General features: G+C 34.6%; 1 non-coding gene across 1 annotated transcript; it reads left to right on the forward strand.

The window, feature by feature from the left end:
* Window positions 1-36,189: 36,189 nt before the first annotated feature.
* On the forward strand, window positions 36,190-36,261 carry Trnam-cau. The gene has a single exon. It is a non-coding gene; the product is annotated as a tRNA-Met (tRNA).
* The last annotated feature ends 35,828 nt before the right edge of the window (window positions 36,262-72,089 follow it).

Below are 72,089 nucleotides of genomic sequence, written 5' to 3' on the forward strand. Positions count from 1 at the left end.
ACTCAAGTCAAACTCAAGTAAACCAACAGTCTTCAATGCAGTTCTTGGTGCTTTTGACACGGTATGTGAGTTCATGGAAAACCACCTGGGAATAGAAAAAAATCGATGCTAATACAGACTGCTTCATATTGTATGCTGTTTAAAAGGCAATAAAGACTGATTTGATTTGAGAAAGCACTTTATTCAACGTTCGACAGTATGCCCTGTACAGAAACCCAGCAAATCTTGGTCCGAGAATGGTGGGGGATTTCCCCTCATTCGAGTATTTAGTTTGTTATACTCACGCTAGGCGAGCAGCTACTGTACAATCAAATGAACTTTACAGGCAAGCAGCACTTCTTAGTCCAGGATGTTACACGCTCTATACAGAGCCTCGTAACTTGCGGGTCCGGACCAACATATTCAAGGCCCGGACCAGCATGAGGCGCGATGACCAACAAGGTGTAACGCACGATTTACGCTCCTGGACCAGCAAGTGCTGAGGTTCTAAACATATATATATATACATATATATATATATATATATATATATATATATATATATATATATATATATATATACATAGAGAGATAGAGAGAGAGAGATGAAATAAGCCAGGGTTCTATTCTTTACACCCTAGTTGCTCGTGTCTTATGCTTATTTGTATCTATTTGACACGTACACACATGTTGAGCATAGCACACAGGACGTTCAAATGTTATTACACATCGTAGTATCACGAGTCAATAACAATAACTGAGACGTTGACTTTTGTACTAAATGAGAACAAAAAAACACTAGAAAGTCACATTGGAGAACGTGGGGCGGAAAGTAATGATATTGTCAGAGATCTCTTCACTGGGAGGTTACAGAGGGGGTAGTTTTGGGGAGAGGGAGGTTTTCATTAGATCTGTTCTAGCATCACTTAATAGATCAGTAAAGTAGATAGAACATTGCCCCTATCTCCTGGCTGGTGAACTGCATTATTTAGGTTATTGTTTGAGAGATATCACTAAGCTACATTTTAACCATTTTGCAATTACATTTAATTAAAAAGTTTATTAAAGAAAATAAATTAAAAGTTAACAACTTTTTAAAGAATAATCAAATGACATTTTCGCTTTGTTATTTATTACCATAGCTATCATAAAATGGATTTATTACATTACTTTCGTAAATGTGCTCATATCTCATAGATAGATTAGAAATGTATGTACGTATATCTTCAAAAGGTTTTAACGTTAATTTAGTATTCTATTCAAATAATTATTAGGAATAATTACTTAGGTCTCCACTCTCGTAACACATATGGTTTTATTACATCAACTTGACCATAAATTCTGTCAGAAAAATTAATGGAAATACATCATCTTTGTTCCAACTGTAAACGAACAATTTCGACTGAAAAGGACTTGGCAATTAATTTTTAACCCTGCTATATGTAAATAAAGAGCAGACACATTTGGGGTATAGATGTAAGATCTGAAACATTTTAAAAAGTAAACATACCTCATTTTACGCCTCACTTAAAGGCTACTGAAATGTGAAATTTTGACATTATTGTCAAATTCTAGTTAACAGTACGTATACACTGTACAAAAACAATTATAACAACTACTTCAAACTTTTTTGTAACACGATCGTAAGTACAACTTTTTTATACAAATGCTAATTAAACCCCTTTTTGAAACTTATAAAATATGTAAACACTTTTCTTCCCATTACTTAAAAATTCTATTCCAATATTCTTCCTGGTATTTATATTTTACAATCCTCTTCAATTTGAAAAGTTGAGCTTTTACACGTAGTGAAACAAAGATTGTATTTTTCGCCATGGAACCAGACTTCTTGTGTTTAAGAAAGGAATGTTAACTCTGCCACCCTGAAAGACAATGTTGGTTGTAGACTTGAAGCCATAATTATTTATGGGTGACGTGCTTTTCTTCAAATATACGACATATACTTGTTATCTAAGACTACATGTACAATCTGGTACTACTAGAAAAGATTAACACGTCTTTTGTTTCAGACATTAAGTGTCACTCTGTCACCGTAACAGTGGTAGATTTCGGAGCGAACGATTTTTAATGGGGTACCCTCACTCGTTTCTCTCAGTTTCGACAGGTTCTTTCCATTTAAGATTAAATTTAATGTCTTGTTTTATATGAAATCTCGGGTTCAGTGGTATAAACGCCATGTTTCGTCATGATTGGCACAGCGGAAAAAATCACGTTTACCTCATAGTGTGGAGATTTGACAATGCCACCGTCATCTCCCACGTTTATTCTAAATGTTTTGTTCATAAATAAGATTTTGACTCGTTTGAATACAAAATAATATAAATAAATCATTATTTTTTATAACTAATGCTTGTCTAGTGAACTGGCTTGAATCATGCTGCTGATTCAGGTATGTCATATGCAACGGTCAAGAGATGACGTTTTCTCAGTGCCTTGGTGTAATTGATATTGTTTACTCTTCAGACTCTTCAAACCTACTTTCTCAAGTGACAGCTGATTCAAATATAAGCTTCCCCTGTAACACAAACATGAACAATGGTTCTGATTCTCCAAACATTTCTATTAAAGAACTTGAACATAGCCTAATTGAGAACAACTTTTTTGAAAACACAGCCAGTGAAGAGGGAAGCTTGAAATGGCTGCAAAAATAGGCTCTGTACTACTCAAAGAGAATAATACCTTGAAAGAACAAAACATCAGACTCAAAGCTGAACTTGCTAGCTGTGAAGAACAGATTGAAGAACTCAATAATGAAAAAGAAAGATACACAGAGAGACTAGAAGCACTACAACGCTGTCTAGACGATATGCAAACTTCACTTGATAGAGAAACCCAACTGCGACGGAAAAACCAAGATACCTTTGATGAGCATGAGTGTAAAATGGGGCAAATAATTGATGATTACATTTGTAAGATGAATGAGAAAGACAAAATAATAAAAACCCTGCAAGTTAAATTTGAAAATCAAATCAACATCAATATGTCCAAACCAACCATCAGTACCGCTTCTCAGACCCAAGGCATCGAGAATGATCCCTCATCTGCAACAGCCTCTCCATATCTGCTGCTCCAAATCCTAAAGATAAATAAAAAACAAGAAAATATGGAAAATATGATGATAGCATTGTCTTCACAGCTTCAACAGTTTGTCTACTAATCAAACAAAACAGCTCAGCAATTTGGATCATTTACCTGTGGAGAGTAAACCTATCTGCACTCAAAATTTAAATTATGACCTGACTAACCCCGGGACAAATGAATCACTGACTTCGACACCAGGAGCCAGACAAACCTGCAGACAAAAACTGAACGAAAGTACAATGACTAACGCCTATCCAACATCAACCCCAGGAGCCAGACAAACCTGCAGACAAAAACTGAACGAAAGTACATTGACTAACGCCTATCCAACATCAACCCCAGGAGCCAGACAAACCTGCCGTCAAAAACTGAACAGAAGCACGATGACCAAAGACTACCCAACATCAACCCCAGGAGCCAGACAAACCTGCCGTCAAGAACTGAGCGAGTTGAAAAAACCTTCTACTAACAATAAAAGAAACAACGTTTTCAGTGTTTCCTTACAGGTAGCAAGATTTACAGCTAATGAGGACAGGCAAGGGGGTGTGAATCCAAAAATAAAAGTGCTGGCAAAGAAACCGCCAATAACTGCAAAAGTCCGCAGTCACAATGAAGCTCTAGAAGAATTCTTCGTAAAGCACATAGAATTCTACAAAAAAATCAATGAGAGCTATAAAAGTAGTGCTATTGAATTAGAATTACTGCCAGAGCACTCTGAACCTAACCCTTCAGATGAACCTTGCACACAGATGGCAACCTCCTCAACAGGTCCTTTTTTAGAGGACAGCCCCCTGAAAAAGGCCAAAGAATAACAATTAACACTCAAAGGCCTGGTTTGGATGGAGAAAACATATTGTCGATTTTCCATCAAAATGTCGACCGCATCAGTAACAAGGTGGAGAGATTAAACCATTTATTATCCTCTCTCAAGCCAGATTTGGTAGTTGTCACAGAGAACACGGACAACATGCAAATAACATCATAAATACGCAATTAAATGGTTATACTCTGGTCTCCGCATTTGGAAGAGTGCATAACATTAAAGGAGGGGTAGCAATTTACAAAAGTAACAAAATAGAGAATGAAACTACAAGTTTGGAAATGGAACATCTCAGTATACCCTAGTCTGTGAAGTAACAGTTGCCTCTATCAAACTTTCTGGAAAAGAACAACTTTATATGATAGGTGTATATCGGCCTCCTAATAATCTGATTGACATCACAGCAGAAGCTATCGAGGTCCTTCATAAAGTTCTGGATAACATTCCGACTCACAGCAGAATTATTTTGATTGGGGATATAAATATTGACATTTTAAAGACCTACTAGGGAAACTATTATGTTTGATGAATTTCTTTTGTCCCATAACATGACACGACTCCAACTTTCGGCGACCAGAGTATTTCAAGGTCATCAGTCCTCCATAGATGCTATCTGCACAAATGCTGAAATTGATGAATCTCAAGTGAAAATTCTCCATACTGGTATAAGTGACCATTTCGGACAACTTTGTTATCTGCCTCTGTCTGTTGAATCAAAAAAAACTACTACCTCCTCTCATCGACATGTAAGTCCAGAGAACTTAACAAATCTCAAACGATATTTGGCTGAGGAATCTTGGACTAATGTACTTCAACAAGATAGTGTGGAAGAGGCCTACAGACAATATTTGAAGACAATAACATACTTTTTAGATCTCACTTGTCCAATCAAGAAATTCAGAGTTGTGGCAAAACCAAAAGCTCGACCATGCTATGACGAAGAAGCTCTCCGCTTAAAGAAAGATTTTCTTAAAGCAAATGAGAGATATTGTCTTTCTGGCAGCCAAGAGGATAAACAAACTTCTACGCAGCTAAAGAAGGCTTACGACTTAAAACTAAGGACCTTAAGACAAGAGGCTAGTGCTGCTCATATTGACAACGCTGCTAACAAAAATAAGGCTGTTTGGGAGATCATAAACAGCGAGAGAAATCATCAGCACAAGGACACAATTTCTGGATTTGACTTCATAGTTAAAAACGGAGACAAAATTGACGACCCTATAGATATAGCCAACCATTTTAACAACTATTTCTCAACTATTGCTGATGAAACTCTCAAACAGAACCTGTGCATCAACCCAACAATGCAATTTGTTCAGAACCCACCTGTTGGAATGCCACTGACCTCTATGGAACCCACATCAATTGAAGAAAATAAGTAAAGTAATAGACTCACTAAAAACAAAATCCTCTTTTGGCTTAAATGAAATATCCTCAAAAATTCTAAAATTTTGTAAAAATGAAGTAGCGGTACCGATTTTTCATATCACACAACTGTCTCTTCTGCATGGTACTTTCCCCTCAAGTATGAAAATTTCCAAAGTTATCCCTCTTCACAAAAAATCCAGTAAACACCACATAGAAAATTTTAGGCCAATATCTTTAATTCCAACTGAATCCAAAATTATTGACAAAATTGTACTCTCTAGACTTTTCAAGCATCTTCAACTGAACAACCTTTTGACAGAGGAACAGCATGGTTTTATTAAGGGACGATCCACCATGACTGCAATAGTAGATCTGATGGAGCACATTGTGGACAATATCGAGGCTGGAAATAATGTAGTGGGAGTGCAACTTGACTTGAGTAAGGCATTTGATTGTCTAAGCCATGACTTGATTATAAGAAAACTTTTTCATCTAGGAATCCAAGGAACAGCACTTTCATGGTTCTCAGCATACCTTGAAGGAAGACGCCAGGTTGTAGAAGTGACTCAGACCATAAAAAGAATTACTACAATTTCTAGATCTGAGGTCCTGTCAATGGACCGTGGTGTACCGCAAGGATCTGTGTTGGGGCCTGTACTTTTTATATTATTTACTAATGATTTTCCTAACATTTTACATTCATACAGTAATTTAGTCATGTATGCTGACGATTCTATGCTATTAACTGCCAATAGCTCAGTGGAAAATCTATAAATAAATTCATACATTGCTGTTAACATTGCTATGGACTATTGTAGAAACAATGACCTGGTTTTCAATGAATCAAAAACGAAACAAATTTCATTTGGGAACAAGAAGGATGACATTTCAGATCTACCAAATCTTCAATCTGTCAGCTCAACTAATTATCTTGGAATCATTGTTGATGACAAACTCTCATGGCTAAATCATATTAATAACTTATGCCTTAAACTTAGCTCAGCAATCTATGCCATAAAAAGGACGAAAGCTATAAGCACGACAAAAGCCACAATAAACAGCCTATCATGCTCTGTTTGAAAGCCATATGAGATATGGCTTAGCGGTTTGGGGTGGTTCAACTGAAAGAAATCTCCAACGAATCCTCATTCTTCAAAAAAAGGCTCTAAGAATCATGGCTGGCTTGGGATGTAGAGAGAGCTGTAGAGGGGTATTCAAAGAGTGGAGGTTATCAACAGTAGTCAGCCTTTATATTGTAGAATGTATTGTGATAGCTACAACTCATAATGTCCAACAGCACCAAGACATTCACTCTTACAATACTAGGCATGCCAATAACTTTACTTTGCCAATCCACAAGTTAACTCTCTCTGAAACAAAACCAACCTATGCTGGGGCAAAATTCTTCAATAATCTCCCTGATGAGCTGAAGAAAATGGAAGGAAGGAAGTTGAAGAAAAGCCTGCACTCCTGGTTCCAAGAGAGACCCTTTTACTCAGTAAAAGAATTCTTGAATTGGAGAGCCGACTCGCAGAGAATGTGAAAACCTAGGCAGCTAATGACAACAAACCTGGGAAAAATTTTTAAGATAATATGTATTTGACGCCATTTCCTTCTTGATGAATGTGAAAATAAATAATTGTCTTGTCTTGTCTTGTCTTGTTTATGTAAGATATTTTAAACACGGCGTTAAAGATACGTCTTTATATGATGTATTTATCTAAATAGGCTCCCTCAAGCCGATGGCCGAATGGTACCGGACATTGGACTTTTGATCTGAGTTACGGAAGGCGCCGGTTAAAATCCTGCATTCGACTGAAGCACTTTTTATAAGCACCATCAACCTTGTACTACAAAGAATATCCCCCTCATTGTGTCCTATATAGATTCTCACTAAAGCCACTGGACCCTAAGGACAAGAAGCTTAGGAAACCCCTGAATGCAATTAGCACTAAAAGGACCTTTGGCTTTCCTTTCAGAGTAATCGTGTTTTATTATGATGGGTAAAGTTATGGTTGAGGTGGCCTCCTTTCGAGATTCTAAGAGGAACGGTAGCATCTTCTATATCTGTTATGTCACCTTTAAGGAAGGGGAGGCTAGCACTGCTTTAGCATATGCCAATTAAAGCAGTTAGGGTAGCGTGGAGGTAGAGGAAATGCAGCTGTCATCCCTCATAGTGGAGTAGACTCATCGATATAAACTTTAAACCTAATATATTTGCGATGAGTGATGTGTTGCTCCTGAAAATTCATGAGATCGCCCAGATATAATGACGATTCGGTTTTTGCTTAAACAGTGTAGATTCAACTGGAAGGTGCAAACCAGCAAGTAGTGAACCCGTACTCTGATTGTTTCCTCCTCCAAGGTATCAAGAACACCTCTTGATTAATGAAAACAATTAAAGGAATAATTAAACTTATTGTACCAGGGAACGCCGAATGTTAAACAACAGTAGTGAAACGCCTTGCAAAACAAGATTATTGAATAAAATGCACGAAGAAAATTAATTGTGGGATCGCCTCTAAAAATATTGCAGAACTAGTGTGATTTATCTTTATATTCGGACACAGGTCTATGAAAAATATATTTACAACATGTTTAAAATAAAGTCTTTTGCAATCTTTGCTAAAATCAAATGGTAGTACCATAGAGTTTACTATGACATTTCAAAGTTACGTATTATATATATTTTCTGGTACTTACCGAATTAAACTTAGGCAGGTTGTAACAAAGCAAAGTTTCTAACCACTCAGGTCCTTGTCCTGTGTCTGTTTTAACTTTGACAGGCTAGGATGTTCCGCTACTGCAACAGATAATACTGTTACCAATCTGTTATAAAAAAAACAATTAGTAGGCCTACATATCAAATAAAGTCTCTTTCAAAACAAGGAATATAAATTTAACTACGCGTTAATGTTCTTTTGAAGAACTAACTGCGTAATGCAGTATGACTTTCTTGTAAAGTTGTGCTAATTAAAACTTATTCTTTTGATCATAAATTAATATTCATTAGGTCATTCAGTTCATGTAGTAGTATTTGCACTAAAACTTTCGTTTTATAATGATAATGTTTATATTTTAAAACTACCCATAGAACTAACATTAAACTCTGTTATCTTTTACCTATCATCCTACTATATAAGTTATGCATGTTACTAATAATTACTTGTTGAAGTGATATCAAACTTACTTTAAATATAAAACTGAATATGAGCAATATTTTCATCATGGTTCAAAAAAGTACATGAAATCTTTTAAAAACTTGTTTGATATTTCATTAGATTAGGCTCAGTAAGGCAGCAACTCCGACGGTGGAGAAATGAGCAGGATCGAGGAATTTCAATAAATAATAGAAATTGTTTTTATTTTGTTTCTACAAGCTTAATTGGTATAACATTTTTCTTGTAATAGTTTTCATGATTCTGCAGTTAAATATAATCAGATTCATTTTTTGATTGTTATACCTAATTTATAACATTGCAGATATTTTTAGGAGAATACAATAATAATAATAATAGTTCCACGATTTGTCTAAACACAATATCCACTATTTTAAGCATGGTAGGCAAGATTGAGATTGGTCTAAAGTTGTTGCAAACTAGTGAGTACTGAGACTTATTAAAATTGTATTTATTAAATATTGGATTGCCCTGAAAATGTGATAACTCACTGACCATTTGAATATATACTTAGTCTGTATCCACTGTCTTTGAATTGATTATTAATAGCGAAATTCATATCATGTTCTATAACTGCAGCAAATTCAAACTTTTCAATATTCTCATCGCTTTTATTTGATTTGAAGCATTCAGTGTATCAGAAAGAATGTTATATCCAGACTCAATTTCAGCAAAGTATTTGTTCATATCGTTAATATTTAAATTCTTTTATTAAAAGGTTTTCATCTTCCTTTCTCCAAGTAGATCACATCTTCTCAAACAGTACCAGAAATCTTAAAGGATAATACAGATGCTAACTTTTTTTCAAAATACTATTTAATTTTCCTAATCTGTAAGTGATCGATTCTTTCAATATATAGTTCTACGTTTGTTACTGTCTTTCGCGAGTCGTGATATTTCTAAGTTTTTTCAGGCAGCATTTTCTTCGTTATTTTTTACAGATAATTGGGGACAACTCGTCATAGTCACTTTTTTATTTTCGTTGATATAACATTTTCCATGGCATCCGAAATATTTATCTGATATAACTCATCCCATTTTGTTTCTCAAAACCTAACAACTGCTTAATTTACATAAAATTGTGAGAAATCACAGTAACTTGTGAATTGTGATTGTATCTTATTATCTTGCATAAAATGTCGCAGTAGACAAGTTTGTGGTCAGTTATCTTCATTCCTGTAGTTGCAAGTGTTTTATGATATCTATTTAACATGTACAGATATGCTGAACATACCACATAGTACGTCTTAATATTATTTTTTAGTTTTCAAAAGCCCGTCGTAATGTCACGAGACAGGCAATAACAATAACTGTTATGTTGACCTTTGAACTCAATGAGAACAAAGCAATACCAGAGAGTCACAATTGAGAACGTGGGGTGGAATGTAATGAATTATATTGTCAGAGATCTCTCCACGAGAGGTTAGAGAGGGGTCGTTCTGGTGAGAGGGAAGTGTTGATAGATCTGTCCCTGGATTGCTTGTTAGATCAGTAGATAGAGATATTGTTTCTAACTACCACTGTCAAGTGAACCGCATTAATTAAGGTTTTTGTTTGCGGTATATCGCTGAGCTGAAATATTTAAACTATAATTAAAACACAGGAAATGATTAGTATAGAAAAAAAATTAAATTAATAATTGACAAATTATATATTACTTGCGTAATCATTTTTAATATGATTATCACTAAATGCGATTCCTGCATTTTTTTCCTTACATGTACTCTTTTCTCAAGAATAAATTACAGTTTTATGAACGTATAAAACACAAAAGTGTCCAGTTACATTGCATATTGTATTTTTTCTATTCAAATAAGTACTTAGGTCTATTTTCATAACATCTATACTGTATACATAGGCTCTAATAAATAATTTATTAGGTTACATTTGCCACTACATGTATCAGCTAAATGGATGGATATTTCATCTTTGTTTTCTACACCACATTTCCTACACCCAAAGACTGAGAAAAAATTATTTTGACATCCGTTACAAGCCCTAAGTGACAGAAACTATTGAGGTATAGGTGTAAAGCCTAAAAAAATTTTTAAAGTAAAATAGTTCATGTTCATGTTATTTAATGGCTTCGTGCATCTTTGATAATATAATATTTTTTACGAATTTCAGTTCAACTTAATTATATGCTGTACAAAAAATATTCTTCCTGATATTTATATTTTTAAACAATTTAGCTTTTACACGCAATTGAACATAAAAGTGCATTTTCACCGTGGAACCAGACTTCATGTTTTTAAGAAAGGAAAAGTCCCTCTGTCATTCCGATAGATAATGTTGGTGGTAGACTCGGAGCTGAAACTATTTATGGTTAACGTAGTTCCTTTCTTCACACACACGACAGATTCTTTTTGTTTATGAATACATTTATAGCCCAGTTTAGTATGGCATCTTGAATTGAGTGGTAGAAACGAGATTTTTCGTCGTAATCTGATAATGCACGTCATAGGATGGACAATTGACAATGCTAGCGGCGGCATTCCATACAGGTGGTCTTTATATTTTGATCATAAATAAAATGTTGAATATTGTACATACATCATAATGTAAAATAATTTTATTTTTATAATTAATGGTTCAATAGTGGAATGGGTTTAATTATGCTGTTCACACAGATGTGTCACATGCAATAGTCCAAAAGTGATGTTTTCCCCTTGCCTTGGGATAATTGATACTCATTATGTAAGTTATTGTATACAGCTTTTACATGGTGTATTTGGGTAAGCCGATGGCCGAGTGGTATAAGACGTTGGACTTTTGATATGAGTTGTAGAATTCACAGGTTCAAATCCTGTCTTCGACCGGATTTATTTTCATAAGTACCATCGCCCTTGTACCGTATCGACTCTCCTCCTCATTCTGTTTGATGGAATTCTAGCAGAGGCCAATGGACCCTGAGGAAAAGTTCATGATGAATTCACTGATTGTAACTAGTCCTTGAAAGGAATTTTGACCTTCCTTTCACAGTGATTGGTTTTTTATTACGACTGGCAACGTTATGTTTGAGGCTGCCTCCAGTAAATAGAATAATCGATAGAACCTTCCACACTGATATCTTATTTGCCGTTAGTGATGTGTTACTCCAAAAATCCAAGATATCGCCCAGATTTAAGTGACACATCGATTTTCGCTTTAAACCGTGCATATTCAACTGGAAGGTACAAACAAGCAAGAAGGGATCATACTCCTAGGTAAACAGTATAATTTAACCCACGGAATCAAGAAACTCCATCTCTTGAATAATGAGAACAATAAAAAGAATCATTTAACCTAATGTACCAGGAAAACACAGAATGTCGAACATCAATAGTGAAACGCCTTGCATAATAGTATCATTGAGTACAATGCACGAAAAACATTGTAGGATTTCCTCTTGAGCCACACTTATATTGCAGAACTGGTTTAATTTATATTTATATTTGAACACCTTTATATAAACAAAGGCATTCATAAAACATATCTAAAATACAACTTCTCAACTGACATCTTACAGTACTGTTTTATAATTTTATTATGATTCTAAACACTCCCTATCATTAAAACAGTTGACATAAGTTTTAGACATTTAAAAGTGATGAATTTTATGTATTTTCGGGTACTTCCTGGATGAAACTTAGTCAGGTGAAAGCAAAGTTTCCACCCATCCAGGTCCTTATCACTAAATCAGAGGGAATCACTAAATCAGGGAGCGAGTGGTTCCGCTAGAATGAGCTCCCAACAACAGAGGGAACATTCTAATGAACAGAGGATGAGCGTCTTGTGCCAAGAACATGAGCGCCGAGAATGGCATGACACATGGAGGAGATACAACCGTAATCCACGCCATGAGTATCGCCGTGGAGATTTTACCAACGCTATACCCAAGGAATTTCCTCGTCCCGAGGCCAGTACTGTTAGGACCGTGGGAGTATTGGAAATAAAAGGAAAATTAAATCAGAGGACAATGCCAATAATATTAGATACTGGGGCCTGTGTGAGTTGTGTTGATGAGAATCTGGTAGCCAACGTGAGAGACAGGATTAAAGCAGTACAAGGAATGAATGTTAAGACAGCCACCGATGAGCCAGTACAGATTTTGGGTAGAATAGAAATTATCTTAGAATTCAGCCACTGTGTGATATTGTTCCCAGTGTTTGTGGCCAAAGGAGTGGGTGACTGTTGTATCCTGGGTAACGATTTCCACCTGAAGTTTGGTACAACAATAGATTTCTCGAGGAGAAGAGCCCAATTTATAATCGCCAACGGAAGAAAAATCTCAGTAGATTTCCTCAGCGCGGAAAAAGACGCCAAGTATTTGCGTCCACCTCCAGACCCCTCGTGGTTGAAGCACATACAGTTTGAAGAAAGACAACAGATACAGGCGAGAGTAATATGTGATGATTCTACTGAACTCCCTCCAAGAAGTCAGAGACTCTTGAAAATTAAGTACGAAGGTTTGTTGCCCACTTTAGGAGTTATGGAACCAAAGGAAGGAATATTTAGAGAAAAATCTGTTCTAGTGCCCTACGGATTGACTCACGCCGAGCCACCTAACCAAGTATTGGTGATGAATCTGGCAGATGATAAAAAGTGCCTACAAAGAGGCGAAGTGTTAGCAGAGGTATATGAAACTTGTAAACTGCGAGAAGAACCGACCAGCGAAGTCGAGGGAGCAAGACAAGAAAAGAGCGAGCTTGAAGAGGCAAACATAGATATTAATCCGCAATTATCCCCAGAGAAAAGAAAAGCCCTACTTAAACTGCTGACAGAGTTTAGAGACCGCTTTGCCTGGAATAAATCCCAAATAGGACAGCAAGTGAGATGGCTGAACTCGAGCCTCAGTGGGAAATCCGATGTATATGTAAAGTCTAATAGTATGTCTGCTAGAGTCCAGAGGAGCTTAAGTGTGATACGAGATTTCGCCCATTGGTGCTGTGGAGTAACAACTAAACGACAGTTAAAACCTTTATTCACTAATCAATATTTAATGTCAAAATTTGAAAATAGCTTAAGTGAGCAAGTGACTGAAGCCTTTTCAGAAATAGAGAATGTCAATTTAGGTATGAAGAATTACAGTGCAGAAGTAGAGAGGACCTTCGCACGTGTCGTGGATGTTGGCGTTAACATAACCAAGTTAATCGATCGATTTCAGAAGCAGGAATTCACAAACGAACAGAGAAATGATCACAAGAGTTTTAGTTTGTTACAGGTGAGCGCGCACCATACAGTACGTCAGTTACAGTTGTTACAACTTATTACACGCCTAGAGATATTGAGTCAATGTCGAGAGGGGAAGATCCCGAATTCTATAATAACTGCAGATAAGCTAAGAGAGGATTTAACAAAATTAACAGTTGCATTAAAAGCGGACAGCTATGACCTAGCGATACCAGTGGAGGAAGTGTCTAAATACCTTAAGTTAGAAATATCTGATTGTGTAATTTCTGGTAACTCAATCTTAATAAATTTGCAGATTACAATCAAGAAAATTACGTCCCAATGGAGATTGTATACCCCTTTAATAATACCTTTCGCGTGGAATAACCAGACTTGTACCATTAAGCAGGAAACGTCATTTTTGGTTAACAGTGAATACAGTATGGTAGTGATACAGGGAGCGGCCTTGCAGCACTGTCAGCCGAATATTAATCCACTATGCTATGTCCCTAGATACGCCGGTGATGCTGTGTCCGGATCACGTTGCCCTAGAAAAACATTTATGGGTGCGACCATACAAGAGCTGAGCTCACTATGTGTATTTTCATGTGTGTCAGGTGACGTGCCACTTATCACCCAGATAGACGACTTCACCTATGTACTAACCCATATTGTTGAGCATTTAGAGTTTATGTGCAGATACACTTCGAACACTGCAGTTAAGATAACAGAGCGTAAGAGCCTGGGTGCACTACACGTGAGAGTGCCGTGTGATTGTAGCTTAGTCGCTGACTCACACATTTTGGTTTCAGAAAGCTATCCGTGTAGACAGGAAGCGGATAAGTTAGCTGTGGCACACATACTTCCAGCTTCGTGGTCAAAATTAAAAACTTTGAAAATCACCTATAAAATTAATCATGTTTCCAGCACTTTCGAGACACTAGACGAACGCTTAGACAACGAATGGCCTAGTCAGCTGCCGCACTGGAATTTATCTTTTTCAGAACATAGAAAGTTAGAGAGCCCGACGCTTAAGGTTTTGTCAGTGGAGAGGGACATGTATACATCACTGTCAGCCGTGCTGCACTCCATTTATTTTTGTTTACTAACCATAATTGTTGTGAGAAATCCCCATCTAGTAGGCTTAGGTATAGGAGCATTTGTGAGAGCAGAAAATGAAATATTCTCCCCGAATCAGGAACAATTTATTGTGGATTTATTTTGTGGCATTATAATAATATTGGTTCTGATTGGTTGTCGGTACGTCGTGGGATTATGGGTAAACTGGAGATCCAAGGTATCGAGACGAAAAGGCGACGACATAGCGATGACCGCCAAACGTGACGTCAGAGACGATGGCTTGCCAAAGAACTTACCTATCACGGAGGTCGATGGAAAGGAGCTGAGAATCACTCTTGAATGGTGGGACCAAGTTCGTGATCAGGTATAAAGGATACCAGGTAATCGTTGTAACCATAGGTAAACTTCGAGGTAAACTGTATAACTGTGAACGTTATAGTGTATGATGAATAAAATGTATAAAATATATTATTTCAGGAGATTATTGTTATCATGAATTCGTAAACATGTAAGTCCAGTGTGTGAATGAAAATGTGATGTTTGAATACCCATAGTGTGAAAGTTTGAATGAAAAAAACCGAATGGCCACTCAGAGTGAATGTGAGTGAATATGAGTATTAGCTAATATAAGAGTTTATATTCCAAAACTGTTTATTATGATTGACTAGGTGAAATACATGTTCTGTTTTCAGCGGTACGTATACATACGCCAATATCAGCGTGGAATGGTTAGAAGTTGATTTTGACTAATAATAATAAAATTGTAAACTCATAATTATTCTGTAAATACAGAGGACCCTTGAAATAGTTTTAGAATTCCTAGATTAGGTTAAGACTTAATGTTTAAGAGGATTGGTACGTCGCAATGACATAATAATTTGTTAGTAAAATATAATTGCCTATTGTATTATAACACTGATGTAAAACATTTAATAATAATTTATGTTGTACTTCCAGTTGTCATTAACGTAATTATGAATTAAGCGTTGACAAGTTAGTTTCTAAGATTGTAACACCGTATACGAAACCAAATGTTGTATATGGTTATGCTAACCAATGTTAAGAACTAAGTAATTTCTTTTGTAATTTGTTTGTAATTTGGGGAATAAAAATAATCAAGTATTAACTTGTCAATGCATACAAAGTAACTTATAAGTTGTTCGGGTATAGTTAGCTATTAATATATTCTTGTGTGGTATTGAGGTAGTTATGTTAAAAGGTAGTTAGATGTATGTAAAAAATAAAATTTAAGAGATAAGAGCTTTGTTGAAAAACGAAGTCATTTCATGCTAAGTCTTAGAGCACCGGTGGGAAGTCCAGTAGCTCAGAGCCAGGCCGGTGACCCGAGAGGTCAGGTGACCAGAGAGGCCGGATGGCTACTGCTGACCACAGCTACTTTTGTCACGTAGACACTGCCGCTGGGCACAACTTCAGTTACAAAACTTTGTACCACCTCTTGCACTGTAAAATATCTGTATCCTGTAGTACATGGTTACGCTTATAATGTCCTACTATAGTTTGTTTCACTTGTCTATGTTAATGAGTAGGAAGATGTCAAATATCTAGAATAGCCTTGTCGTGGACTTATAATTACAATTATTTAGTTTGGGTCCCTATAATAATATCCACTTTGTAAGGTTATTATCTATATAATGAAAAGTGTTTTTGCAATAGTAAGTTATAGTATGGGTAGATAATAAGGATTAATGTACTAGTTAGTAATTTGGTAAATAGTTCTAATAATAATATTATCATGTTTGAATTGGAATATCGTCATTGTACTAGATCATAAGAAAGGGCAATATAGAGGATTAATATATATTGTTTTGTATGACTCGCACAGAACAGCTGAATGGTTCCGGAATGTGTCATGAACTCATTTATTCATATAAAATTATAATTTCTCGCTTCAAGTAATTATAAAGACATGTAAAGTTGATTAATGTATTTTTAATATAAAATTTCGAATACACCTACACGTAAGGATAGATGTATAATATAAGGGAATGGACACCACCGCGGGTATTTAAGAGTAAGTTTCTATGAACTAATGTTTCTGTCAAATAAATGCGATTACACCAATAGCAAACATTGCTAACTAGAGTAGGTAGATAGGCTCTCGTAGGACAACATGTTTTTGTAGAAGGCAAACCTTTGTGAGGAACGATTCATTGCCTGTTGCTGGTATAACATTAAAATTAATAAACTTTCCCTGGAAATGTATTAGTGAAGAGGTACCGATGGGAGCGAACGACTGAGGCTCGTGATCGGGCCGTCCCAACTTCAGAGACTTTATGTGTGATCGGGCCGTCCCAACGCCAGAGACTTTATGTGTGATCGGGCCGTCCCAACTTCAGAGACTTTATGTGTGATCGGGATGTCCCAACGCCAGAGACTTTATGTGTGATCGAGCCGTCCCAACGCCAGAGACTTTATGTGCCAGTGTAAATGACTGTCCCTGAGAAGTGGCTGCCGCAGTGTCGTTGTTCCCCATGTGTTTCCTCCACATCTAAAGACAACTATTGACTGTTGGAGAACCCCGATCGCTAGCCACACTGTTAGCGATACGCGGCGAAACGTGAGGGTAGACGCCATAGTAACTTGTGCACGTGACCCAGCCGCCCAGCTGAACACAACCAAGGGACCAGCTGCCAGGGCCTGGAAGAATGAAGAAGACGAACTCCTAGAGGGCATCCACCCCAACAACCACCCTTAATTAGGCTGGGGGTGTGTGACGTCGGGGCCCATGTTCCCGCCGTCTGGAAGTACTGGAGGGGGAGGTCAGCAAGGTGAGCGCCCGAGGCGGTGTGTACGTGAGAGGACTCCGGCGCGAGCGGACGTCCGAGCTCCCTGAGGGCCGATCTATTGTAGGGCTTAGCCTAGTGATGGTCGTGACGCGTGGTGTCCGTGGGTTCGGAAGTGTTGTTGTTTAAGTTAATAAAGTTGCTGTAATCTGAGCTGCGTTTGATTCCTGAGTACACCCCCTTCACCCCAGCTGAGCAGGAGGCGTGACAGTATATTTACATAAAAACCCGTACGCCAGTATGGGAACTCGAGACCTGGCTCTCCCCCAATGGTTCTACAAAAAGCCAGACGCAGCGTCGTTTAGTGGCGGTCTGAGAAACCAAATGTACTTCAGATGTACATGCATGCATACTCAAAGTAGAAGGCGCCGATTATAAATTTGATTCACTGAAATGTTTTGTACCGTTACACACTCCCATCACTGTTAAATGTAACAAAGATAACAAAGGTAATATCCTTACTTCAATCGATGACTAACAAATCCACCACCCGGAATCATATGTCACCCTTTTTACGAATTTAAAACATAATTTGATTTATATACAAATGATTTAAACTTACACTTTAAAATTTTCCTAAATCCTTTGAACATAATAAAACTTGCTAAAAGCGCTTCTTTTAAGACCTAAAAATCCCAGAGTATTTCAGGGAAAACAGTGTTTCCTTTAAAATAAAATAATTAGGTTTTATAAACATGTCTAAGAGATCTAATACACGACATAGATGGGTGCTTTAAGGCTATATATGAACAGTGACATATATGCCTGGCTAAAAAACCGTTGTAAAAGTACGAGAGGCAGTCGGAAAGTATTGGGACCATGACAGTATGCAGCTGAGAGCCTTAAGACGCTCAGGGATAGTATATAGATATACTGATGTAAACTTGGACTTTGATCGGTAGAAACCAGGCAGTTGTCAGACTATGCAGGATAAGTTGAGGCCCAAAAAGAAGTCGTTTTACATGAAGGTGCGAGGCTTCACCATGGCTATGAGATGGTTTATAGGTGGGCGGTTGCAGAGCTTCGTATGGATATAGGTCAGTAGAATCTAGGCAGCGAAAATCTGGGATGAGCGATGAGTATGGCTAGATGTACGGAGATAGTCATAAAGTGCAGGGTCTTGGCTGGGACCATTATAAACGCGAGTGCAGGCTTTATGATGCTCTTATACTGTAGGCCTACGTACACGTTAAGGTTGGGGTGTTAGAAATCATAGTATTAATAGGTAACACACCTTGTTAAGAGCGTGAAGTATAAAAGACAGTCGGAATATGTGGAAACCCGGCAGGGGTCATTAGGTGATCAGGTATTCTTTATTGTCTCATCAGGTATAGAGTTGAGTGCACCTTAATGACACGATATCTAAGCACGTAATTATGTTTGGAAGTGTTAATTCAATGTGAACGATGAGTTAAGCACCAGTTCACCCTTCCTCTTAGTGCAGTGTCTGGAATCTGACTTTACGTTTATAACACTATAGTCTATTAGTCTAGATGTCTCTGACGTCATCTGACGATGTAAAGAGGTTTAGTTTGAGATTCTTCGTGCCGACGAGTCAAGACTGTGACAGTGATAGTTTCCAAACGCTCTACTAAGGGGAAGGTAAACTTGAGCTTATTATTCAGAATGAATCAACCCTTGGCATTACAGTTACGCCATATGTAGAGTAAAAAAAGTTTAAAACTATTTTGAAACTGAGTTTTCAAAAAATTTAATACACGGTCATCATTAGTTTTCAACAAGCACTGAATAATTAATTACAGCAGTGTTAAACGTTGCTGAAGCTGACATTTATAACATGAAAAAGAATGAGAGGATGTATTCACCATAATTTTCTCCGCTCATCTCCTTCCGAGACTATAAAGTAATAGCTCAAAAGCACTGTTTATTGTCACTCACTCACTCACTAAATTAATCAGACTGATAATGTTTATAACAGTTAAAACATTTAGTAATATTGTAAGTATTTAATTTACCCAGCAGGGATCTCTTCTGGCTGGTTTATACCTTCCAGTTGAACCCACCACTGGGCACAGCAAAAACCGACGTGTTACTTCAATCTGGGCAACCTTACGAATGTCCAGGAGCGGCACATCACTAACTGCATATGTCGATATTATGGGGTTCATGGGATATTTGATAGGTCTAGTCTACTGTGGGCGATGACTAGGAGTCTTCTGATGGGAGTTGGTGGGGTTTGTTTCCTAACCTCAGAGGTTCTTGCTAACCTCTCCAAGGGTATGCCACCCTGTGCCTATTTTGACTTGAGAGGCTGTTTGAGAGCTGGCCTCCCCTTCTTCCGGTGGGACATAACTTTGAGATGTAGTGCCCTAATTCTCCCTCATGGATCTTGATAGGAGGCGGCCCCTACTCCCTAACCTTACCCATCCTGAATATCCTGTCAATCCGGTAGCAGCGCAAAGGTTATTACAGGACTAAGTGCAATTTATAAGCTTCTTGTCCTAAGAGAACCAAAAAAAGTATTTAATTACAATAAAAATATATTGAGGTTCAAAATGTTCAAATACGATACAAAGTTCGTCAGTTACAATGTACGTGGTTTTATTGGAAGATGTGAACCGGAGTGATTTGTGAGATCTTTACTTTATCCTGAACGGGAAAAATATTTTTTTCCGCTGAATATTTGGCAAGAGATTCTGTAAACATGATTGATTTATGCCTACTTCTATATCAGTATGAATGTCTAGCGAATCGAGTTTTAAAGTGATACACTAGTAGCTGTAAATCCAACAGTTTTAAATCATTTAGATGATACCTATGATGCTACAGGATGTACCCAATTTATTTGTTATTACTAACACACTTATTATATGTAATCATACAAATAAATACTAATGAATTTGTCGTGATTGTTTTGTGAATGGCTATTCTTAGTGTAGGTTTAGTTATTCCATATTTAATAAAATACGTATTATTATACCTTCCATTATCTTATTTATATAAAAACTAAACTCAATTTTCTAATTTTTAGCTATTTTAAGATTGGGAATAGTATTAAAGAAAGACGAAGATTAAATGTGTTGACTTCACCTTTTCAGAGCAGGATCGCGTGATTTGCCCCAAATAGATTTTGTTCTCAACCAAAGGTTTCCTCACGATCGTTTTACCTCGTATCCTATTAACTGAAAATCATCAGCCAGGATTGGTTTATTCCAATTAGTGGTATATATGAACCCGTTGTGTATATTGTTCTTCCGATAATTAATGAATTAAAATTCCATAGTATGAATTATGAATTCATTGGCTCTAATTCTTTATAATATTTGTTTCGAATTGCAAGCTAACAACTATTAAAATATTGATTGGCTGACTGTATTTATCTGATGGAATAAACAGAAGAATCCAATGTTTAAGCTAAACTGTATTTGGGTATTTCAATAACATTTGGCATGGTTTTGGTACCTTTTCAATAATCTTATAAAACATTCATAGGTTTCAAACTGCAGAAAATATGAAATATTCCGACTGTATAAAAATACAATCTGAATATTTCATATTTAGATTCCTTAGCTTCAGTTTACCTTCAATTTAACTGTGATGGAATAAATAACATTCGCCGTGGTAATGTACTATCACTGATATTTTTTTTCCAAATTTTATAGAGTTTTACATAACATCAATATTTTAATATCCATAATTATTTACACATAATTATATTAAGAAGCAGTAAGAAAAAGCAATGTTGTTCTATGTATATTTAATGCAAAATCAAACGTAAAAAACTCATTATAGCCAACAGAAATGTTTTTCTGATCTGCGATCTACCTAAAATTATTGAACACCAGCTGTCATCCACGGCACGCATTCAATTCATTACCATCGGAAGATACCACTATCCTCTAACTCATTCTTGAATCGTTAAAAATTTAACCTGCCATGTAGCTAAAAAATTTATTAATTAAATTCGGTGATGCATGTCCTTTGGAAGTAAAGCTTTTTACTGTGGTATGTAGGATACGCTTACAAAGGCTTTAGACGTTACTTTTCTTCAAATATTAAAAGCAATAGCAATGCTATTAATATAAAATAGTCAAATACTTCGAGTTAGATTTCATGTACCAATGTGATCAAAAATATCGCCTTAGGCTTAGCGTCAGTGAAGATGAATGAAATATAATTTCTGTGTGTCAAAAGTGGAGCCAAAAGTGGAAAATTATTTACTGCTTCTGGACAATCATAATATGCTCTGATAAAACAGTTCTTTCACTAATAGGGCAAATAAATTGGAAGAAAAATATTTAATAACTAAGTTTTACTCTTTACTTTTCCCACAGTTAGTTCTCTTGTGAAATTTGGTACTACTTTATACTGCACCATTACAGAGAAATCCATAAAATTATCAATAACATACTACCTTTGTGATACGTATGTGAATGACAGGTGAGTTCAATCACTGAATAAATTGTACTGTTTTTACTAGCGCAGACTGACTGTTTCGTAGGATACGCTTCCCAGTGATGATTATACACTTTTAGGTGGAGCCCAAACCATAGTGATAATATTAATGTATTATATATTAAAGTCGAAACATTACTTTCCTGACCTACCAGATGATTCTGAGTGCAATATTATTTTCCATGAAAGGATAACGTTTTATTTACATTCTTGTCTTGGTAATCAAAATAAAACAGATTACCTTGTACCATTTTATAAACACTTATAAGTTAAATCACAAATTCGGTTAAAAAGTTAATAGTTATTCTACCTACTTGAGCGAGTAGCAAGTTTTCACTTGCAACATATAACCTTTACTACAGAATGTTGTATTAATAGACGAGTATGGTTTATTATTAACTTACTTAAGAAGCGTTCCTGATTCAATACAGCTTTACCTTTGTACGTAGAAATCTAAGGACGGAGAGTGTATCTGTTGTCATTAGACTAAAGTTACGATATTTAATTTCTATATTGTTTGAAGGATTATATAAAATAATTGTGCAGTTGAACGTTTCAGTATATTAATTTTTTAAGAAAATTACAAAATTAAGGTTCTAAATAGGTGTATTAAAAAAAGAAGTGATTTACCAGATTTCTTCCCGTAAAACCTTCTTATAAGGCAGTTTATTGATTCATGCAGTTAAATAATAAAATTTGGAGTTTCATTTTTACTTTTAAAAGTATGAAATTTTACATCAACAGTTAAATTTGGTAAGCCGTTGTAAGCTTTATACTAATATACAAGGTAAAGTAATAATATCGCATATGATATCCAACATACCGGATTCAACTTACAACAATAAGATAACACATCTTTTAGTAATAATATAAATTATATAAGCATACATTATTTTAAATTATTCAATGCTATGGCACTATTTACTCAAAAATTTCACTCATCATTAATCATTAAAATGATTAAGTTTCATACGTAAAAGTCTACACTGAAGTCATACTCCATTACCTGACCTAACTATCAGTTATATTTTAACCAACTTTAAAGCTCAATTAGATTTTTGTTATAAGTTAAAATGAATAAGTGCAGTTTTATAATGCTTTTTCATGCTAACAATTTGGCATTACTTTTGTTGTCTGCTGCAGTTGGCAGCAGAATCTTCCCAGCCCGCCAACTTGAAGCAGACTTAGAGGACGAGGACCTGAGTGAGTACGAACTTTGCGTTGAAGCAACTTAAGTTCCATTAAATAAGTTACATTAAAATAACAAAACATATAAACTTTTCTGTGTATTGGATTTTTTGACCTATTCTACATATTTTATAATTAATTCTATTTAATTAATACTTTTAATCCTATATTTGCTACGTTTAATAGTTGAATGAAATATTTTCCAAAAATAGTGTCAATGAAAAAATTTTTATTTCAAAATATCAAAACTTGTAGTTTTAAAGGTGTATGGCACGTTTAAAAATACATATATACTCGTAACAGTGGAGTTTATGTTATTTCATTGAAATATAAGCAGACAAGATACACAGATAACAAGATAACAAGAATTATTGTCTGGAATTATTAAATTTAGTATAATGTGAGAAGCTCTGTACCAAAATGTTGAGTTTAGCTCCAATTTCCTTTCTCTTTGTGCAGCGTCTGAAATCTGACATTGCCCAGGAGAAATAAGGAGGACGGAATATTGCAGAGAGATATTTTTTTTTACTTATAAAAACTACGGGGGCATTCCAATTCTGATATTTTAAACTTAAACTACAGCTGTTAGAAAATTAAGTACGATATTTTAAATATCATCCAGTGATCATCGCTTATTATAAGAGTAATTGGTTTGTCATTTAGAAAGGAAATGCGCCTGCTTTCAACAGTAAATTGCATTTAAAGCTGTGAATATCTTCTAGTGTAAGTCTGCAGTTAAATTAAATGGTATAAATATTGTTCAGGGTGTCCTTTTAGACACTTGAGTGCTATAAACCGTTTATTGTCAGTAATTTTATTGACAAGGATGGAATTAAGGTGTTCATGGGTGGAGAGTGGTTAAATTTGTATCGCTTTAGTAAGTCTACAGTCTCCTATCTGAAGGCATTGCCTTGTTAGAGCATTTAGGGAATATTCATTCAAAAACTATAGTTATTTTCTTATCTAACCTACACGCAGATATGATTATCGACCATGATATTCTTTCCTAACATTCTAATGTCAGTATATCCGTTTGAGGGACTAATATTTCTATAACTATTGGCACTCACGTGTAAATATTCTGTCAATGAAAAAATCTAGTTTGAATTTAAAGGTAAGTACAGTGCAAACGCATGACCAATTAGAATTGCACATTTTTTAAAAAGGTTTTAATGACATTTGCGGATGGATAACATAATAGTGTGATTTTTTTAATGGTCTATATCAATAATAATTTTAAAAAATTACTAGGGTAACAAAGAACTAATGATATTTACATAAGTTAATACAATTGCTATTGAATGTCTCCGTTAATTTTTAGTGTACTCTTCAGAGAAACAGCTGAATTTAGATTAAACAGCAGCAAGGGTACAGGCAGTATCAACATTTCCATGATATAAATCATTAATCTCATATATTGTTTTTTGAATGTCTGTTTCTAAATTATTAAAGCTAACAAAACAAAATAACTTAATTCCATCACCACAAACTTACTGATCGCAGTTTTTGCACCGTTTCTCAATATGTGAAATTAGATAACAGAAGGGGCTTAAGTTCAAATAATAAAAGCAACATGTTTTAGCTATAGTTAACAGATTTAAATTACCTAATACAGATGTATTAATCCAATATTAAGTTTAAAGTTTAAATAAATAAAATATCACTTCATAAATATCAAATTAAACCTAAATTATCTTAAATATGTATGTCAAAAAAACATATTTAAAAATTATATTACCAGTATATATAATCGTTATAACCCTTGTAGTTACGTTTCCGTTAATGCGGAGCTAAATCTTTTTTTGTGATACAAGAAAGACCACTGTTGCGAAGCTGTAAATAGTTCTGATTTAAACCATAAGTATCATACATGCAGCACTCAGGAAATTGCGCATTAATGTAATATAAGTCAGACTGGTATATAATCATTACTGTGTTACAAGAGAGACCACTATTGCTGACAAGTAAACAGTTCTGATTGGGGCCATGAGTATCATACATTATGCAGTTCTCAGGGAGTTGCGCATTAATGTAATATAAGTCATACTGGTATATAAACATTACTGTGTTACAAAAGAGACCACTATTGCTGACAAGTAAACAGTTCTGATTGGGGCCATGAGTATCATACATTATGCAGTTCTCAGGGAGTTGCACCACCAGCCACAAACATCGACATCAGTTACACTAATATTGTGTTATCGTAGAGACTTATATTGCTCACTGGGTATTTAGCTGATAAAATAAAATTTAGTTAATCTTTGTTATTAACTCCACATTAGTTATTTTAATATTAAACCTATTAGGGGAACTATAAAAGTATTTGTCAAAGAAAATTATTTACATTTACAATTTTGAAGATAGTATTTGTTTTATAGAAATATTTTTCAGTAATCTCCTATTTCATAAAATATTATTTCTTTAATTTTACTGCTGTATTCATCAAGCCCATATGACCATAAAACGAACTAGAGAATGTGTAATTTAAAACATTCATTGTGTATACTTATAAAGCAATTATTAATAATTAAATGTATTTTTTGTGAATAAATAGCAGGGGGTTTCCCCAAATCGTTGTAGTAAAAAAATAGAAATTAACTATCACAAGATTTGTTATTTTTATTGTTTATACATACAATTCTTATCTTTTATGAACATGAATTTTATCTTGCGGCCTTAATAATTCCCTATTAGTTACGTAACAAGGTTTGCCAGACCATGTGTCACATAACAGATCTCACTAAGAATAGGATGAGGGATATGAGCTATCGCCGAACTCAATAATGCCTCAATAAGTCTATAGCGCAATCGCTCTCAACATCTCCTGTGTACTGACAGGCTAATCGACAGATGAAAGAGAAGCTTTCCTGCTTACATGTTAACTTTTATCCAAACAAAATCTGTAGTGGTTCAGAGTGGATGGCATGCCGTATCAGTAGAAAATTCTGGTGCTTCTATTTAGGGAATACATTACAAAAGAATACTTTATATTTATAAGAGTGTACTTTATCTTTATAACTTTTGTAAATGTTTTTAACTGAATAAAGCCTTCTGTAAAATAATAATTAACGGCAAGCAAGGGAGGGCATGTTATCGTGTAAGTATATAGTGATTACCACTGACTTGGTCAGTAGTAATAGTAGTTAAACCAACATCGAATAACCATTAACAAATATCAACTAAGGAAGTCTTCACATGGACTCTAAACCATAATTTTCGAATTCTGGTCATATGTATGGGTAGATTGTTAAGCCAATGTCTAGTTTCAGTTCTTCAATTCCCTCGACAAGTGTACAGAGCTTGGTGATATGTAAAGGTTTTTGCAGACGCTTGGCGGTCCCAAAGTTAAGTAATAAAGGGCTACGTTGTGCCTGAATTTTCGCTTTAAACTAGAATTTGTTACTTCATTCGAGTGAGATTGATAAGTTTCAAGAGATATTTTATATTTAACATGCCAGTAAAAACAAATCCATTACAAAAAAGGATCATAAGTAAAAAGGAATGAGATCTACGAATGTTGTTTATTTTGAATTGTTAAATAGATTTTCTTGTGAAACTGAATTTCCATCATCTTTGGTCACTACATTGTTCCAGTTTGCTGATTATCGCTGCTGACATATCTGGAGTCTGGAAGCCAGTATTTCTGCAGCATAAAATAAATTAGTGCATCTAGTGGCACATTTAATAAGTGAGTGTGTTTTGTTTCATTTTGGACAAGAAGCTAAGTAATCTGCTACGTGATGGTCCTAAAAAGACATTTGCTCTTGAAACATCAGAATGTTCAAGATGGTAAGGTTTGTGGTAGGGGCCTTCCTCCTGTCGATATCTCACGAGGAAGGATGGTGGGCAATATCTCAGTCATGTCATCTTCATGAAGGGAAGGTCATCTCTGTTCCAGCCTCTCCAGTTAAAGCTGGCAGGACTAAGTACTCATATCCAGGCTAGCAACTGTTTTTAGCACTAAGGGATATTCACCCACTCCAATAGTCATCCCCCCATTAGACGAGACCTATCGTTCCTTCCTTCCACCCCAATATCTCGACATTCATTGTTAGTAATGAACTGATCCTGGACATTCATAGGGTTACTCGGATGATACTGACATGTCGATGTTTGCTGTACCCAGCGTAGGTTCAACGGGAATATATTGACCAGCTATAAGTTAATCGTCTTCTATAAACACTCACAGTCTGAGTAATACATTTTACCCTCTATTGAGGGTAAAATGTATTACTCAGACTGTTTAATGTCTGTTTAATGTCAAATGTATTAATGTCTGTTTCATTAGACCTGAACATTGTAATGATAGTTAGAAATTACAGACTTTATTAGTATATACAATTGTGAATAAACTTGTAAATACATGTCCATTCAATTAGCTTAAAAAATCAGATCAGTTTAAAGAATCGGTTTGCAAATAATGCATGGTTAAAAGAAAAAAGTGTTCCTTATATAATTAATTATCTATGCTTATTATTGTCAGAGGTTGGGTTTTCACCTTTAATAAAAGAAAAATACAATACTGTCTGATTTCCTTCTGTCTTTATCAGTTCGTACTGATACGCCGTCTTCAAATCCTTAGGATCAATATGGTTCATTACGCTGGTTTAAGAACCCACTCCAGTTGTGTCAACTCTTATCTGATGCGATGAGAGTCCAATTTACTAAAGATTGTGATAAATGTATACCTTATACGTATATAACTTTAATTTATGGAATAGTTAATCGCTTTAGCGCATATGTTTAAATATTGCTATATATTTCCTAATTTGCTTGAAAATTATGTTTGCTCACTTATTTACGAACTGAGTCTATGTTCACTCATCAGTCTGTCGTTGCATTCCTCACACACTGTCTCTCTTTTGCCTAATACTATTTTACGGAACGTTGTCTACATTTACTTGATCAGTGATGATCCGTTTTCACCAACATACTTGGATGGCAAGCATTCGACAACTTCTGCAGCTATATCTAGCTATTGACTAGCCAAATTGAGCGCAGTTTAAATTCGACTACTTAAGTACAAGCACAAGGTTTGAGATCACCAAAGCTTATAAGAAAATGTGTTACTAAACTATTAAAACAATCTCAAAATATAACAATGTTTAAACAAATTTTAAATCCCTTTACTATATATCTAAGCTTTAAAACTTGCAGCCTGACTAGATGGGAGATTATTAATTTTAATAAAATGAAAATAGGACATTCCAATGTAAGAGATACATACACCACTCTGTTTAAACTCTACATTGGATAAGGAATACATTTTAGATGTTAGTTCAACATGTGTCAGTTGAATGTACAATATAAATCTATATTGGAGAATGTAGTTTTAATTGAAAAAGAGGAACAGATATTCCCAGCAGTCTAATCGTGCCTATTTTATTTGCTGAGTCACATTACCATTAAATTATTTACGAACCATACTATGGCAAAATGTAGGCCTTTATTACTTAACTTCAGTACCGCTAAGCGTCTGTAAAAACCTTTACATATCTCCAAGCTCTGTACACTTGTCCAGGCAATTGAAGAACTGAAATTAGACATTGGCTTAGCAATCTACCCATCAAGATAACCGGAATTTAAAAATTATGGTTTAGAGTCCATGTGAAGACTTCCTTAGTTGATATTTGTTAATGATTATTCGATGTTGGTTTAACTACTATTACTACTGACTAAGTCAGTAGTAATCACTATATACTTACACGATAACATGCTCTCCCTTGCTTTCCGTTAATTATTATTTTACAGAAGGCTTTATTCAATTAAAAACATTAACAAAATTTATAAAGATAAAGTACACTCTCATAAATATAAAGTATTCTCTTGTAATGTATTCCCTAAATATAAGCACCAGAATTTGTAACTGATACGGCATGCCCTCTACTCTGAACCATTACAGATTTTGTTTGGATAAAAGTTAACATGTGAGCAGGAAAGCTTCTCTTCCATCTGTCGGTTGGCCTGTCAGTACACAGGAGATGTTGAGAGCGAATTGAGCTATGGATTTATTGAGGCATTATTGAGTTCGGCGATAGCTCATATCCCTTATTCTATTCTTAGTGAGATCTTTTATGTGACACATGGTCTGGCAAACCTTGTTACGTAACTCATAGGGAATTATTAAGGCCGTAATATAAAATGTATGTTCATAAAAGGTACGAATTGTATGTATAAACAATAACAATAACAAATCTTGTGATAGTTAATTTCTATTTTTTTACTACAATGATGTGGGGAAACCCCCTGCTATTTCTATTCACCAAAAACCCTTTAATTACTAATAATTGCTTTAAAAATATACAAAATGTATGTTTTAAAATAGGACACTTTCTCTAGGTGGTTTAATGGTCATATGGGCTTGATAAATACAGCAGTAAAATTAATAAAATAATATTTTATGAAATAGGAGATTACTGAAAAATATTCTCTATAAAACAAATACTATCTTCAAAATTGTAAATGTAAATAATTTTCATTGACAAATACTTTTAAAGTTACCCTAATAAGTTTAATATTAAATTAACTAATGTGGAGTTAATAAAAAAGATTAACTAAATTTTATTTTATCAGCTAAATACCCAGTGAGCAATATAAGTCTCTATGATAACACAATACTAGTGTAACTGATGACGATGTTTGTGGCAACTCCCTGAGAACTGCATAATGTATGATACTCATGGCCCCAATCAGAACTGTTTACTTGTCAGCAATAGTGGTCTCTCTTGTAAAAAAGTAATGATTATATACCAGTATGACTTATATTACATTAATGCGCAATTTCCTGAGTGCTGCATGTATGATACTTTTGGTTTCAATCAGAACTATTTACATCTTCGCAACAGTGGTGTTTCTTGTAACACAAAAAAAGATTTAGCTCCGCATTAACGGAAACGTAACTACAAGGGTTTTAGTGATTATATATACTGGTAATATAATTTTAAATACGTTTATTTGACATACATATTTAAGATAATTTAGGTTTAATTTGATATTTATGAAGTGATATTTTATTTATATAAACTTTAAACTTAATATTGGATTGATACATCTGTATTAGGTAATTTAAATCTGTTAATTATAGCTAAAACATGTTGCTTTTATTATTTGAACGTAAGCCCCTTCTGTTATCTAATTTCACATATTGAGAAACGGGGCAAAAACTTCGATCAGTAAGTTTATGGTGATGCAATTAAGTTATTTTGTTTTGTTAGCTTTAATACTTTAGAAAAAGACATTCAAAACACATTATATGAGATTAATGATTTATATCATGGAAATGTTGATACTGCCTGTACCCTTGCTGCTCTGTAATCTAAATTCAGCTGTTTCTCTGAAGAGTACACTAAAAATTAACATTCAATAGCAATTGTATTAACTTATCAAATTAAATCAAATCAAATCTTATTTATTGCATCGACAATTCTTACATTGTATGGCAAACGTCATGGTTTTTTAAATTTCTGTCATTCATATAACAATACACACTCATACATACAGTTTCACAGTTACGCCTCTTTCATACATCGCCAATGCAACCCACTTAGTACAACGGAGTCAGTTTTCTAATTGGGCGGTCTCCCAGTCGAATGCCAAAAACTCACCTGCATTATAGAATGCTTGTGACACCAAGAGTCTTTAACGCCTTGGGCGTTGGAGTATCTTTAATTGAATTGGGCAGTCTGTTGAGAAAATGAACACTCGCCTGCGAGGGCAGGCGTTCATAAACCACCGTTCTGTGTCTCCCAGTTCGGTAGTTTGCTCTACCACGTGTCTCATACATGTGTATGTCTTGGCCTCTGGTTAAGGCGCATTTACTCGCACAAAACAAAGTTGTTTTCCAAAATGTAGAGGCACGGCAGAGTCAACAGCTGCAATTTCTTGAAGGATTCCCTGCACGACTCTCTAAATTTGATTTTGGCGATTATTCGAATTGCTTTTTTTGGAGTCTGAATGCTCTTTGAAACTGTGTGTTTGCGCAAGCTCCCCAAAGGACCACTCCGTAGGCCAGATGGGGGTAAATCAGTCCATAATACGCCGTAATCAGTACCTGACTCGGGCAGTATTTGGCTAAAGATCTCAGAACAAAAATACCTGAGCAGACTTTGGCGCAAACATAGTCAATATGCTCATTCCAAGTCAGCCCTTGGTCAAGGTGCATTCCTAGGAATTTTGAAGAGTTGACTTCTTCCAGTGTGGAGTCATCTAACAAAATAGCAGGCTCACACTGGTTGCCCGCAGTGCGCAAGGCTATATTCAAAACGTTGGTTTTTGAAGGGTTTGTTGTAAGATTGAGGCTGTGGAAGTACTGGACACAGTTGTTGACGTCAACAAAAGCCTGTTGTTCCAAAACTTCACTTGATATTGCATTGAAAAAGAGAGTCGTATCATCGGCAAACTGCACTAATTTTGCATGCAGAAGCGATGATTTTACATCGTTGACGTAAAGCAGGAAAAGCACAGGACTGAGGATGGATCCCTGAGGGACTCCGTAACTCAGTTCTATTTTTTTGGACGACTTACTAGATATCTGGACAACCTGGGATCTGTGAGTTAGAAACGAGCTAAGCCATTTAAGAGGCAAACCTCGAATACCGTGAGACTCAAGTTTGTCAAGCAGTGTACCGTGGTCAACGCAGTCGAATGCTTTTGGACAGGTCTAAGAACACACCCATTGTGTGGTTACGACATTCAATCCCCTCTACAATCATATCGACAAGACTCACGACTGCGTCTGTTGTCGATTTGCTCTTCCTGAATCCAAATTGTTCACTGGAGAGCTGATTGTGTTCGTCCAAAAACTGAAGCATTCTTATAAGAAAAAGCTTTTCAAAAATTTTGCTCAGAACTGGCAAGATTGAGACAGGCCGATAATTGGTGATTGAAGCTGGGTCGTCTTTCTTGAAAATTGGGACAACTTTAGCAATTTTCAGGAGAGAGGGGAACACTCCTGTTTGGAATGAATAGTTTACCAATTGAGTTAAAGGTCTCACTAAATGCTTGCAGCATTTTTTTATGAGCCATGGAGACATTAGATTGAGGTCATTCGAGTAAGAACCATAGATATACCATAGATGGCATAATGTAAGAATTGTCGATGCAATAAATAAGATTTGATTTGATTTAATTTGATAAGTTAATACAATTGCTATTGAATGTTAATTTTTAGTGTACTCTTCAGAGAAACAGCTGAATTTAGATTACAGAGCGGCAAGGGTACAGGCAGTATCAACATTTCCATGATATAAATCATTAATCTCATATAATGTGTTTTGAATGTCTTTTTCTAAAGTATTAAAGCTAACAAAACAAAATAACTTAATTGCATCACCATAAACTTACTGATCGAAGTTTTTGCCCCGTTTTCTCAATATGTGAAATTAGATAACAGAAGGGGCTTACGTTCAAATAATAAAAGCAACATGTTTTAGCTATAATTAACAGATTTAAATTACCTAATACAGATGTATCAATCCAATATTAAGTTTAAAGTTGATATAAATAAAATATCACTTCATAAATATCAAATTAAACCTAAATTATCTTAAATATGTATGTCAAATAAACGTATTTAAAATTATATTACCAGTATATATAATCACTAAAACCCTTGTAGTTACGTTTCCGTTAATGCGGAGCTAAATCTTTTTTTGTGTTACAAGAAACACCACTGTTGCGAAGATGTAAATAGTTCTGATTGAAACCAAAAGTATCATACATGCAGCACTCAGGAAATTGCGCATTAATGTAATATAAGTCATACTGGTATATAATCATTACTTTTTTACAAGAGAGACCACTATTGCTGACAAGTAAACAGTTCTGATTGGGGCCATGAGTATCATACATTATGCAGTTCTCAGGGAGTTGCCACAAACATCGTCATCAGTTACACTAGTATTGTGTTATCATAGAGACTTATATTGCTCACTGGGTATTTAGCTGATAAAATAAAATTTAGTTAATCTTTTTTATTAACTCCACATTAGTTAATTTAATATTAAACTTATTAGGGTAACTTTAAAAGTATTTGTCAATGAAAATTATTTACATTTACAATTTTGAAGATAGTATTTGTTTTATAGAGAATATTTTTCAGTAATCTCCTATTTCATAAAATATTATTTTATTAATTTTACTGCTGTATTTATCAAGCCCATATGACCATTAAACCACCTAGAGAAAGTGTCCTATTTTAAAACATACATTTTGTATATTTTTAAAGCAATTATTAGTAATTAAAGGGTTTTTGGTGAATAGAAATAGCAGGGGGTTTCCCCACATCATTGTAGTAAAAAATAGAAATTAACTATCACAAGATTTGTTATTGTTATTGTTTTTTATACATACAATTTGTACCTTTTATGAACATACATTTTATATTACGGCCTTAATAATTCCCTATGAGTTACGTAACAAGGTTTGCCAGACCATGTGTCACATAAAAGATCTCACTAAGAATAGAATAAGGGATATGAGCTATCGCCGAACTCAATAATGCCTCAATAAATCCATAGCTCAATTCGCTCTCAACATCTCCTGTGTACTGACAGGCCAACCTATCGTTCCTTCCTTCCACCCCAATATCTCGACATTCATTGTTAGTAATGTACTGATCCTGGACATTTATAGGGTTACTCAGATGATAGCGACATGTCGGTGTTTGCTGTACCCAGCGTAGGTTCAACGGGAATATATTGACCAGCTATACGTTAATTGTCTTCTATAAACAGTCACAGTCTGAGTAATACATTTTACTCACAACACTTCTTCATCAGACCTGAACATTGTAATGATTAATTAGAAATTACAGACTTTATTAGTATATACAATTGTAAATTAATTGTAAATACATGTCCACTCAATTAGCTTAAAAAAGCAGATCATTTTAAAGAATCATTTGGCAAATAATGCATAGTTAAGAGAAAAAAGTGTTCCTTATGTAATTATCTATGCATATTATTGGCAGAAGTTGGGGTTTTAACTCGAAGAAAACAGAAAAATTTAAAAATATAATACTGTCTGATTTCCTTCTGTCTTTATCGGTTCGTACTGATCCGGCGTCTACAAATCCTTAGGATCAATATGTTTCATTACGCTGGTTTAAGAACCCACTCCAGTTATGTCAACTCTTATCTGATGCAATGAGAGTCCAATTTACCAAAGATTGAGATAAATGTATACTTATACATATATAAATTTAATTTATAGTATAGTTCTTCGCTTTAGCGCACATGTTAAAATATTGCTATATATTTCCTAATTTGCTTGAAAATTATGTTTGCTCACTTATTTACAAACCGATTCTATGTTCACTCATCAGTCTGTAGTTGCATTCCTCACACGCTGCCTCTCCTTTCTCTAATACTATTGTACGGAACGTTGTCTCCATTTACTTGATCAGTGATGATCCGTTTTCACCGACATACTTGGATGGCAAGCATTCGACATCTTCTGCAGCTATATCTAGCTAGTGACTAGCCAAATTGGGCCCAGTTTAAAGTCGACTACATAGTTACATGCAGAAGATCTGAGACCACCAAACCTTGTAAGAAAATGTGTTACTAAACTATTGAAACAATCTCAAAACACTAACTCGGTTTAAACAAATTTTAAATCACTTTACTATATATCCAAGCTTTAAAACTTGCAGCCTGACTAGATAATTGATTATTAATTTTAATAGAATGAAATTAGGACATGCCAATATAAGAGATGCATACACTACTCTGTTTAAAACTCTACAATGGATAAGGAAGACATTTTAGAACATATATTAGTAGAATGTACAATATAAATCTATATTAAAGAGTGGAGTTTTAATTGAAAAAGAGGAATAGATATTCACAGCAGTCTAATCATATTCTAATTTATTTACTGAGTAAAATTACCATTAACGTATTTACGAAAATAAAACTTATTTTATCAAATATTAAAAGATTTGTTTGAACACTTTTTACAAGATTATAAGTGCCATGAATTAGCACGGTATATTAAATTAATGTCAAAGTGCCAATAAACAGTGTACTTTGAGGCTTCACGGATAGTATTCAAAGCCAGCCATTTGGCAAAGCTGAAAAATGACAATAATTGAACAGATGAGCGCCTCTATGACTAAAGTACTTTCCTCTTAAAACAAATATATTTCCAATATTACTACAAGTTAGTGAAATATGGCGCATCTACATGAGAAGGAAACTGTTCCTTTGAAGATACGTTGTAGCAATTAAACTTTCAAGCTTCCCTCCAACCATATAATCAAGAGCTGTCAAACACAATTTAACTGTCTACATTATCAATTGTGTTCTAATTTCTACTGATTACATTTTCAAAGTTTATAAACGAGATTCTTTTGTATACTTTTGATAAGAAAATTGTATAAAATTATGCATTAGAACTTTTATTAATGTGTACTGTCTGTATGACGAACAGAGACTAGCACGATAAAATATTTTTTTACTTTCAGTAAAACACAAGAAGAGTCTCTGTTAAAACGAGCTGTCGTGCACAAAACGTAACAGATTTTGTAAATCCGATGCCTTTATAGGACGTTGGTGATTTAGTTTTTCGGATCTTAGAGAAATCAGTGATAAAAGTGCTATAATAACGATTATGTTTGATAAACTATCGTATATCTTGGAGTAATATTGCATTAATCCACAACTCAAATTAATTTATCACACTAATATTATAAATGCAAACGTTTTGAATGTTTGGATGTTTGGAGGTTTGTCCTCGAATCACGCTCAAACTTCTATACGGATTGTTCTGAAATTTGAAACAGGTATAGCTTTTGGTCTGAATTAACATTTAGAGTGCCTTTTACCACCCATAACATATTCATTTCACCAAATAAAGTCGAATTCAAATTGACACACAAAAAGTATTAAGTGGGTACCAACCGTATCTTTTAAATACAGCATGTCCCATAATCCTGTGACCAAACCTAAAAGACTCAAATTATTTCTATGGGATGAACTGAATGTCGATTGTAGTGATACAGTATGTAATTAACCTGAAAGGATTGAACTGTTACCCTACCCTGTCACCATTCCGTGCCGGTACAGCCCTGCATCAATAACTCACCAACTGCCTATTCAAGAGCAGATTGGCGCAGCGGAAGCGTGCTGGGCCCATAACCCAGAGGTCCGTGGATCGAAACCACGATCTGCTATTACCTTTTTATCTTGAATACATATTACGTTACATTTTAATCTGCAAGAAATAATTATCTAGTGGTAATTTGTAAAAAAATGTGGTATATAATTAATTTTAAAATAATTTAAACATTATTGTTGCTTTTTAATATTACATATTTACGTATTATCATTTAAGTACTAGTCTGCACTTTACTATCATCGTCTAAACCACTCAAACATTCAGTAGTTTAGTTCATATTTATAAGTAATATTTTGAACTAAACGTTAAATTATTAAAGCAAGGCAGATCCGTGGTAAGCTTCTAAGATGTAAACTGCGTATCTACAAACAAAAACTACACTACATGGTTTTAGTAGTTTTTTAACTCAGCTATTTGTGCAAAAAGTACCAAAATTGCTAAAATCGCTATAAAAATTTATAATATACTATTCAAAATAGTAAGATCAACTCGCTTACCAATTCAAAATAGTTCATTACGTTAATAGATTTTACATGAACATTTAGTGACATTTGATCCAATATAACTTCTTATACAATAACATTTTCTACTCTTTACAAAAGGCTGAGGTTTTGTATCGGTGGTTTCTTTTATACATAAAAGTACAAAAACTGTAGAATTGTGTATTTAATAACATTAGATTTCAATCAGCCATATCTGTTTCAAATTCAAACAAAACACAGGAATCAATAAGTTTCATTAAGCTGGTGTTGAAGTTCCTGCCAATCACATCAGGCCTCTTATAGGGTAAGGCTTCAACGATCCACTATAACGATCCATTATAGTTTTCAATAAGGATCAACATGTCCTCTGAAAATAATATCACTTGTATTCATTTAACACATAGCTTTGATTAGCTTTACGTATGTTTGTCTATCCCTTACATGTTGGGGCACAGGCAATAAAGGGAGTAGTTGAGTGGCTCCTGATATAACATGATTTTGCGTTATATTAAATTGTGTTGCTGTGTTAAAAATTACTTAACGTTGATTATTGTTAGACTTTTTATTACAATCATTATTTGATTAGTTTATTATTGAATGCATATAAAGTTACGATGAGCTTTTAACATAATTAAACTAAGATAATTTTAAATATATTTTTATTTTATAAATAATGTATGTATTTCGTATTTTAATGATTAGGAACCATTCATAAAATATGTTGCTCCTTATAGTTCATTAAACCAGCTTTTAATCAGTGTAAGGTATGATATATAAATATTGTAACTAATATTTAATTGTACTCATCATTAGACAGGATATCAGGATTATAGACATTAGCCATTGTATTCTGTCATTAATAACTAGCATCTGCTCTCTTATTCAGGATAGAAAATTAAAAAAAAATGTTTACACTTACCTTGTGACACGCACTAATTAGTTCCTCAAAACTATTACCTGAATCCAAAACAGAAAAGACTAAAAGAAAGCTAATGGAGTGCAACACAAACCGAGTGTAATTCAATTTAATTCGTACAAAATAATACGATAATTTTCATAAAAGTATTTATAGGAAAATTCTTTTTTCTAAGAATATATTGCTCTGTTTTTTCTGAACTGTAAAATTTTCTTATGTCTTTAGATGGTCTTTAACAAATGACAAAAAACTAGTTTCACCACTTTTCAGATAATGACAGTGTAAAGGGTTCATGTAACTATCAAGATGAGAAAAATAGACGAGAGGCAGCCGCTATGCCAAGGTTATCTCGGCAAATTCCAAATGACTGAGAAATCCACTAATTTATGAAGAACTTCAAAACTTTAAAGTAATATAATTCTTTAATGGTGCAAGAAGACTTAGAAAAACGTAAAAAATAAAATTTCTTACTTCGTCTATTCGGTTCCTACAGTGTTTAACCGAAGTGTTGTCAGATTATGATTTGTCAACAGTGCGACATTACTTAGTTGTGCAGATACCTATTCACGCCACCAATGAGTTGTGGTGTACATTTGTATCATCATCATTTATATCAATGATACTTGGATTGACGTCTACGTATCATTGTATAAGTGCGGCAACTCTAATGATGTGTAACGAGGCTACAGATAACATTCAGTACAAGTCTATTGTGGTTATACAGGGTGACCATTAAGTCATAGGACGATGTTATAACTTTTAAACGACAAGAGATATCATAACCAAAGTTTGTATACCGTTATTGGAAATTGTAAGATACTTTTCTGTGTACATAGTGGTCGGATTTCACCTTTGGGGAACGGTCCGTCGGTGGTTATAAGAAAACCTTTAATGACAGCCTATGTTGAGTTGTAGATCATTTTAAATTTCTACTTAAACTGAAAACAATGCCGGAAACCGGACTTTAAAAGGTTGATCCAGTCGGAAGAAATCGCTGTTCAAAGTTTAAAAAGTTTTGAATACCATTATTCCATAAGAAATAATTAATACTGTAGCTGTTAGAAGTAAGTGGAATCATAATTTCCCCAATCAAACTCCAATCATAATTTCCATAGGTTTCCTATGGAATCTTTTACGAACAGATGACAGGTTTCGATGACGCTCGTCATTTAAACTAATTGACTGAAGCTGCCTTACCTTACTCTCTTTATTAGGATTCAAATTGTAGAACACATTCAAAACATATTTGAAACATTAACATCATCGATTTAAATGTATACATTTTTATATCAATCGTCTGATAGATAAGACTCGTTGCGGAGTATAGGAACTTGCGCATCTTGTATTAATAAATGTTATATATAGCAATTGATATAATGGAAAACATTGAACACATCTCCGCTGAAACAAAGCCCCCTGATTTAAAGAGATATATCTTAAACCTATGTTTTATCGGCAGTCGTGAGGTGAGTCAATATTTCTGTTGACTTTCTTGTTTTTGTAACATCGAATTATTAGTAGAGGAACGTGGAGTTTCTATTGTGCTGTATCGTTTGTGATTAATGATATTGTGTATGCTTTATAACTTTCTCTTTCCAGCATTCAGACTTAACATGCCTTAAAAGCGTGCAGTTTTCAAAAACAACTTTTCGTCGGCACTACACTAATATGAAATTATAAAATATCCTACTTCACTATATATTTACTTACTTTGGCCATGATAACAAAGTAACGTTTTCAAACCGGCAAAGTTCTTTCTTCACAAATTGCTTATATTCAAAAAATATAAACTTTGCAAAATAATATTTACACCCTTTCATTTTTTTATCAAAACGAAAAAAAACTATATTAATATTGTGATTATAAGCGTTATTATATTTTATAACAAAATATTTAAAAGCAAAGATTAAACAAACAAGTTACCTAACTTTTATTTGTATTTGGAAAACCTTCATGACTTCAAAAGATTTGTACTTTTACTTTTATTTTAAGATTTTTGTATACATTTAATACCCATTGGAAAATTACAAAAAAAACAACTTAACCAACATAAAATGGTTTATGTATATACATATATATTATATACACATATATAATATTTTTTATCATATCAGTTTTTGATGATCATAAAAGTAAAATGATGAAGTTGGGCTTCCTTTTTATTTCTTAGACTGTACATCTTTTTACGAAGAAAAACATCCCATAGACTTAAAATTCTTCATTAAACTTCATTTATGTACTAGCGGCACTGAATACCATGATGGTACCTTTTATTCCATAATATTTTCATATTGGTCTTATAGGTAACCATGCTGGAAACGATGAAATATCGGAATAAATCAATTTTTCTACAACTAAACTTATAAACTGTGTACAAACTTATGAGATTTTAAACTTTTTTATAGAATAAAAATAAAATATAATATACTTCAATCAATGTAAATATTAGACACCAGCGCCCTCTTGCGTATTAGTAAGCCTGCTAGTTAGCTTACCGGAAATTGTATTGTTTGAGTACTGATATAAAACCTAATGTACTCAAAACATGTGAGAGAAACATGTGAAAAGATAGCTCACGTAAGATTTCACCTGCACTCTTAAAAGTTTTCATTGTTCGGTAATTCTAAGCAATATATGGGTCAACCTCGATTTTTCTCATATTACAATATAATGTTCCAATAGTCAATTAGAAAAGGAAATGACTAGAATTTCTTACCGGAAAGCAGTTATAGGGACTTTCACTTTCTTCCGGTTACGATCAGTCTTTTCTATCCTGTTCCAACATCGAAACACGTGATCCGTTTCATTTAAGGTCATTTGACCCCCGCAACTCGGACATGTTTTATTACGTGGTAAAACTCCGTGGTCGTACAAACTATAAATAACGCTAACGTAAACTCGCACGAATTACACAAAAAAGGATTAACATCCGAACGGCTGCACATCACGATAGCAACTGATTAGGACCGGCCGCCAGTGACTGATAACGCCGCGCGGACTGAAATTAATTCAGTATATAACCAGATCACGCACGATGCCTGCCCGCTGCGCAGCGCTTCGCGCTGCTTGCTCTTTTAGAAAAAAAATTAACTCGAGTAGTTCCAAATTTGAAGCCCAGATCACGTCAGTGCCCCTGATCACTAATAGGTAATTCTAAGCAATATATGACCGTCTGGCGGTTGCCTGCTCCCTATAACTGCTTTCCGGAAAGAAATTCTAGTCATTTCCTTTTCTAATTGACTATTGAAACATTATATTGTAATATGAGAAAAATCGAGGTTGACCCATACATTGCTTAGAATTACCCATTATTCTTTATTTCTACGTAGACGAGAATGAGTTATAGGGCGGTAAATGTCTAGTCATGTAACGTGGCTTAACGTACGAACATGTCCTAGTAAGCGTCAGGAACATTACTCAGCAGACTCATCGGTCAAAATATACACCAAATCGGGCAGTGTTAAAATCGTTATAAATATTAAATGTAGAACTAGCAACTTGAGTTACATTTTAATGAGAAGATAAAAACATTAAATAATATTTGGATCATAATAGAGGTAACCCATATGGCTTTATTACAAATGTGTGGCTGCTAAGTATTTCCTATGAATATTAAGATTTGGGCCCTAACCGAATTACATGTTGTGGGTTTAAATTTATTATTTATTATAGAAACTAGAAACTTTATTATAGATATCTAAATCCATTTCTATACATTCATTGCATAATAACAATAACTATGAACAAGTTATATATTTGAATTAATTAAAGTAACAGTAATAACTATATAATTAACAATAATAACAATTTATAATGAATGTATACTTTTTCTATACACAAATTAATATCTTGCGGAATAGAAACGCGTTAACAACAAAATTAAACTTTGTAAACCGTATTAAAAATATCTATCTATATATATATATATATATATATATATATATATATACAAAATAAAATATCTACAGTAACAGAATAAAATATTCTGACCATAGTGCCGGCTGACGTTTAAGGTAAGAGTTGTCGGCGGCAGCCACAATTCTTTCTCTATTCCCGATATATAATCAAAAATATTAAAGTATACTTTGGAATGTGTTTCCAACGTATTTCAAACATTCATACAAATCGGCTGACGTATATTCACCTTGCGGCTACTTAAAAATGTATATTCATTTGTATAGTGCGATACTCAGATTATATACATTACATATATATATATATATATAAATATAATGGTAGGCCAGGAAAGTAATTTTTTGATTGTAATATAAAGACGAATTATAACAAGGTATATATATATATATTATATATATATATATATATATATATATATATATATATATATACCTTGTTATAATTCGTCTTTATATTACAATCAAAAAATTACTTTCCTGGCCTACCAGATAATTCTGAGTGCAATATTATTTTACATGAAAGGATAACGTTTTAGTTACATTCTTTCCTTGGTAATAAAAATAAAACAGATTACATTGTGGCATTTTACAAACACTTATAAGTGAAATTACAAATTCGTTAAGAATTTTAATAGTTACTCTACCTACATGAGCGAGTAGCAAGGTATCACTAGCAGCATGTAACCTTTAATAGAGAATGTTGTAGTAATAGACGAGTATGGTATATTATTAACTTACTTCAGAAGGATTCGTGATTCAATAGAGCCTTACCTTTGTAGGGAGAAGTCTAAGGATGGAGAGTGTATCTGTTGTCATTAGCCTAAAGTTACGATATACAATTTTTTTATCGTTTGGAGAAATATGTACAATAATATTGTATTGTTGAATGCAAGTTTCAGTATGTTTATTTTTTTTAGAAAATTAAAGAAATAAGGTTCTAATTAGAAGTATTAAAAAAAGAAGTGAGCTACTAGATTTCTTCCTGAAAACCATCTTATAAGGCAGATATTTACACGTATTCATACAGTTAAATGATATAATTTGGAGTTTCATGGTTACTTTTAAAGGTATAAAAGTTTACATTACAATTAAATTTAGTAAGCCGTGGTAAGCTTTATACTAATATACAAGGTAAAGTAATAATATTGCATATGATATCCAACATACCGGATTCAACATACAACAATAATATAACACATCTTTTAGTAATAATATAAATTATATAAGCATAAAGTATTTTAAATTATTCAATGCTATGGCACTATGTACTCATAACTTTTACTCATCATCTATATATATAAAAATGAATGTTTGTATGTTTGTCCTTTATGGAATCGTGAACTATTGGACCGATCATGATGAAAATTTGTACGTATATGTATTTTTTCCACGGAGAAGGTTTATAAGCTATGCCCATCCCTTTCCCGATTCAGGATTCCGCCCCACTGGTTACAGAAATACCCATAAGAAATGCATTGCAGCAAACATATGTTAACGTCTTTTCAAATTTTTAATCAGCTGTTCTTTGTAAACATATATTACACTTATAGTTTTAAAGCATAGAGTAAGCTTAAGAGAAACGACCAAATTTTGTTTAAAACTGTTTTTGCAATCACTGTTAAACATAGACTTTACTATCCAGATAATACAATTCAAATTTGACGTAAAAATTCACCTTTAACTGCAATATTTATTTAATATAAACCATGCTCATGCTTGATCAGAAGAGTAATGCAGATATCATAATTACTATCTTACGTTGGCTACAAATATAAAGAATGTTATAAAAATCAACCTTAGTTGTTTTTTTTGACAGAAGTATGGTTCTCAAAACTCCGTGTGTACATATTCTCTCGATCGAGACAACAAGCAAGCTCAATCGTGGCATCGGAGATATAACTAATTTAATCTAAAATTTATTATAGTAAAAAAAAAATTTACTAAGTAATATAAGGACTTCGGTTCTTAAGATTTGCGTGCGAAGCCGTGGGGTAACAGCTAGATAGAGGCAGGAATATGGTACATACCTTCATAATACGCCCAAGAGGCTCACGATGGAACGACTATCAATTATCTCAGCAATGTTTAGAATGTGATAGAAAAAGAATAAGTGAATATAGTGTACTGTTTTCAACGGGAAATTGCGTGCGAAGCCGCGGGCAACTTTTGCAAAAAATTATTGAAATGCGCAGCAAAGCGCGCCGGGCCCGCTAGTTAATCATTAAAATTATAAAGTTTTATACCTAAAAGTCTACACTGAAGTCATACTCCATTACCTGACCTAACTAGCAGTTATTTTTTAACAAACTTTAAAGGTCAATTATATTCTTGTTATAAGATAAAATGAATAAGTGCAGTTTTATAATTCTTTTCTTACTAACAGGTTGGCAATACTTTTGTTGTCTGCTGCAGTTGGCAGCGGAACCTTCCCAGCCCCCCACTTGAAGCAGATTTAGAGGACGAGGACCTGAGTGAGTACAAACTTTGCTTTGAAGCAACTTAGCAAAATTGCATTCAGTACTCCCTAATAAGTTACATTAAAATAACAAAACATATAAACTTTTTTTTAGATTGCATTTGTTGACCTATTCTACATATTTTATAATTAATTCTATTTAATTAATACTTTTATTCCTATATTTGCTACGTTTAATGGTTTAATGAAATATTTTCCAAAAATAGTGCCTATTAAAAATATTTTTATTTCAAAATATCAAAACTTGTAGTTTTAAAGGTGTATGGAACGTTTAAAAATACATATATAACAGTGGAATTTATGTTATTTCATTGAAATATAAGCAGACAAGATACACATATAACAAGATAACAAGAATTATTGTCTGGAATTATTAAATTTATTATAATGTGAGAACCTCTGTACCAAAGTGTTGAGTTTAGCTCCAATTTCCTTTCTCTTTATGCAGCGTCTGAAATCTTACATTGTCCAGGAGAAATAAGGAGGACGGAATATTGCAGAGAAATATATTTTTTTTTACTTATAAAAACTACGAGGGCATTCCAATTCTGCTATTTTAAACATAAACTACAGATGTTAGAAAATTAAGTACGATATTTTAAATATCATCCAGTGATCATCGCCTATTATAAGAGTAATGGGTTTGTCATTTAGAAAGGATATTCGCCTGCTTTCAGCAGGAAATTGCATTTAAAGCTGTGAATAGCTGATAGTGTAAGTCTACAGTTAAATTAAATGGTATAAATATTGTTCAGGGAGTCCTTTTAGACACTTGAGAGCTATAAACCGTTTATTGTCAGTAATTTTATTGACAAGGATGGACTTAAGGTGTTCATGGATGGAGAGTGGTTAAATTTTTATCGCTGTGGTAAGTTTACAGTCTACTATCTGAAGGCATTGCCTTGTTAGAGCATTTAGGGAACATTCATTCAAAAACTATAGTTATTTTCTTATCTAAACTACACGCAGATATGATTATCGACCATGATATTCTTTCCTAACATTCTAATGTCAGTATATCCGTTTGAGGGACTAATATTTCTATAACTATTAGCACTCACGTGTAAATATTCTGTCAATGAAAAAAACTGGTTTGAATTTAAAGGTAAGTACAGTGCAATCGCATGACCAATTAGAATTGCACAATGTTTTTAAGGTTTTTATGACATTTGCGGATGGATAACATAATAGTGTGATTTCTTTAATGGTCTATATCAATAATAATTTTAAAAAATTACTAGGGTAACAAAAAACTAATGATATTTACATAAGTTAATACAATTGCTATTGAATGTCTCCGTTAATTTTAGTGTACTCTTCAGAGAAACAGCTGAATTTAGATTAAACAGCAGCAAGGGTAACAGGCAGTATCAACATTTCCATGATATAAATCATTAATCTCATATAATGTGTTTTGAATGTCTTTTTCTAAAGTAATAAAGCTAACAAAACAAAATAACAAAAACTTAATTGCATCACCATAAACTTACTGATCACAGTTTTTTGCCCCGTTTCTCAATATGTGAAATTAGATAACAGAAGGGGCTTAAGTTCAAATAATAAAAGCAACATGTTTTAGCTATAGTTAACAGATTTAAATTACCTAATACAGATGTATCAATCCAATATTAAGTTTAAAGTTTAAATAAATAAAATATCACTTCATAAATATCAAATTAAACCTAAATTATCTTAAATATGTATGTCAAATAAACATATTTAAAAATTATATTACAAGTATATATAATCATTATAACCCTTGTAGTTACGTTTCCGTTAATGCGGAGCTAAATCTTTTTTTGTGTTACAAGAAACACCACTGTTGCGAAGATGTAAATAGTTCTGATTTAAACCAAAAGTATCATACATGCAGCACTCAGGAAATTGCGCATTAATGTAATATAAGTCATACTGGTATATAATCATTACTGTGTTACAAGAGAGACCACTATTGCTGACAAGTAAACAGTTCTGATTGGGGCCATGAGTATCATACATTATGCAGTTCTCAGGGAGTTGCACCACCAGCCACAAACATCGTCATCAGTTACACTAGTATTGTGTTACCATAGAGACTTATATTGCTCACTGGGTATTTAGCTAATAAAATAAAATTTAGTTAATCTTTGTTATTAACTCCACATTAGTTAATTTAATTTTAAACTTATTAGGGTAACTATAAAAGTATTTGGCAAAAAAATTATTTACATTTACAATTTTTAAGATAGTATTTGTTTTATAGGGAATATTTTTCAGTAATCTCCTATTTCATAAAATATCATTTTGTTCATTTTACTGCTGTATTCATCAAGCCCATATGACCATTAAACAAACTAGAGAATGTGTCATTTAAAACATACATTTTGTATATTTTTAAAGCAATTATTAATAATTAAATGTTTTTTTGTGAATAAATAGCAGGGGGTTTCCCCACATCGTTGTTGTAAAAAAATAGAAATTAACTATCACAAGATTTGTTATTTTTATTGTTTATACATACAATTCGTATCTTTTATGAACATGAATTTTATTTTACGGCCTTAATAATTCCCTATTAGTTACGTAACAAGGTTTGCCAGACCATGTGTCACATAAAAGAAAGATCTCACTAAGAATAAGATGAGGGATATGAGCTATCGCCGAACTCAATAATGCCTCAATAAGTCCATAGCTCAATTCGCTCTCAACATCTCCTGTGTACTGACAGGCTAATCGACAGATGGAAGAGAAGCTTTCCTGCTCACATGTTAAATGTTATCCAAACAAAATCTGTAGTGGTTCAGAGTGGATGGGATGCCGTATCAGTAGTAAATTCTGGTGCTTATATTTAGGGAATACATTACAAAACAATACTTTATATTTATAAGAGTGTACTTTATCTTTGTAACTTTTGTTAATGTTTTTAATTGAATAAAGCCTTCTGTAAAATAATAATTAACGGAAAGCAAGGGAGAGCATGTTATCGTGTAAGTATATAGTGATTACTACTGACTTGGTCAGTAGTAATAGTAGTTAAACCAACATCATCGAATAATCATTAACAAATATCAACTAAGGAAGTCTTCACATGGACTCTAAACCATAATTTTTAAATTCCGGTCATATTGATGGGTAGATTGCTAAGCCAATGTCTAATTTCAGTTCTTCAATTCCCTGGACAAGTGTACAGAGCTTGGTGATATGTAAAGGTTTTTACAGACGCTTGGCGGTCCTGAAGTTAAGTAATAAAGGCCTACATTTTGCCTGAATTTTGCTTTATTCTAGAATGTGTTATTTAATTCGAGTGAGATTGATGAGTTGCAAGAGATATTTTATATTTACCATGCCAGTAAAAACAAATCCATTACAAAAAAGATCATAAGTAAAAAGGAATGAGATCTACGAATGTTGTTTATTTCGAATTGTTAAATAGATTTTCTTGTGAAACTGAATTTCCATCATCTCTGGTCACTACATTGTTCAAGTTTGCTGATTATCGCTGCTGACATCTCTGGAGTCTGGAACCCAGTATTTCTGCAGCATAAAATAAATTAGTGCATTGAGTGGCACATTTAATAAGTGAGTGTTTTTGTTTCATTTTGGGCAAGAAGCTAAGTAATCTACTAGATGATAGTCCTAAAAAGACATTTGCTCTTGAAACATCAGAATATTCAAGATGGTAAGGTTTGTGGTAGGGGCCTTCCTCCTGTCGATATCTCACGAGGAAGGATGGTGGGCTATATCTCAGTCATGTCATCTTCATGAAGGGAAGGTCATCTCTGTTCCAGCCTCTCCAGTTAAAGCTGGCAGGACTAAGTACTCATTTCCAGGCTAGCAACTGTTTTTAGCACTAAGGGATATTCACCCACTCCAATAGCCATCCCCCCATTAGACTAGACCTATCGTTTCTTCCTTCCACCCCAATATCTCGACATTCATTGTTAGTAATGAACTGATCCTGGACATTCATAGGGTTACTCAGATGATAGTGACATGTCGGTGTTTGCTGTACCCAGCGTAGGTTCAACGGGAATATATTGACCATCTATACGTTAATCGTCTTCTATAAACACTCACAGTCTGAGTAATACATTTTACTCACAACACTGTTTCATCAGACCTAAACATTGTAATGATTAATTAGAAATTACAGACTTTATTAGTATATACAATTGTAAATTAACTTGTAAATACATGTCCACTCAATTAGCTTAAAAAAGTAGATCATTTTAAAGAATCAGTTGGAAAATAATGCATGGTTAAAAGAAAAAAAGTGTTCCTTATGTAATTATCTATGCATATTATTGTCAGAAGTTGGGTTTTCACCTTTAAGAAAAGAAACATTGAAAAATATAATACTGTCTGATTTCCTTCTGTATTTATCAGTTCGTACTGATCCGCCGTCTACAAATCCTTAGGATCAATATGGTTCATTACGCTGGTTTAAGAACCCACTCCAGTTGTGTCAACTCTTATCTGATGCGATGAGAGTCCAATTTACCAAAGATTGAGATAAATGTATACCTTATACGTATATAAATTTAATTTATAGTATAGTTCATCGCTTTAGCGCACATGTTTGAAATATTGCTATATATTTCCTAATTTGCTTGAAAATTATGTTTGCTCACTTATTTACAAACTGATTCTATTTTCACTCATCAGTCTGTAGTTGCATTCCTCACACACTGTCTCTCATTTCTCTAATACTATTGTACGGAACGTTGTCTTCATTTACTTGATCAGTGATGATCCGTTTTCACCGACATACTTGAATGGCAAGCATTCGACAACTTCTGCAGCTATATCTAGCTAGTGACTAGCCAAATTGGGCGCAGTTTAAAGTCGACTACTTAGGTACAAGCACAAGATCTGAGATCACAAAAGCTTGTAAGAAAATGTGTTACTAAACTATTGAAACAATCGCAAAATATAACTCGGTTTAAACAAATTTTAAATCACTTTACTATATATCCAAGCTTTAAAACTTGCAGCCTGACTAGATGGGAGATTATTAATTTTAATAGAATGAAAATAGGACATGCCAATATAAGAGATACATACACCACTCTGTTTAAACTCTACAATAGATAAGGAATACATTTTAGTTTTAGAACATGTGTTAGTAGAATGTACAATATAAATCTATATTGGAGAATGGAGTTTTAATTGAAAAAGAGGAACAGATATTCCCAGCAGTCTAATCATGCTCTAATTTATTTGCTGAGTAAAATTACCATTAAAGTATTTACGAAAATAAACTTATTTTATCAAATATTAAAAGATTTGTTTGAACACTTTTTAGAAGATTATAAGTGCAATTAATTAACACGGTATAATAAATTTACGTCACAGTGCCAATAAACAGTGTACCTTGAGGCTTCATGGATAGTATACAAAGCCAGCCATTTGGCAAAGCAGAAAAATGATAATAATTAAACAGATGAGTGCCTCTATGACTAAAGTATTTTCCTCTTAAAACAAATATATTTCCAATACTACTACAAGTTAGTAAAATATGGCGCATCTACATGAGAAGGAAACTGTTCCTTTGAAGATACGTTGTAGCAATTAAACTTTCAAGCTTCCCTCCAACCATATAATCAAGAGCTGTCAAACACAATTTAACTGTCTACATTATCAATTGTGTTCTAATTTCTACTGATTACATTTTCACAAGTTTATAAAAGAGATTCTTTTGTATACTTTTGGTATGAAAATTGTATAAAGTTGTGCATTAGAACTTTTATTAATGTGTACTGTATGTATGACGAACAGAGAGTAGCATAACAAAATGTGTTTTAACTTTCAGTAAAACACAAGACGAGTCTCTGTTAATACGAGCTGTCATACACGAAACGTAACAGATTTTGAAGATCCGATGCCTATATAGGACGATGGTAATTTCGTTTTTCGGATCTTAGAGAAATCAGTGATAAAAGTGCTATAATAACCAATGTGTTTGATAAACTAACGTACATATTGGAGTAAAATTTCGAAGCATTATTCCACAACTCAAATTAATCTATTATCTTTTATAATTTATTATATTATCAACATTATTACATACATATTTTATTATTATTATTAATTATAAAGTTATTATTTTAATTTTTACTTAATATGTAACATACCATGTTCAGATTGTTGAATAAAGAGTACGAAAAACCGATAACATAATTTGGTATATGAGAAGTAACGTTATATTTAACGTGGTTTTGAATAAATTTATTATTTATTAGGTCACATACCGTAATGATTTTGCACATGTATTTTGATTCAAGCGTTGAAAGAGTGTCTCCTTTACAGTATCAATATATTTATTCATTCAATTATTCGTTTATTGTTTTGAGAATTCCCAATGCGGTTGCATATAATGCTTCTATTTCACACCTAAAAGAAGGTGATAAACCTGTACCTCTAGCATTTAAATTTGACAATATACCTTTATACACATATTAAATCGCTTAACTGTTTTCTTTTTACTCATTAAATAAATTGTCATAGAGGGAGGGAACCGATGCATGAACAGTGAGTTTACGAGTTTGAGATTTATGTTTCCAACGAGTGAAAGCCAAGGTTTAACTCGCAGCAGTTCACCATCACGAGTGGGTGTTGTAGTGATGTAACTATTTTGAGTATGCTTTACTCTCAACCTCCTGCAAAAGGGTTCTTGGTTCAATAGAGGCTTCGCCTTTGTAGGGAGGTGGAGAGTATATTTATAGTCATTGTGCTAAGAGTTTGTTATTGATTTTACTCTGAAGATTACATGGTAAGTTTATCAATTTGGATGTAACTGAATTATAATGTGATTATACAGTACGCTAAAAAACAAATGTGTTACCACAATTATTACACCAAAAGAGACAGTTACAAAACAAATAATAATCACAATAACACACTCAAACATGATATTCAGATCAAATATATATTTGTGTGATATATTTATCACACACAACCTTTTTTAATGTGTTAACAGTTTACCTAAACGTATTTTATGTATTATTTTAATGTAATAACGATTTATCTATGTACGTTTTCTATCTTTAATATAGTAAATACATTTTATATAACTCTAGAGTTGTTTTATTATCTTACATTTTGTGTTGTACGGTTCGAATATTTTCTATCGTTATGTTAAAGAAATAGAACTATACGTCCAACATAACTGGAGCAACCAACAAACCATGTCACTACCCAGAGCAAGTGCACTGAAGAACACCTCCGTAATATACTTGTACATCAGGTGTGTGCTGGTAATTCTATGACGTATAACGTTTTTAGTTACCATTCGTGAGTTTGGTGAGTTTCTTTTAACATATTTACTATATTTTTTTATTTTTATACACGCTTAATCTTATACCTTTGGAGTTTTTAGCACCTGATGAAGAAGATATATGCAATACTCGAAACGTAGTATTCTATTAGCGAAATCATATTATCCTTTCTGTGTCATAGTTATATGAATTAAATAATATTATGAACAGTATTAAAAATAAGTCATTACACAATATAACCAGTACAAGATGGAATGAAGATATGGTTGGCTAACATACTACAATAAATTAAAACAAGATGTGAGTAGGAGAGGAGAATGAGTATACAGGGGAGAGGTTAAAGATTGACATATGATAATTATTCACATGAGATTTGTGCTACAAAACACAGTCTGAAGTTTCTACTCCCCAACAGGAAGATCACGGGATCTTCACAATGTCCCAGATTCTTGAAAATAATAGAGGAAACAAAATGGAGTAAAATCACGGTTCTCAAACTTAGAGTCATGTGGCAGCGTAAAAGAAAGAATTAACGCGGCTTTTGAGCCCAAATAAATAAACAGTTACAATGCTTGAAAACATAAACATCGAGATATAAAAAGGCACCTTTTTATATTTGATATGTTCTAAAACAAACATAAACCACAGCGTGAGCGAGGGGATAAAAAACAAAAAAAAATACTTTTAAAATAATAACCAATGATAACCTGAGTAGCATTACTTTTGTTACTTTTAAAAATGTTCCAAAACTGACGTCCTTAATCCCAAAGTGTGATTATAGGTAAAAATTGTGAGATAACACTTAAAACAAAGATTATATTTTCATTAGTTAGCTGATAAAGGTAGTGGCTAAGGTGAACTAATAACATACTATGTATATAGGTTTCATTAGAACCTAAATTTATTATATATTCTTAATAAATGCACCCATTTACCAAAGCAATTAAAGAAATGCATTTAGAAATCATTATGTTACTAAAATGACTGTATAACGAAATTATCAATAAATTAATTCCTAAATAATAAAATAAAACAAACATTTTTCCCTAGTGCATGAACATCTAAATTAGCCTTTGTTATAAACTGTACAGTGTTTTATATATACAGGGTGAGTGGCTCTTGGTGTGACAAAATTTTTTGGGTTATAATGCAATGTAAACGTGATACAATGGCGGTTATAAAAAAGTCTAACGCCAAAAATTAGGTCTGAAATGCATTATTTTCAGTTTTTCTAAAAAACCCGTATTTTTGTAAGTAAATCTGATATTTCTCAGCAACGTATAGACATATGTGAGCAAACTACATCATTTTTAGATTCTTCGTTAAATTTTCAATTTGAAAAAGTTATCGGTATCGGTTCAAACGGTAAAAAAAGAAAATTAAGCTTCAGGTCGATTCAAATGGCAAAGTTGCTAAGTTTCAGAAAAACTTAAATATCATTGAACCCCATCTTTTTACCACATCCTGTACACAAGAATGTGTCAAGTGATATTAAACATTTTGCCATTTAATAGGCTTTAAAATGCTATGCCATATGACCATCGCCCATATGACCAACTATTTAGGTGTTTGCCATTAAAAAAATCAGTATAGGTTAAAAGTTAACACTGAGTAGTCATAGGACGGTATAATAAACATAATTTTTGAGCATTAGTAAAGATATTTAATAATGGAACTTTAATCAATTAACAATAAGGTAAATGAAAATTATTTTCAAGAATTCAATTTCAAGAATGAACAACCAATATTTACATACAAACTTATTTACAGTGTAAATTAAATCCGAAAAAATATCATCAATATAATAGCTTTTGAATTTTATTAATAACACACGGTTGTATTAGGGAAAGGAATGGTAATTTACACAGCGATATCGGTACTTTCCCTTAGCTTCTCTAAATTCACCTCTCTTGCTGCTTTTGAAATAAGTTAGTAATTATAATGTATGGTTTCCCCTGATCTGGTAAATAGAATCATAAACAGTTATGCAAAGCTGATTTTATATATGCATATGAGGTAAGATCAATGAAAATACATTTTTATCCTGGGTTTTTGAATAATGCAGTACAAGAAGTTAGACAGAATGGCGTCGGGAGATTTTTATGCGCCTTATACAGGAGATACATCTGGCCATCATTTAGAAACAGTTAACACACCAACAACATTGTGACAGTGTATTTTCAGTTTTTTATTTTCAGCGACAAAAGAAAACCTTCTTGAATTGGATAAAAATGACATTAGTCGAGCTTATGTGATGAACCAATCATGTCTGTTCATATTTTATTACTCCAGTACAGGACTAAAAGTATGGACTATTACTCCAGTATTTTTACATACTAAAAGTTTTTTTACCAAACGTTTTTCTCTAACACACGTTATTTTTTGAACCTAGTAACTGCTAATTAAGCCCATATTCGCGTGAAAGTCCAACAGAGGTAGAGAGGGAACTCAAATTGAGTTATATTAAACCTTCAGAGTGTTACCTGCGTCTGATTTGCCTAAATGATCACGCCATTTTGCCTTTCATCAATTGAAAATCATGCGAAAACTATGTGTAATAGGCTTAAGCCCTTATGTGGGTCGATTTCTGTTAGTTCATTGTTTCCTTTTCGTTGTTTTTATAACTATAATGAACCCTATTTCTTTATGGGTACAACTTATTATTAAGCATTGATAGAATGGTAACAAAAGAAATAAATAAAATTTCATTATTATAATATATTAATTTAATAATAATAATTGAAAAAAGAGGGCAAGACTGAGGCGGTGTGAATTGATCATTAGATGTTAATGAAAACACAATAAATATATAAATTTAAAATATTAAACGATGATTTTATATAATATATTATGCTTTAATCGACTTGTATTTACATTCATATACGTGGTAAAAATCGCAATTAGTGAATTAGTGAATTAGAGTGTTATTGAATTATTGTATGTACAGTTTTTATACTCATGATTTCATTTTGGAAAAATAGGAGCATTTAAATAAAAATATTAATTTTACAGTTATTTAAAAGTTAGAATAAACCTTTAAAACATCAGTTCACTGTATTGAAGTGGAGAGTACTACACAAACGATCTCCTGGTGGAAAGTGAAGGACTCAAGTTCTTTCAGCAACTCTGTGATTAATTTGCCTGTGGAAGGTGCACTTCCCTCAGGAAAATCATTTAACAGAATGTGCTTCTCTAGAAAAGGAAAGTGAGGTAACAGTTACTGGCGTTAACTGATAACAAATTAACATTCTCTGTTACCTTCTGTCAGAACTATATCTGTTGCAAAAACTAGACCTCTTATAATGCATAAGTTAAACAAAGATGAAATTCTTTGTTTTAAGTTTGTTATTGACGATAGAATATTTGAAATGATAACAGGATTTTGGAAATTTCCATCGTGATATGTTATAAAATATACACAACACACAAATAACACAACGTTTCTAGGATTGGAATCTATCCTCTTCGTCAGGTGGGGGAGGTATTAGTATATATAAAAGTAAAGAACAGAAATAAAAAAAGAAGAGAAAGAATAGGGTTGAAACATACCCAAGAGCTGCTTGGATTCCAGTCCAGGCGTTGTCATAGCACATGATGCAAGTCCCGAGCACAAATCCCAAGATCGAGGATTACAATCAAACAAGCTCAGGCTAAAGTGTGCTACAGTAAATTCTATTATACATATATACATTAAAATATTATTAATGTATATATCTTACGTAAAAATAATTTTAATTTTCTTGTTAATAGAAAAAGCAACATAACGAAATTGACTTGCATGACTGTACTCAAAAACTAGTTTAAAACAACTTTTTAAATTTTGAAGCTTAGCTTTGTGAAAAGTTCACTAGTCTTTCCAAACATTTTCAAAAATTTTAAAAACAGAATATTTGGGAAATCGGAGTTGAAGTCAGGCCTACCCTACATACACTGTAACTATAACAATTTAACTACAAACCTCCAGGATAGTAAAAATCTTCATTGATGCCCTTCTTTACTAGCCTTCTCTTTACTACTATTTTACTATTCTCTTCTAGTACCTCTTTTTCACCTTTATTGATTCTATTTTGGTCAATTTGGTTAATCCAAAACATTCATTTTGGCTACAGAGCCTTCATTAAAATACAGAATTGCATTTCTACCTGCTAATTTTAGTTAGGTTTAATACCTATAAAAGTAGTGTTTGGTCATATGTTCCAAATTATGCTATTGATACTTCCGTTTGGATTCTGAGTTTCACCGAGTAAACATTGTCAAGGCATACACAGTTGTCTGCATCGCATCAAATAAAACTAATGCTACAAGAGTTTCCAACATAGAAAAGTTAAATTTAATAAAACAACTGTAAAGGAAGTGTTTTATATATATATATATATATATATATATATATATATATATATATATATATATGTATGGATATATATATATATATATATATATATATATATATACACAGCGGTGTATTTGTTATACAGAGGAGGATGGCGCACCGCGTATTTAGTGTTGTGGAGGATAACATCTGGGGACCGTGCTTAAAAAATCCTCTTTACGGTAACTTATCAACTTCAAATGTATACAGTATAGTGTTCTGTATTTTTAAAAGAGCATAATAAGTATTAAAACGTATGTAGTTTTTTACAGATATTTTGAACTATCGACATGTTAGCCAAAAACGATGCATGCTGCTCTTAACCAAGTTGCCGGTTCTGCACTAACTCTTTTAATTAATAAAGGTACGCGTCGATCTCAAAAGGAAGAGACAAACAAATTTAGTTTACTAACTATGGAAATTGAAGCCTGAATGAAATAAATTCCAAGACATCATATAAAAGTGCGTATTGACCAATGCTATTGTAATCATTATAGGAAATAACTTTTGGATCCAATTAGAAGTAGACATCTAGTGCACGCAAATTGTGAGGTCGTGTCGAGAAAGGCCAGTAGCTTTCAGCATTGTACTTAATAGTAATCTACAGGGGCAATCTTTTTTTTATTATGTGTCTGAAGAGGAAGTGGTTAGTATAATTCACAATCTAAAAAAAGTAATACCGTACTATAGGGGTTGATGGCATAAGTTATGTGGTTGTTAAAAACATTTTCTCAAACATAAAAAAATCTTGCATTTATTATAAATTTATGTCGGTCTACAGGGGTTTTCCCTGATGCGTTAAAAACAGCCATAGTGATTCCTATCTTTAAAAAAGGAGCAAAGCAAGACTACAGTAATTATCGTCCAATTTCGTTGTTAAGCACCTTTTAAAACTTTTGAGAAAGCTATTAAAAAATGAGTGTGAAGGTTTCTGGAAAAAACAAGTTTCTTTAGCAAAAATAAATTTGTTTTCCAAGCGGGTATAAGCACAGAGACTTTATTATTGCATTATATGAATAATGTTAAAAATAACAATCAATTTAGGTCAAAAAGTTATTTGTTTATTTTTGGACATAAAGAAAGCGTTTTATTGTGTGAATCATGATATACTGTTAGATAAATTATATAAGTTTGGTTTTCGGGGTAAAGTACATGATTGGTTTAAAAGTTATCTCCAAAACAGTATGCAATGTGTAAAGATTCAAAATTTTATTTGTAATATTAGTGTGCTAAAAACTGGGGTGCCACAGGGTTCTGTTTTGGTTCCAATTTTTTTTTTAATATTTATTAACGATTTGAGTGATTGGAAGTTTAGAGGGCATGTTACTTCATTTGCTGATGATACAGCTCTTACGTATGTTGCTGGGAATTTTAATCAAATTGAGGTGGATATGAACTATGATTTAGCATCTCTAAAATGGTGGTTTACTGAAAACAAATTGCTACTAAGCCCTGAGAAAACTGTGTATATAAATTTCTCTCTAGTTGGAGCAAAGTCAGATTGTTGATTTTTGTAGTATAACTTACCCTTGCATTGATTGTTTGGGTAGGTCAAGTAAATGTAACAAAAAACTGTGTAAACATTGTTGATTGTGAGAATATTACATATTTGTGGTTATATTTAGACAGAAGATTAAATTGGAGTATACAAATTAAAATTTAAAAAATAAGCTAAATAATGTTATAAGAACTATGTATATTTTGAGAGATCTCTGTCCTTCAGATATTTTAAGATCTGTTTACTTCTCGTTAGCACTAAGTAAGTTAGAGTATGCATTGGTATGCTGGGGTGGTCCGTACATCAGCAACCTTATGCCACTGATAATTCAGCAAAAATATCTAATTATTTTTATGACTAGAAAAAACGTTTCTGACCTTTCATGGCCATTGTACCTTAGTTTGAGAATTCTATTATTAACGACATCTTTTTGTTTTTATAGTTATGGCTGCATTCTACAAACAGAGTGGTAATTCCCTAATAAATCTGAATATGTTTAGAAATAAATTAAGAAGTATGGAAAATATTTATGTCCCTAGACCATTCATAACCCTTTATAAAAAAAATTATATGTTTATTGCACCAAAAATGTACAATTTGCTACTATATGATTTTAAAAATGTAAGCAGTTTTAACAAATGTAAAAAGGGTATTTTAAAATGGCTGTTTACCATAAGCAACATAAAAGATCTGCTGAATTAAATATAACTTCTTGGGTGATAAAAATATTATTTATTGTTTTTTGGCCATTGTATCTGTTATATAAATTGTTTGTATTGTAATTGTTTGTAAATTGTATTTATCTATTTGTGTCAGGTTTGAGTTTTACAAAGACAAATTGTTATTTAAGACTGCACTGATTATATCTAAAGAGTATGGTACTATTATTTAATTCTGATGACAGCAGGTTATGTTATTAAATATGAAGGAACCTCATAACAGGCTTGCTTTTGAGGCCCTATTGATTTCCCTTTGTGTGGGTTAATTTTTGGCATGGAATGGAATTATTGTAAGCAATGTTTTGTTTATACCTACATTTGAGGAAAATAAATTATTCTTGATTCTTGTTCTTATGTATTACCATCATTATAAGGACAATACAGACAACAAATTTGTACGCTTTCAGTATACATTTTTCAGTTAATTATTAACAAAAGTTATCAACAGTAAGTTACTGTGTTGCATTGGTTGTTAGGACTTTGGTACGTTCTGTAAAAGTTTTCCGATAAAATAGTGTATCGTTTTATTGTATTATAAATAGTTTTTTCAGTCAATTAATATTATAATCGTGATTATTTACTTTTTGTAAGACCTTCTGCATCGAATAAATAAAAATGCAATATTGGATTAATTAAGTGACATATTTTTACAATGGTGACACACAATATATTAGTGTTTAAAAGCATGTTCAACGTAATTTTATGTCTCTATAAGAATAGTATATTAATGATCGGCTAAAAAGATCAAATCATTGTAAAATAGCACAATTTTTCATGTGGGATAATTTATTGAGTCAATTAAAAATATCTGCACTACGTAAGGTTACAAACTAGGTGAAATATATTTAACACTACATGAATTAAGAGCGGAGCTGCAATGGTCTAATTAAGTAAACCAGCGTGACAATTGTGTGAAGTGATCAAAATCAAAAACCCCAAGCACACACTCCAATATCGTTGTTTTGGAAGTGGCCACTCAGACTTCTGTTGAATAAAATGCACATACTCAACTCAGTTGGCGAGTAGGTACTCAAACGATGAGTCAAACTTATGACCTGCGAATATTTCTCACAAATGCGGTTGTAGCTCTGGGTAGTAAATCTACTAGTGTTAAGTGTGCTCAGACAAGTCGAGTTATGGCTGAATTTATGATTATAACTTGCTTGCAACAAATAAAAGTTCTGCAAGTTATAGGGGAAGAATTTTAACGTTTTCTCGTGTGATGATTAATAAGTAAATACTTTTGAGAATTTTAAATCTCCTTCTTTAATTTGCCTAATAACCTAGGCCCTTACTCTTAGTGTTATGTCTTAGTCCATCCAATTTCTTCTTGGTGGAATGATTAACTAAACATTTAAGATTTTCCTTTCCACCACGTTTGTTCCTGGTAATCAAGGCCTTTATCTGGTTGCTTAGCATGTGTCCCTTAGTGTCCTGTTAGCCTAGCCTTGTCCTAGTTGTTTGCAACTCGGTCTCTTAGTGGCCTGGTAACCCTAAACTAGTCCTAGATGTTGCACCTCGGTCTGTTAGATTCCTTGTTAACCCTAAACTAGTCCTTAGATGTTGCACACCTCGGTCTGTTAGATTCCTGTTAACCCTAAAACTAGTCCTAGATGCTGCAACTCGGGTCTCTTAGTGGCCTGGTAACACTAAACTAGTCCTAGATGTAGCAACTCGGTCTCTTAGTGGCCTGTTAACCCTAAACTAGTCCTAGATGTTGCAACTCGTCTCTTAGTGGCCTGGTTAACACTAAACTAGTCCTAGATGTTGCAACTCGGTCTCTTAGTGGCCTGTTAACCCTAAACTAGTCCCTAGATGTTGCAACCTCGGTCTGTTAGATTCCTGTTAACCCCTAAACTAGTCCTAGATGCTGCAACTCGGGTCTCTTAGTGGCCTGGTAACCCTAAACTAGTCCTAGATGTTGCACCTCGGTCTGTTAGATTCCTGTTAACCCTAAACTAGTCCTAGATGTTTGCACCTCGGTCTGTTAGATTCCTGTTAACCCTAAACTAGTCCTAGATGTTGCACCTCGGTCTCTTAGTGGGCCTGTTAACCCTAAACTAGTCCTAGATGCTGCAACTCGGGTCTCTTAGTGGCCTGGTAACACTAAACTAGTCCTAGATGTTGCAAACTCGTGGTCTCTTAGTGGCCTGTTAACCCTAAACTAGTCCTAGATGTTGCACCTCGGTCTGTTAGATTCCTGTTAACCCTAAAATAGTCCTAGATGCTGCAACTCGGGTCTCTTAGTGGCCTGGTAACACTAAACTAGTCCTAGATGTTGCAACTCGGGTCTCTTAGTGGCCTGGTAACACTAAAACTAGTCCTAGATGTTTGCAACTCCGGTCTCTTAGTGGTCTGGTAACCCTAAACTCGTCCTAGATGCTGCGACAACTCTCGGGTCTCTTAGTGGCCTGGTAAACACTAAACTAGTCCTAGATATTGCACCTCGGTTTTTAGTTTCCTGGTAAGCAGAGTCCTTAGACGATAATTTTTGGGTTTCCTAGATTCTCTGTCCATTGGCACTAGGTATTTCAGGTCATAATACTGGTTGGGGGACGTTGAACCTTTGTATACCAGATGGCTGCGAAATGCTAGAAGCCACTCAGAACCTGTGTAGTCAGAGATTCTAGGAGGTCTACACCGCATGCATCAAGAAATTTTCAGCGTACAGGAGAAGAGGCCCTGTTTTAAACTAAATTAAATACTATTAACCCTGAGATACTGGATACTTTTTTTGTGGTTGAGGTTAAGTGGTAGAGAGGACTTTATAGTCCTAACCTCACCTCTAATAAAGTCATTTTTCAATTTCATTAAACCAATATTATTATATTTAGCTTAATATTTAATACAAAATGTAAATAATTACTTAGGAAGGATACAATATAAAATATTTCATATTTCATTATTATTTCATACGGTTGTTTAATTTAAACTTTTAAATTTGGAGTGAAGAATTAATTCACTAAACACTACTAATTGGTAAAATAATCCATTAATTTTTACATGCATAGGTTATGTACTCTAAGTAAATTAAAGTGTTGTATTATGAGTAATTTAACAGTCCATTATAAAACCTTAAGTTTAAAACTTTTGAAAATATTATTAAATTTTGTATAAAACTTCAAATTCATCTAAGTGAATGTGTCACGCACAGGCTTGCAGAGTTTTCGGTATTCTCTATTTTACTTGAAATTGGAGATAAGCCTATACTTGTATACAATATTGAATCAAGGAAAAAAAAAAAAAAAAAACAAATTAAGAATTTTTCATAATTTTATTAAGTTTTCTGTAACTAAAATATTCTTGAGCAAAACTTTAGATAGTATGCCATGTTTTAGATAATTTAGATCATATTTAATTTTTGACATATTAAAATCTTGTGCAGTTTAAAGACTTTAATCTAATTTGAAATTTTAAGAATTTTTCACTCATTTATATCCACCGGCCGTTCCAAAGTGGGCAAAAGATATGTTTTTCAAAGCCATAACTGTCATCACGTTGTGTAGTTATTTTAACATTTTTATTGACAGCATTCACTCAAAAAGTCATGTTTAAATCTGATTTACGTGAAAAACATTGTATATGACGCTTTAACCTTAGTTATACGCGCAATAAACATAATTAATACAAAATTAAATTAGCAAGACACGTACAACGAATATTAATTTAAAATAACATGTTAAATATGCACCCTGTTTAAAATTACAAGAATATATAACCACTGATTACAGCATTTTTCAGGTAAACGTATAAAGAATAATATAAATATTTTAACACTACTTTTCCAATTGTAAGTTCTTCTAAAAGTGTTGAGTGTCTTTGTCCAGTGAGGTTTTAGCATTTTTAAAGTGTGCTTGCAAATGAAATAACACAATCTTAAAATATCAATAAGGATTTGAAAACGTCCCTCATGGTTTTGACATGAAATACACAATTTTATGTATAGAAATTAAATATTTCTCGGGATATCCTGCCACACGATACATCCACATCTTGTTTTTTTAGCAGTATTTAAATAACAAAAGTTGCTGTGAGCTAAGGAGGTTACTACAACGCAAGATTGCGGTGATTAAATATTGTCACCTACTTTTAACATTGAAATTTCACAATGTATTTCTTCTTCTTACTCTATTGATGAATTTTTTTATATATAAATTGCTTACATTATATAGTTTGCTTACAAATTTATTTTTCATGTAATTTTCTTGTTACCATGATGGTTACCTATTAGACTAATATAAAAATACTTGGTAACGTTCAGGAAATTTCTTTGGGGTTGATATAAATGAAGCTTCATGCATAAAGTCTATAGGTCAATTCGTTTACAAGACATCATGCGGATAGACAGATAGATAGACGGGCATACGGAAATAGTAGTTTTTCAGCTCCACTAGCGATAGGCTCTTCACTAGCGCTCAGGCAAAAAATATATCCATACATTTGGTGGCCTTCTAATCATTATTAATTATTAATTGGATATTTTTGGTCAAGTAACTTTTAAAACAATAGGTGCCAATATCACACAGGTTTCACTATCAACCGTTAAAAACCATCATAATCGGTTGCTGAATTATAAAATTAGTGGAACATTACTTGAATAAATATACACATGTGTATTTACAACTAACTTTAACTACATGTTTTCTGTTGAGGAAAAGTAATCGGTAGATGAATAGGCTTACAGAGTTTGACAGTGTAAACAGCTAGATGGAGTAAACCGTACCTCAAACACAAACGTTCAGATTGAACACAACTTTGTACAAAGCAAACCCTTAATAAACACGTCAATCTTGTTTTATTAACAGTCCTGGGGTAAAACGGTTCTATTGACTTTCATTCCCTTTGACACATGAAGTTGTTACTGAGAAAATATGGAGAATCTGTTTATTATCGTATTATAACCTTTGCTCAGTACATGTATTATTTTTTTGCTGTAACATTCTCTCAGATCCTGAAAGCAACAGGTAAATATTTTTACCATATTTAGGTAGAAAAAAATATATTTATTTTTCATTTTACTTGTATGCTGATAAATAAAACGGCTCCACTAATCTTACATACATTAATACGCCTTTATATTTTATTTTTAATTTAGAGTATATATTGTGCGTAAACTTATTTGACAAATTCAATTGTATTCGCTAAATTTTTAAATATATAATAAATATATATCAAATTTATATAAATCTGTACGCTGTTCTATTAACACCGGGTTAGTAAAAGTTAAATTATATTTTTGCCATAGAAATAAATTAGCAAGCAAACTATAAAAGTATGTATTTTTCATAATTTTTATAAAAAAAACACACAAAATAATTTTCCTTCCCGGTCAAAACAATTAGATAAGCAGCTGGTTTGGTCTTAAACATGGACGTTTTATAGCCGGAATAGATAAATACTACAAAAATAAATCAATTCGACCAATTCAAACATAAAACAGTACTTACTGATCAACTCATTACTTATAAGCAGATAGATGACTGTGTTGAAAACAGATTAGATCAAAGAGCCTTCTTCGGTGGTGGGTTTAGCAAAAAAGGTAGAGCCCACCCCACTTTGAGTGTGAAACAGATAGCGCGGCTTGTGGATACAAGACTTAGAGCAGGTATCTATATTGTAAACCCACGTTGTTTATGTGACGTGTAAAATCACTCAAGATATTGCTGTGGTCTCTCATATGAGATTTGAATTACCCTACCCTATTACAACTATCCAACAGTCTTTTATAGGAATTTTCATGTTGCTGATTCGCAAAGTGTTCATTTCCACTAAATACTTCTAAATTAAAGTAAAAATAAAAATTCACAGTATTTTATTAATTATAATTCCTTAGAAAGACACTTGAAATTTTACACAAAATTTACTTTAAAACTACTCACATCTGATTTTATTATGTTATCAGACCATTTACAATATCTTTCATGAGTGAAAAATGTATATCTATTTTAATAGTCTTTCCACCATTGAAGCGTATCAATATGTAACAGCGGCAATAATTTTGGTGTAAACCTATTCCTAGTCTTTTTAAACGTTGAACAAGATTTGCACAAAAAGGAAGACGGAGGAGTTTCTTCATGACAACTGAGCCTCCATGCACGATTACACCAATCACCATCATATAGATATAAAGTAATGTATTTATATACATACTCAGGGGTAGTCGGCTTTCGACTACAACGGGAGGCCTCCCCTTTCTTCTGGGAGGCTGGCGACCCCGGGGTTACCTGAGCCTAGCTGTGAGACTCTCCTCACAGTCCTTCTAGAGCTAAGGTCTTTATTCTCTCTTTCGGATCTTAGCTCGACATCTTTTAATCTTTTCTGGGCAAATCTCGCCCACCTCTTCTTTCTTCTCGACCCCCACGTGGGTGTCATTTCCTCCTTCTTTTCGACCGGCGCATACCGGAGAACCCGGGGGAGTGCCCCTGAATTGTCGCAGGGACTGATGTGTGCTTTGCACTGCCGATGGTGTTTTCTCTGGTATGACGCCAGGAGCCAGCCCCTTCGGGCCCTAGTCAGGAAGTGCGCCATGGATGCAGAGGTCAGGACTCTGCATTGCTAACGGTCGGCCCCCGGCACGTCTGGTTTCCGGTGCTGGGAGTACGGAGGTCCGGCCGCAGGGAAATGGGGTAGAGGCTCAGTCCTCGAGGGTACACCAGTTTCCCGATTTTTCCGGGGCCGCCCTTGTCACACCGATGCGCTAGTAAACTTAAAGTATGGAATCGCAAAACGATACAGAGAAGTTGAGGAAGGATATTCCCCCCTCTCCCTACTGCAGACCCGTTTGCTAAGAGTAGTCGTTTATTGAGGTCCCCTCCTTCGCGACCTCATAGCGAGAACTCCGCCTTCGGCATCTCTGCAGGCCATGGCTTCCTGTGCCTCACAAGAGACGGGTACACCGGTTGTCTGTGATGAGTTTCAGTCTGAGGAGACAACCAGTCAGAAGTCAGGAAATATCTTTTCCCTTGGTTTCCCCCGATGGGAAGAACATGGAGTATGCGGCGGACACACCATCTTCACAGAGGTAAAGAGGATGAAAGACGTTCTTCTCGACATGCGAGCAGCTACTTCGAGACAGAAGAGCCTTAAGTACGGCAGTCAGGAACGGCATGATCTCTCTGGAGTCGTCTCTAGATCTGATGGATACATTTTGGCAGGTCTGGAAGATATCGATGGAGAGACTGCAGAGAGAAAGCCACGAAAAAGAGACTCAGGCCCCATCACCATCTATGGTGGCAGCAGCCTCTACCACGGCTGGGAAACGAACGGCTGGAAGTCTCCCCCTGAACATCCAAGGGAGGAAAAAGCGGCAGAGAGACGCCGGAGAGCCTGCTTCTGTCGACGCGACAGAAGAGAGCGAGTTTCGCCCGGTAGTCTCAAAAAAGAAAAAAAGAAAGCGAAGGCCGTAGATAATAGCGGGAAGACGCAAGACCTACCTCCACCTTTTCCCCCACAAGTAAAGAATCCGGAGAAACTCCCGCGTTCCAGGCCTGGGAAAGCAGGTTGGTGATTGTCAAGCCTAAAGCTGGCAAGTCATACGCCGAGATTCTTGGTGCAATGCGGGCTGGAGTTTACTCCCGAAGAGTCGGGCACTGTGGTACGCCACATAAGGAAGACTGTCACTGGAGGGGTATTACTGGAAATCGCAAAATGCGACGACAGAAGGAAAAAACTCCAGGAGGCGATACAGAAGGCGTGTAGGGTGGGCGACAGGGGCGATGTTCGCTCCATTGTTCCTAAGGCAAGGCTAGAGATCCTACATCTGGACGCCTTGACAACCGAAGCCGACCATCTCGGACGCCCTAAGCAGGGAGTTTCCTGTCCTTGGTGGCGAAATTAGGGTTACGCTCTTCAAGCCTAACCGGCAAGAGGAACAGAGGAAGGGCGTGGTTGAGCTTCTCGGGAGTGACTCCTTGACAGGACTCCGAAAGGGGAACATCAAGGTTGGGTGGGTCGTCTGCCGGATTCGGGGTCGTGTGGAGATGGACAGATGCTTCCGCTGTCTCGGCTACGGTTCACACCAGGAGGGAACTGTTCCGGACCGGATAGGAGCAGTAACTGCTGGAAATGCGGCAGCGCCGAACACAAGGCGGATGTTTGCACGCGGGCTCCTTCTTGCGTCTTATGTACCGGAAACCCTGGAGCAAAGACGGATCATGTTCCAGGATCAGGTGCCTGCGGGGTTTTCAAGAAAGCCCTGGAACGACAGGAAGGGCCCGTGCTAGGCCACAAAAATGATCCGGTTTATCCAGGCCAATCTGCAGAGATGTCACGCTGCGACGCAATCCTTGAACAGCTGGCCTGTGAGACCAAAGCCCAGATAGTGATCGTCAGTGAAACCCGTCCGAACCCAAAACCCAGCTCATCTTGGTTTTACGATGGACTCGGCACTTGCGGCTGTTTGGATCGCAGACAGTCGTGGGGTCCGTGTACTGAGTCATGGTTCCGGTGGACGGTTATGCCTGGGTTAAGTTGAACAGCGTTACCATTTACAGTGTGTACCTCTCCCCCAATTACTCCGCGCGAGAGTACCTGGAAAGGTTGGAATCGCTGGAACAGACAGTCTCCGAAACGTCCCTGGGCGTGTTATAGTGGCGGGTGACTTCAACGCCCGTGCGGTCGAATGGGGTATGATGCCCCGTGACTAACGTGAGGGGAAGACATATTTTGGAGATGGTCTCGAGACTCGATTTGGAAGTCGTGAATAGAGGGACAAAGGCCGACCTTCCGAAGCACTCTCCGGTGATAGTCAATACCAGATATTACGGATGGTATCGGCCTATTTGTTTCCTTTAGTAGCGGAATGGCGAGTGATGGACGTCTACACTGCTAGTGACCACGAGTTCATCGATTTCCATCTTATCGATAATCGGCTGCCGCGGCGAGCGAATATCCGAAACACTCTTGGCTGGAATCTGGCTAAGCTGGACAGGGGAAAACTCGTCGAGCAGTAGATCGTAGTATCGAGGCTGGTGTTCCGGAATTTCCCGAGTCCACTGAAACAGCTGAGGTTGAGGCTTATATCGACTCTTCCATGAAAACTGATAAAACACGCTTGCAATTCGTCAATGCCTCGGAAACGGACCTTACCCGGGCCGTCGCCAAGCCTTCTGGTGACGGACGAAATCGGCGAGCTCAGAAGAACTGCACTAATGTGTAGAGTAGAGTGCAGCGAGCTCGAAAACCGGCCTGAAGCTATAACTAGGTCGGCAGAGGACAAGGCTGCTAAGAAAGCTCTGAGTGCAGCAATTCGTTTGAGCAAGGCACGATGCTGGCGTGAGCTCTGCTAGGAGGTGGACTCGGACCCTTGGGGAAGTGGATACAAACTTGTAAGAAAATAAGACTCGGAGGAATAGGGAACAGCACGGAAAATGTCTGCTGGAATGATTTCAGCGATCGTGGAAGCTCTCTTCTCAAGTCACCCTGTAAGGCGGGAGGAGAGAGTAGCCGAGACCAGTTCCAGACGTTCACCATTTTTACGGAGCAGGAGCTTGTAGCGGCGGTGTCTACCATGCGCAACAAGAAGGCTCCAGGACCTGATGGCATTCCAGCTGGGGCTTTGAAGAGTGTGGCGGCGAGTTATCCACTCTTGCTGCTGAATATGTATAATGCATGTTTGGTAGCGGGTGTGTTCCCGTCGCGCTGGAAGGTTGCTAGGTTGGCGCTGATCAGCAAAGGCAAAAGGTGATCCGAACTCCCCGTCGGCATACAGGCCACTTTGTATGCTTGACACCGCGGGGAAGCTCTATGAAAGGTTGCTGAAACCCAGGTTGCAGTCGTCCATCGAAGCCGCCGGAGATCTCTCTCCCCGGGCAGCACGGCTTTCGAAAGCGACACTCAACTCCAGAACGCCATTACAAAGGTGATCAGTGCCGTCCAGCAAGCCGTAACCAACAGCTTGTCACCAGCAGCTCGGCAGATTGTGCTGTTGGTTTACCCTTGACGTAAAGAACGCGTTTACTCTGCTCGGTGGGAGGACCATGCTAGAAGGCGTTGCAGCGGGACTTCAGCGTGCCCGACTATCTCCTGGTCATTGTGCAGGACTAACTGAAGAACCGTCGGCTGTTTATGAAACCAAAGACGGAAGGAGAACAAAAGAGGTCACTGCCGGTGCGGCTCAAGGGTCTATTCTCGGCCCAGACCTATGGAATGTTTCATACGATGGTTTGCTTCGCCTTGAGATGCCCCACGACGTCTACCTCATGGGTTATGCTGATGACGTGGCTGCAGTCATCACGGCGAGGACTCCGGACTTGGCACAGTTACGCCTTAATCAGGTAATGATTCGGGTCAATGCCTGGATGACGAGCCATGGACTTGAGCTGGCGGTCGCCAAGACCGAAATCGTTATGCTCACTCGACGGAGAATCCCCACTCTGATCTCTATGAATGTGGGGGGTGTCGAGGTTCGGAAAAGGACTGCGGCGAAGTATCTGAGTGTATTACTCGACTGCCGTCTTCGGTATTGGGAGCACATTCAGGCGGTATGTGAATAAAGCCTCTAGGGTGGTTATGTCTCCTCGGAAGGCTGAGATGGCTAAAGTAGGAAGCCCTAGGTCAAGTAAGAGTCGCCTCCTCATGTCTACTGTAGAAACTCAACCCTTCTGTATGGCGCAGAGGTTTGGGCGGATGTCATGAGGATATGGCGATACAGTCAAAAGCTGTTATCGGTACAGAGAAGAGCGTCACTTAGGGTCGCCTGCGCCTATCGCACCGTTTTCCGGTTCGGCCGTGGCGTCGTGGCTGGGGTGATTCCTATTGACCTGCTGGCCATCGAGAGACAGACCGTCTTCCGGGAGGCTGCCGAGCGTGGTAGAGAGGATGCCTTGCCTGCTGCCAGGGTGGAGACTCTGCAGGTTTGGCAGCGGAGGTGGACGGAAGGATCGGACGGTCGCTGGACCTTCCGTCTCATTCGAGAGCTTCAATCCTGGATAGATCGTGGCCACGGGGAGATAGATTTCTACCTGTGTCAGTTCCTGACGGGGCACGGTTACTTTAGGAAGTACCTCTACAGGATGGGAAAAGTCAGGTCGCCTCGGTGTGCTTACTGCCCGGAGGTGAAGATGATGATGTTCATCACACTTCTTCGCTTGCGGGCGCTTCACCGAGGCCCCAGGCGAAACGCTCGCCACCAAAGTTGGCGATGTTACGGCAGAGACCATTGTGGAGATGATGCTGCAGAGTGAGGACGCCTGGAATGCAGTCACCACTCCTCATGTACATGCAATCCTTCAATCAGAAGCGTGAAGACGGATGCCTGGCGGACCCCTAGCTTCCGAAACTAGTTTTGTCCTGGTTGGGACATAAGACACACGGACCAGGCAAATGTCATCCGAAAGGGTTTCCGGCCTGGGGGCCCTCCGTAGGCCGTAGGGGGTTTAGTGGGTAGTCCGCAAGGGAGTCCCACACTCCGTGCGCACGCTCATGCCCCTACTCCTGCCTTTTCGCAATGCATTTCCCCTACGTTAAAAAAAAATGTATTTTATATAAACACAATTTGCATTATAATATTTTTGTACTTTATATTACTATGCAGATTATTGTTATATTATTTATCACTTACTGAGTAATATTTTTTTACATTTATCAAGGTTATATAAAAATACACAAAGCATAAGATATTTATCAATCAACTGAAAATGTAGTTAATATGTGCCAATAAAATACAAGAATATCACTGTAAGGGATATTACAATAAAGTATAAACATAAACGTAGTGTATTCACGAAACGCATAAAAAATAAATCGGACAAGTTGTTTAAACAAATAAATATTTCCAACAACAACTAGTTTTCTGCGTAATCCACGCTTCCTTATGTTATCTATATGAACGTAATGTAAACGATTTTTAATTTATCAACATCATACATAAAACTATTGTTGTGTTTGTGTCTGTTATACGCTGTTCTATGTTAAATATTATGGAAACAATATTACTGTAGTTCTATTAATCAGTAACTTTTGTAAGTAAATAACGATAATTGCAATTTTAAATGCAAGATTAACATTGGTTTTATTATTGATAAATATTTTTAGAATACATTTATTGATACTATCAGTTCAACACCATTAAAATTGTCGCATCTCTTACATCTATATAATATGCTATGAATTTAACTTTAAAAACACAGAAATTTAACAAAAAAATTATTATAATTGTTTTTAACCATTCATTTTACGATATCCCCAATAATATTCTTTGTACACTTTACCACAAGTATACGAGTATTTTACTACTCTGCCTCAAATTGATCACATAGAAAACATAAATTATTTTTTCATGTTTTAATTCAATTAAAATGGCAATAGTTTCTTTTTTGTCAGTTACGATATAAAAAACTCTCTCAGAGGAAAGGCTGAAAATAAAATGGTGAACAGAAATTGTGAAACAAAAATATCTTTATAAGCTAATTTGCTTGAATATGTTATGTGCCCGAGCTCTTGTATGACTATGAGTAGTTAAAAATCCTATGAAATCCTTGTCCAGGTTCCGTATGGTTTATGCTGAATAAACCTGTGTAGACTATTGTAAATAGAAACGTTACATTTGATTTTCATCCCTCTGAAATAAATCGAGGCTATTCATAAATAAAGATTGATTCGTCTGCAGCCCAGAAGTAATTTCTCTTCATCATTGTTATACATTTTTCAACAAGAGTTGATGTTTGAAGAACTTGGCAAAATTTCCATTTAGATTTCATATTTACACTCCTTTATATCTAGTGGAAATTCATTTGGAGTTTTATTGACGGCAGTTCAAGTTAATAGTTTAAGAATGGCAACTAATATGTATTTGTATATTATGAGTAAATTAGAAACGTGTATAAAAGCTGCAAACTTTTAAATTAACTTTGGCTATGACTCTTTTTGAACAGAAAAATAGAATTTGGCTAGGATTCATATAAATCAAATTTAACTCAGAAAAAAATTCTAATCCTATTTTAAGAAGTTAGATTGAAAAATATTGATCTTATATGTATGTATACATACATAAGTATATTATAAATTATCCTTCGAATAATAATTTTTGAACCGTTAAAAATTAAACTAAGAACTAAAAACTAACATTTCTCAAAAATGATATAGTACATTATTATTATGCTCTTTCGAAGTTATCAAAAATGAATTAAAATCTATTTATATAATGTACCAAAAATGAACCATGACAAAGCACTCAGAACTCCTATCAGAATCATTTAAACATTTTAAAATTTTATTGTTAAAGAAAATTGTTCTTTTTTCCTTAAGATCAAAGAATTAAAAAATTAATTACATATTTAAAAATAAATTTACCTGCAATAAGTTCACCAATTTTGATAGAAGGTAGTGGACTTCTAAAATGATTTCATGAACTTTTTATCATTTGAAGACAACCTACGTTTTTGGTACAGTTTTCAACATTTCTACAGAATTTTGATAAACAAAAAACATATATACTTTATCTGTGTTCCATACCTTTATCGGAAAACAATACCAATCAGTTATTTATGTTCACGTTTCTGCATTCGTCCATTAAAATGTGCAGCTATATTTTGATCATCTTCATTTTACACAATTGCTTCACTAGCATGATATTTTAAACGTACATGTATATAATACATTTCTTATGTTACTTTGCTATTGTATAAACATTTCCATATCAATATGATCCATTTCCATAATGATAAATTGTATTAAAACCAAAATAATAGTTAAACCTACGTGATGGCTTTTCAACAATTTCAACACAGTTTTCGCTATCACATTCACCGCATTTTACCAATGATAACAGGTTAAGTCCAATCTATAATGAAATTTGCCATTTAAATTTTATTTGGTAGGTGTTAACCTTTATCACCGCACATTTTAATATAATTTAGCTTATTCTCAGAAGCAGATACATAATTGAAAGAAGGTTAAATCATCATTTACAGCAGAAAAGCCAAGCCTACAGTTTTCAACATTTAAGACAATTTTAGATTTACTATCTCGGGTTGTATTAGTTAGATTGTACTTCGGAATATGAAACTAATACCCTTTGTTCTTACTTCTGCCAAAATGTTTAGTTGTAGGCAATGTAAAAGCACTAAGAACAACTATCATCTCTAAAAAACAAAACACAATCACTCTCATAAACAAATTTTAAATGTGAAACAGCTGTTTTTTAGTGATTCAGAGGGATGGGCTAATGAGATCAACAAAAAAGAGTGAATAATACAACTCCTTACTAAAACATAGAGAATATACAAAATATTAAAAAATTCCAATCTGCAAGCA

This window comes from Homalodisca vitripennis, chromosome 7, assembly GCF_021130785.1.
Source record: "Homalodisca vitripennis isolate AUS2020 chromosome 7, UT_GWSS_2.1, whole genome shotgun sequence".
Classification (NCBI taxonomy): domain Eukaryota; kingdom Metazoa; phylum Arthropoda; class Insecta; order Hemiptera; family Cicadellidae; genus Homalodisca; species Homalodisca vitripennis.